Consider the following 72,089-nt stretch of genomic DNA (forward strand, 5'->3'; position numbering starts at 1 on the left):
TTTTATTATTTTATTTTTATTATGTAATGTTGTACCTAGATGGATGTGCAACATGTAAAGATTCCCATGGAATATTCTTGATGAGTTGTATTGTAACATTGTAAAAATATTTCATGTAATTATTTAATATTGGGGAAAAGAATTAAATGCCCAATATTAAATGTGGGGTCAGTGGGTTAGGTAGCACATGGTTTTAGCACATGGTTTATGTAATACCACTTAGTGGTTTTGTGGGACTTGCTACTATATAAGCAGCCACAAGGGTAGTTGTTGTATAGAGAGAGAGAAAGAGTGACAAGGAAAAGACAAAAGGCAAGAGTCGAGCGGGACAAGGCTTGACAGGTTAGCCAAGGGAGCATTTGTGAAGGTTGAAAGCATGGCATGGGATGTGTGGATTCATGCTTGTTCACATAGTTTGCTCGGTTGTGGCTATGGCCATGAATGCTTCCATGGTTGTATGGCAATGGTATTTTTTGCTGAATAATACATGGTGATGGATGCTTTTGGAGGCTGGGTTTTTCCCTCAATGAGGGTTTCCCAGGGTATATCTTGTGTCACAATTTTATGGGTATGTTGTCTATTCTCTTGCATGTGGATTTTAATTCCGTGTTTATTTTAGATCTATTATGGGTTATGTGGAAACGGTTACATTCTTTGTTGCCAAGTTTCCTTACACTTACCATGGCTCTGCTTAGAGTACCTCTACTGATTTTCAATATTTTTCTTGTCTTTCTCATGAGTCAAGATTTCTTCATTTGGGTACTTACTATTGTTGATATAAGTACACATCTTGTGATATTACTATCTTTGGTACATGATTTAGAACCCACTTTGTCATATGCACTCATTAGATTCTTTACAATACTTTTTTCATTTAAATCATCGATCATTCTTAGTCCAAGAATCTTCATGATGGGACTAAATTTCAAATTCCTCATCATTTCAAAAAATAATTGGCATTGACCTGTCATATTTAATTCTTCAAAGAATAATCTCCCCATATGATTAACTTTTCTTTGACAAGTACACTTGCTAATCTTGTTAGGCATTGATTTCAAAATGTTAGTATCAATATCAATCAAATATTTTGGTGTTCTAAAATGAATTCTATAAGGTGTTATAATCTCTTCTATTCCCTCAAAATTTTGAACATCAACATAAGGTTGAGTGATTTGTATACCTTGAACTGAAGATTATGTGCCTTGGCAATAAGATGCAAAAGATGGAACATCACCTACTTGATATGTTGATGTTGTGCCTTGAACATGTCACGATGGAGTATGTATATCATCAGATGTAGAAATTAGTGCCTCTTCAATATAAGATGATGATATGAATCCAACATTGGAAGATGGTGTAGCTTCACAATTCAATTGTCATCTTGAGTGTAAGAAACTCATTCATTCTCTTTGTCTTTCCAATTCTTCCTTTTTGTTTCTTTGTATTGGTGGTTTGTGTTCCTCTTTGAAAGAAAAATCTTCATTATTGCATTGCAATTTTATTTTTTCATGTAGTAGTTTCATTTTATGTCTTTTAATTACCAAATCTCTCTCGCTCTCTTCCATTGATTGAGTTTTTGGTTTCTTCCTTGGCATGATGATGATTTCTATATGTTAAATTATTCAAACATTTGAATTAATTATGATTTGTAAATAAAAAAGTATTCAAATACATATACGAATTACAATTATTTCAATGAATAGACAATATATATTAAATAACTTGTAAAATTATAATGAATTATTCATACATTAAAATTTCTAACCATTTCCAAATAACAATTCCTTCAAACATACAAATTTCAATGAATTCACTATATATTAAACAACTTGTCAAGTTAAATTGAAATTTACTTCTATAGTAACAAAGAATATTTAAAAAGGACTGAACTGACCTTTTCTATACAAAGAATATTCAAAAACTCTTCAAATAGTGTAACCAATGATTGAATTTGGTGTTTGCTAGCTTCCAATACCATGAAACCCGTATTTTCTATAGAAATAACACAACAAACAACATACAAAAAAGAGAATATGGGTCAATACAGACCCAAACTTTCCTTGTAACCATTTTTTGGTGTTTTCACATAATGTGTATGCACTATAGCGGGTATGCACTTTAAAGTGCATCTGCACTATGTGAAAATTCTCTCTCCCTCTCTCTCTCTCTCCCCTCCCATTCCTCTCTCTCTCTCTCTCTCTCTCTCTCTCTCTCCCTATCCCACTCTCTCCCATCCCCTAATCTCTCTATCTCCCCCTATCACACCCTCTCCCATCCCCTACTCTCTCTCTCTCTCTCTCTCTCTCTCTCTCTCTCTCTCTCTCCCACTCTCCTACCCTCTCTCATCCTCTCTCTCTCTCCCCCCTCCCTTTCTCTCATTCTCTCTCTATCCCATCCTCTCCCATCCCCTACTCTCTCCCTCCCTCTCCCTCTCTCCCTCTCCCTCCCTCTCTCCCTATCCCACCCTCTCCCTATTGGAAATATTAAAGACTATGCTAGGTTACTGAGAGAGGAGGGGTGAATTAGTAACCATAAAATATTTATCAAATTCTAATCTTAATTGCAATAACCTAATAATCATTTAATTCATTAAATTAGATCTAACTACATACATGAGAAACTAAAAACATAAAAATTCATGACACATGACCACAATAATTTGATGACCCATAAACCTTCCAAATAGAAAGTAAAACTGGGGTGGGGATGATACCCACAAAACTTTAATACTGTAGCATAAAGTTGGCCTGTTAAGGCTTACAATGATCACTTCTAATGATTTTCCCTATTAGGAGCAATTAGGACTACTAGGTCCACCTTGTTAGAGGATTTACAAACATACAACAAAGTATGCACTCGGTAAAGCATTTTGACAAAAGATTGTTAAGTCTACCTTGTTAAAGGATTTTGGACCGGTTCACCTATTAGAATGAAATAGTAGATCTCTAACTTAAAACTAATTCATTGATAGAGATTCTTTGAAGTAATAATCATCTTTGTGTGATAGATATGACTTTGTTGCTCCTTTGCTGATATGGCCTTACAACATAATAGTTGTTGATTCACATTCACATGCTTCTTACATATTTTTACTCTTGTTTCTCATTCATGCATATACACATCTATATCTACATCTATGTCTATGTGGATATGATACAATACATTAAATATATATTTCAATCTAATTTACAAAATTCCAAAGTCGGCCAATATACAAGTTAACATCAATATTCCAAAGTCAGCTTGAATGAAGACACTTGGGTCCTGAAGACTGACTTGGTGAAGTTTTGATACACAACGTCCACTATTATTACTTGACTTCATCATGAATTTGGTAGAAGTGGAAGCTCAGTCCATACTAATCATTATAGAGTAGTCTCAAACTCGGTCTACATTGGCAACTTGGTAGATATTGTGTAACTTGGTAGAGACTGAATTCCACGTTTACCATACCTAAACTTGATAAACACTAATCATCTCATCACTTGATTAACACTAACTTCACTTCACATGAACCTAATGGCTCAGTAGAAATTGCAAAGCTTGGTAACCACTGAACTTCTCAGTAAAAATTGTAGGCCTTCACACTGCCTAAATTTACTTGGTAACCATTGGAATACTCAGTAGGAACTATGAAGCTTGGTGGCTACTGAATTACATGGAAAAAATCGTAGACTATTTAATGAGCTTAGTAGCCATACAAAATCTGAATCAATTTTGTCACTAAAACAAACTTGACTTAATTTCAACAATCTTCCCCTTTAGCATTAGTGACAAAAACACTTATTAGCCAAAACTTATATACATTACAGTGTGATACTAGCTCAGTACTGGTATATTGATTTTGAAATTTTTCAAAAATTGTCTTTGTAAATATATACTTTCCTTTCCTTTTCTTTGCATGATTCTCCCCCATACAATATACATACTAAGTGTTTCTCCCCATATATACATACTAACTCTCATATATATTTGTTTCTCCCCCTTTTTGACAATAATGCCAAAGATTTATTCAAAACTTATTTACACAAAGACACCAATATAAGAAAGAAACTCAAAATGTACCTTAGGTATGAGTGCTAAAGTCTTATCCCAATTTTCTTACAAAAGTTTGCACATATGTGGAGCAATTTAAACTTCTATAGAGAGTTCTTTCATATGATCTACAATTGAGAAGTTGTTGTCACAAATCATTGTTTTTGAGTAAACAATGTGCTTCTGGATTGTGTCCATGATGGGAAGGATCATATTTTAAATATCTATCAATGAAGACCAGATCCTTGCTTCTTCTCTCAACAATTCTACCTACATATCTGACAAGAATATGATTTTCATATGACGTGCAGAGCTTGAACTAGGGTCAAGTTTCAACTCCTATGCACTAGCCTTCATATCTTCATCAATCTTTGTCAGTTTTCTCTTTATTTTCTTTGCAAACTCAGTAGCATTGCATAATTTTCCAAAAAGTGATGTTACCTTTGTGCAAGAATTTTCAAGATTGGTCAAAATTGAGGAAAGATCCACTTGTTGAATAGCAATTTTTTGAGCAATGTGCTCAAGGACTTTGTTATCAACTTTCTTCTCTGCTTTCTCAATTAATTTTTCCTAACCACTGGAGTCCTCATTAAACTTCTAGATTTCTTCTTCTAATTGAAATAAAATGTGTTGAGATGTATCAACTTCAACACCTATTACCTCAGTCAAAATATCCTTAGCACTCTCTATGATTTTATATTCTCTATCTCTTTCCTCTCTTAATTTCTTCTGCTTTGTTTTCTTTTGGGGGAGTTGACTAGCTATTTGCATTTGTTCTACAGTGGCATTATCAAAATCCCACTTTGGAATCTCAATCTCCTCATTTAAGCCAATATCCTCCTCTATCTCCTTTCCACTGAAAAGTCTTGTACACGATTGAGCCTTGAGTTCAATTGCCTTTTTACAAACTGCCTTAAAATACAAAATGGAAACAATAGTAGAGATAGCAGGACTAGTAGTAAAAATTGATATAATACTGACATATGGTATACTAACTGGAATGCTTACTAAATCCAAAAATGATATACTTATAGAAGAATCCAAAGCTATAGAAAAAAAAACTGTAGAATCCAAAATTGTAGAACTCAAAATTGTACTTACTACTGAAGAACACAAAATAGTATAACATGTTGTACTCACTGCTGATGAACCTGACTCGAGAACCGAAGAAGAAGGAGGCTATAACTTAGTAGGTGAAGTGGTAGATACTTCCATTAGAGATGTGTTGAGTTTTGAGGGAGTGAAGAGTGATTGGACATTTGATGTATCTGCTATGGTCACAATCAAACTTACTAAAGCTGACTTCGAATTTGATGTAGATGTTGATTTACTTAGAGAATGAGGAAGTAAGGCAATGACTGTTGTAGCTATCTTCATAGGATCAATCTCCTCATCATCTTCTTTGACTTCCTCAGTGGCTTCTTCCTCTTTATCTTCTTCAACTTCTTCTTTGTCAAATTGTATTGTTTCAAAATTTGTTCCTTCTTCCTCATCATCACTGTCATCATCCTTGACTTCTACTGGAGAGTCACTTGGTTTATGCAAGTGATAAATATTCTTCCACATGCTTGTAGCATTCTTGATTACATGCTCTATATCTTTTACCAAGATTAAACAAGTATTAAATCTAAGAGTCATTCTGTCTTCATATTTCTTCATAGACTCTTTTACCTCAACATTGGTAAAGCTCAGTAATAGCTGCCTCAGCGATTGTTCATAGATATCTTTTGCTATGTGCATGGCTGAGTCCCATCTTGGCTTCAATCTTTCTAATAGATCATTAGAAATCTAAGAGGCTATCTGATCAGGGGAATACTTCCACTTACCCATCTTTGTTAGCACCAATTCCTCAATTTGTTTGTTCTCAACCTTTGTCCTAGTCTCATACTTTAATGATTTTGGTGAAAAATGAAGTTAATTTCTTTCCTTTTGATAAAATTTTTCCATTAATGCTTGGTACAAAAGTAGCTATGATGACATAATTATATGTGACAGGTTGTCATCCACTATCTGTTCAAATATACGTGGTGAATACTTCATAACTTGGTAACCAAACATGTGTGACTAGTTACTCCTGACCTTGTTCGGTAGAGTCCATGACCCAACCTTACTCAATGATAATTGATACTAATCTTCTATGATCCCCTTGTATCTTGAATACTGATTTGGATCTTTGCTTCTTTTAATTTTAGAACTGTTTAGATGTGACCATGATAATATAGTTCCAGTTCTTACTTGAGAACTTAGTTGGAAATGGTGGAGTCATCCACTTCTTGAGTGACATGACCATCATTGCTTGGACTAGCTTCCTTGGTGGATTTAGGAATCCACTACTACCTCATTTTATTTCTAATGTTATCTGCTTTTGCTTTCTTTTCATCTTCAATTCTACCTGTATTCATACAATTTTTGGCTAGATGACCAAGTTTTGTACAAGTGAAACATCTTATAGTGGTATCTATCTTCCTTGTGTTATGTTTAACATAGTTCATGCCAATGTGTCCATACTCTCCACAATAATGACATCTGCAGCAAGTGTTATAGTCCCAACCAAATAATGCTTTCATAATTTTCTCTGCTAGATTAAATGACTTTGTTATGTAGTTTGATGCCTTGTGACCTTGTTTCTTGCATTTGTGACATTTTCCTTCAAATTTGGTTTCTCTTTGCATTCATTAGCCTTGTGAACATGTTGATTGCAATTGTAACATTTACCATTGAATTTTTCTTTTCCATTACTCCAACATTTGTTTAATGTATGATCTATCTCACCACAGTGATTGCAAGTAGGTATTTGATTCCTTTGAGTGCCTTATTTGGAGGATTCACCTCCTTTATATCCAATTCCTTCTTTACCCTTTTGTCTATAGAGATTCTGCTCATTTAGTTGATTCAATTGATTCATGTCTTCTTGGGATTTTATCATTCTCTCATTGACTTTCTTTTTAGTGTTTAGGTCATTTTTCAATCTTTCTTTAATTTGCATTTTTGAATTTAGATCATTCCTCAATCTTTCATTGACCTGTCTTTGACTCATGATTTCTTCATTTGCATTGGAGATTTGAGCTATAAGATATTCATGCTGAAGGGATTGGTCCTGGATCTCATTGTTTCTTTTATCCATTTCTTCTTGCAAGGAACCATTCTTCTTTAAGAGTTCTTTGATTGCATTATTTGCTTCATCTGAACTGCTTGAAGGGAAAAGATCTTCAATATTTTCTTCAATGTACTGGTGATCATTCATCTAATTTGCAAGTTCCTTCCTTATTTTTAGGGATTGGAAATGTTGTTCTTTTCTAATGGAATTTTATAAAGTCCTCTAACAAGGCTCACTCCTAATAGGGTGATCAAAATCCTTTAACTAGGTCACATTTAAGAGTGTGTATTATAACCTTTAATAGGGTTGGCATTTCATAGGGCATCACTTTAGAAGATGTTTTTCCCAAATTGGGTTTCTACATAAAATTCTTGTGTCAAAATGTGTGAATAATTTTGTGGTGTTTAATGTTTACATTTCTACAAAGTGATTATGAGCTAGGATAGTGACCTACTAAGTTATGGAATTTTTAGATGCATGCATGATACATAATAAGGATGTATATGTATATAGATTTTGTTAAGTGCTGAAATGTTTTATCTAGACATTTGGATCTTGGATAATTGATTCACCCTCCCTCTTAGTTATTCTAAAGTATTCCAACAATTGGTATTAGAGCATTTGTTTCTTGTGAGGAATAGTTTGAAGGCACTAGAAGCAAAAGATCAAGATGTCCAAAAGAGAGATACCTAATCTTAATAAGGAGAACTTTCCTGCATGGAAAAGTTTGATGAAGCTACATCTAGGATGACTTGGAAATCATGCATAATCTACCATTACCACTAGAGCCCTTACTGCTAAGGATTTGAAAAAGAATAAAGAAAAAAATTAGGCTATATTAGAGATTGCATCTACCCTAAGCTACACTGAGTTTGATGACATTAAAGAATGTGGTTTTTCTAAGAAGATGTGGGATGCTATAGAGAAGATCTATCGAGGAGACAAAAATGTATAGAGAGCCAAATCTAAAAGGCTTAGAGGTAAGTTTCATGACATGAGAATGCAAGAAGGTGAGAATATACCTCAATTTGTTCCAGAGTAAAAGAAGTTGGTAATGCTATAAGAGGAAGAACTAGTAAAATTGAAGATGAGATTGTGATCAACAAAGTATTGAAAACCCTACTACCTATCTATGCTATTAGAGTCTCTACCATACAAGAACTAAGATGCACACTTGGTAATGATTTGACTCTTGAAGGATTGATAGGTAGATTCACTGCCTTTGAACTCTCTAATTTTGATAATTTTAAAATATGAGAATGTTGAATCTTCTTTCAAAGGTAAGTTGTCACTAAAAGAGACTAAATAAAAGAAAAAGAAAAAGGTAAAACATGTTTTTAGTGATAGTGATATAGATCAAAAATATGTAGAGGAGCTTGAAGAACTACTAGCAAGGAGATCTCATAGATGCAAAGAAAAATACAAAGGTAAGTTACCCATCATGTGTTTCAATTGCAATGAGGTTGGTCATATTGTTGCAAGGTGTCCTAAGAATAATAATAATAGGAGTGGAGACAAATTCAGCAGAAAAAGAGATGAGAACAATGAAGATTATAAAGATAAATGAAAGAAATCATACTATAATGCTAAAGAGGAATCTAATGAAGATTATGATGATCACGATGATGAAGTTGTGTGTGTTGCAATGAAGGATGATTCTGATGAGATGAGGCAATTGTATTGTTGTCATATGCAAAAAAGAGCAACAAATGGATAATTGATGATGGTTTTTCCAATCACATGACTAGAGATAAAAGTAAGTTCAATTCTCTTGTGCATTATGATGGTAATAGTGTTAGGTTTAGTAATGATGCACCATGTCTAATCAAAGGAAAATGATCAATAAAATTGATAGATAATATCACATGTGACAATGCTTACTATGTAGGACTTAAATAGTGTTGGATGTAATGTTGAATTTGGAAATAGAAGATCCAAGATTTATGATGATGAAAGAGAGCTAATTGGAAATGGTGATCAAACTAGAGGTAATCTATTCTACTTAGACATGAATGATGCTACTTGTCTTGTTTTACAATTTGATAATGTGTGGCTATGGAAAAAAATACTATGTCATGTAAATTTTGATAATTTGGTTAGTATCAATAAAATAAAGAGTGTCAGAGGTTTGCCAAAACTGAAGAAACCAGATAATGTAATTTGCAAACACTGCTAGTTAGTCAAAATGACAAAGTCTATTTTTAAGAGTAAGACTCAATCTTCAAAGGAAATTATGGAATTAGTTCATACTAATTTGTATGGATTAATTAATGAGAAAAGCTATAAAGATGACAAGTACATTATCCTATTTTTTGATGATTATTCTAGGATGATGATAGTTATGTTTTTGAAGAAAAAATCTGATGCATTTCAAATGTTTAAGTGGTACTTTGCAAGAGTTGAAAAAGAAATTGGAAAGATCTTGAAATGTCTAAAATCTGATAGAGGTGGAGAATTTACATCAAATGAGTTTGAGAAATTTTGTAATGACAGAGGAATTAAGAGACAAACTTTTGCACCTAGGATCCCTCGACATAATGAGATTTTTGAAAGGAGGAAAAAATATTTGATGGACTATGCCAAAATACTCATGATGGAGAAGAATGTTGCATTGAAATATTGGAGAGAATCTGTCAGTATAGCTGTCTATACCTTGAATCAAGTACAAGTAAAGAAAGGTATAGAATCCACACCTTTTCTGCTGTGGTATTGATACTCACCCAATGTAAAATATTTGAAGGTATTTGGAAGAAAGTGTTACATTCTTAAAGATAAAAGAAATGGGAAATTTGATGCTAAATGCGAAGAAGGTATATTCCTAGGCTATTCCACAAGAAGTAAAACTTATAAGTGTTTAAATAATAACACTAACAAAGTTGTGAAAAGTGAAAATGTGAAGTTTGATGAATATACAGAGGTACATGAAACTAAAATTATGAAGGAACCTAAAGATTACAAAACATTTGTATACTTCTATAGAGATAGGAGTAATGCTGAAGCTGTGAACCAAATTGATAGTCAACAACAACAAGTTTCAGTGACTTTCGATCACATACAATGAATGTCAAGCTGCCTTCAGGAGTTGAGTTGTATTTAGATGTTGAGAAACATTTTGATAATGAGATTAGTGCACATGAAATTAATGTTAAAATACCTGATAGAGAAGCACATAGTGATTTTGAGGTTGAAAGATCCATCATTGAAAATAGAGAAGAAACAAGATTGTCAATATATGGTAGAAGACATCACCTTGTTGAACAAATTATTGGAGATAAAGAAGCTAGACCAATGACAAGTAACAAGCTGAGAAGTGATACATGTTTAATAAGCATGTATGAGCTTAAGTCAGTAAAGTATGCATTGGAAAATGATGACTAGAGTCAAGCCATGAAAGAAGAGATTGATCAAATTGATAAGAAGAAAAATTGGTCACTTGCACCTAGATCAAAGAACAAGAATGTTATTGGAACCAAGTAGGTATACCAAAATAAATTGGATGATAATGGTGAAGTCACAAGGAATAAGGCAAGATTAGTTTTCAAAGGGTATGCTCAAGAAGAAGGAATTGACCATGGAGAAACATTTTCCCATGTTGCAAGATTGGAAGGAGTAAAACTTTACTTGGTTACTTTGCAAACAAAGGTTTCAAATTTTATTAGATGGATGTGAAATCTACATTTTTGAATAGCATATTAGAAGATGAAGCCTACATTGAATAGACAAAAGGATTTTTTGATGCTAACAACAAGAACATGGTATGTAGATGGCACAAATCTTTATATGGTTTAAAAAAAGCCCCAAGAGCATGATATGAAAGGATTCACAATTATCTTGTGAAGATTGGTTTTGAAAAGATTGATGACAACATTAATCTATACTTGAAGACTAAAGGAGGTAAAGATATTTTACTAGCTGAAATTTTTGTTGATAATATCATATTAGGAGGATAAAATGCACTATGCAAAAAATTTGCTGATGAAATGAAGAGATAATTTGAGATCTCCATGTTTGGAGAGATTAATTTCTTTGTTGGTTTGCAAATATATTAAATAAAGTATGGTATTTGTATTAGTGAATCCAAGTATGTGAAGGAAATATTGAAAACTTTTTGTATGGAGGATTCAAAGCCAGTTAAAACACCTATGGTCATAGGAATTAAATTATCAAATTCTAATGCTTTTGCTAAAGTAAACCAAAGTTTATATAGGTCTCTGATTGGAAAATTACAATATGTTATTCATAGAAGACCTAACATTGCATTAGGTTACAAGATTTTCTATAAATCCTAAGGAGAATCATTTGATGGTTGTCAAAAGGATAATGAGATATCTGAAAGGATCAAAAGACTATGATCTATACTACAATAAAAATGATAAGTTTGAATTAAGAGCCTACACAAATGTTGATTGGGATGGAAATGTTGATGAAAAAAAAGAGTACAAGTGGTGGAGCATTTTTCTTAGGAAAGAGACTAGTTTTATGGACTAGTAAGAAAAAAATTTGTATATCAAAAAAATACTGCTGAAGCTGAATATGTGGCTACTACAGTGAATTGTACAAATGTGGTCTGGATCAAACAACTACTCAAAGGAACAAAGGAGGAAATTACTGAACCTATGATACTTTATTGTGATAACACAAGTGCTATAAATATATCTAAGAACCCTATAATGCATACAAAGACAAAAGCATATTGTAATCAAGTATCATTACTTGAGAGATCTAGTTCAAGACAAAGAAGTGAAGATGGAATATGTGAATACAAAAGAACAAATAGTAGATATATTCACAAAAGCTTTACCTAATTCTCATGCATATCTCATAGGTAAACTAGGGTTGATAAACCTACCCAAAACTATTTAAGAAGTAAGAGAAGTGCCCTGCATCAACTGAGTTGAATATTGTATTTTTACACATTGATGTAGAGGATTTTGTTCTAGGAACTGCCTAAAGTAATCAAGGAGCTAGTGTTAGGAAACTCAGGCGTGGAAACAACTTCCTACACTAATCTCTTAAGAGAAGTATGGTGCAAATCCTATTAAAATCTTTTACACTTACAGATTCAATATCATGTAAACAACAATATTTCAGCCAACCAAGCATAAAGAAAATAGATAGAGAAAGAAACACATAACACAAAGATTTTCTGGTGGGGAAAAACCTTTCGGTAAAACAACCCCACCCCTCCAAAACTTGCACAATGTATTATCTTCAACGCAAGGTTACAATACACTTGCAATGCAAGTTCAACAGCAATAACAGAAGACTCCAGTAGCAACTCATAGTACCAACAATACACTTTTTCACATCCCACCTCTTCACAACCCTAAAAACACTTATAACATGTGCTTCACTTTAGGGCTACTCCCAAAGGTAACCGTATTAGGGTTTTACCATTCTCTGAGAAAATAGGAACCCCAAAAAATTTTAGTACTCAAATTTATTAGTTGCCACATGTCTTCACCTGTCACTGAATCTTCCTGACATAGCTCTTACGTATCATAGGAATCTGTCATAGCCATTTTAGCGATGATCTCCTTATACACAATTCAAGATGCTGACACATCAACATTATTTGCAAGAAATACATTTTAACAAACAAATAATAAGAATACAAATTATCCAAGGTTGAGGCACCTTATTCCTAATAGCCAGAACAAGCTATCAGTCACAAGTAAGATGATAGAGGGAGAACCTAAATTGTTAAACATCTACATGTTAAGATGATAATTCTTTGGCATTGTTGTCAAAGAGGGAGAGAATATAATACTTAGTAAGAGGGAGAGATACATTATAAGAGAGAGATATGCATTAAGAATACCTAAAGAAAAGGGAGAGTTAACCCATAAAGGGAGATATACATCAAGAAAGGAGAGATAATCTATAGAGGGAGAAATTCAGAGAGTTAGAAGGTAAGATGGAGGCAGACAAAGAAAGATCAGATGATATGAAAGGAGATTAAAAAAGTTGCATTACCCTATATAGAGGAAGTTCACATATTGATAGAGGGGGAAATTTTGACACAGGATATTATTTTCTTTTTGGTATTATTGATTAGTTTTCCATGTATTTGTTTGCCATCAATGCCAAAGAGGGATATTATTGAAAACAAGATTGTTTTGATATGTGGAATCTAGAATAATAATTATATTATCAATGATGTCAAACCTAATACTTGTTGGAAAGATAATTTCTTGTTTAGTTTGAATGCTATCATTTGTTTTATTAATGAAGAGGATTTGGAAAGGAAGGATAACAAGAGAACCTATAGAAAGGTTGAGTTATTTATTGTATAAAAGGAGTAATAAGACCAATAATGTCATGGATGATATGATGTATTATTTATCTACTTAAAGCTGAAGTTGATGGATACACTAACTAAGTCTAGAAGAACAACAAATATAAATTGTTTCTCCTAAGATTGATCGAGTGATTAGTTAGAGCTAAGACATGCCAGTGCAAGTCAAGCCAAAAATCAGTTAGTGCTGAGAAAAGTGAAGATATAGTGTATGTTGAGCGAATTTAGTATGTGCTGAGTAAATTCTAGTCAGTGCCAAGTGACAATAAAAGACAATATAAGCTAAGTGAAGTTTATTGGATGCCAAGCAACAAAGTGTGTGACAAGCATCAGAGACTAGTTATTGTCGAGTGACAATAATATGAGTTTGATCAAATATTCTCTAAATCTAAGACAAAAAGTTGATTTCTTGGATTGTGTGAAGCATGTGGAAGATAAGATTGATGAGCTAGAGGCACAAAATTCAAGATAAACCATTTTGAGGTGAACTTAAGGAGGATTGTACAAGAAGTTTTTAGAGGGAAAAAAATGGAAAATAGGGTAGATTCAATGAATTGTACATAACCCTAAAATGGATTATCATGGTTCAATGGTAAAAGACCTAAATTCTCTTTATAAGGGGATACAAGGCTTGAATCAATGAGTTGGCATGTGCGATAACCCAAAGTAGACAAAGAGTCTAAGGTGTTCCTTCATATGGTGCTCGAATAGAGGAGTCTAAAATTGGTATGCAAAGCAAAAAGGCTTAAGTGGATGAATGCTTGAAGGGTGAGCAAGCTATCAGAGAGAAGGGTACTAATGCCAAGTAGAATGGAAGATTGAAATAGAGATCTATAATCTATAACTGAGTTGTGATGTATTATCAGATCAAGCCTTGCTATTACTTTCTAATCATTGTATCAGTTTAGGATAAATCCTTTGGATTAAGGTTGACCTTATAGTCATCTATAAATTCTTTAACTAGGTGACATTCTAATAAAATTTTCTAAAGCCCTTTAACAAGGCTCACTCCTAATAGGGTGATTAAAATCCTTTAAACAGGTCACATTTAATAATGTGTATTATAACCTTTAACAGGGTTGACCTTTCACAAGGAATCACTTTGTAAGAGTGAGAATTAGTAGCATGTTGCTGGTGGTTTTTCCCAAATTGGGTTTCCATATAAAATTCTTGTGTCAAAATGTGTGAATGATTTTGTACTGTTTAATGTTTACATTTTTGCAAAGTGATTATGACCTAGGACAATGACCTACTAAGTTATGGAATTTTTAGATGCATTCATGATACATAATAAGGATGTATATGTATATGGATTTTGTTAAGTGCTGAAATTTTTTATCTAGACATTTGGACCTTAGATAACTAATTCAGACCCCCCCCCCCCCCCCCCGCCCAAGTTATTCTAAAGTATTCCAACACCACTCCCTCTATATCGAGGAGATAAAAAATGATTCTATACATCTATCAAACCATAAAATCAATGACAAAATATATAAGGATGGAATCATGAATAACTATCTAACTCAAGGTCAATATTCAACTATAAAGGTAGTACACACTAATCTAGGGTATTCTAGTATTCTTACTAGATCTTGATTCCCTAATGACTCCATGCATATCACTAACCTTTCATACAAATAAGGTTACTATCTATGCTAATAAAGTTCACACAGGTGAAAAATATCATATAATATCCAGCCCACTTAGGCTACAAACATCTTCTACTACTACCATCCTAGTTTGGACTAGTGCTCAAGGAATGGGCAAGGAACAACACATCTTATTAATCCATTCTAACCTCTCAACAAAATTTAATTATCATTTATTAATTTACTTATAATAGGTTATCCTAGTAGCCACTTTGGGCCCCAACCCCCACTACAAGCCACTCCCATCCATACATCTAGATAATATACCCTCTCCTTAAACATACAAAGTCTCACAAATAAGATAATAATCAAGCATGGTTCCATAAGAAGGAAAATGGAACATACATACTAGTCCTCAAACAATAATTTTGATAAGTACGCATGGGTCCTCAAAACACAATTCTCACAAGTTGATCTTGGTCCTCAAACCATAATGTAACAATTTATCATGGGTGGTCAAACCACAATATAATACGCATGAATCCTCAAACCAGCATATAAAAAATTTAGGATTGATCTTCAAGCTATCACATAACATACTCTCAAAGAGTACAAGATACATAAGCTTAGAACATTGGTTGGGAAAGAGTAATCATGACTGAAACATCAATATAAGTAACTCATAACTACCATCACAAAACTCAAACACTCCTTAAGCCCTTGTGTATAACACCTATAGCCAACATAAATCCCAAAATACTTGATAACCACAATAACAATGAAAACACATACATTTCACATAAAAGCATTCTTAATGAATAAAAGTCTAGTTATTTCTATGGGTTTAGTTTTACTATAAAAATATTCATATAAAACCTCATCAAATATAAATATATATATATATATATATATATATATATATATATATATATATATAATTACAAGACATATACATTTTTAGATTTTTTTTTTCTAAAAATAGAATTTATACAAATAGAGTTTATAAAAAATAATATGTAAACTCTACTTCTCAATTATATAATTTTTTTGGATACTTGGATTGGGGTATGCCCCTTTTAAGCTGTAATAATATAGGACTACGGTCCTGGGCTAGACAGGAGGTTTTCTTCCCCTGTTCTTTCCTACTAGTGCCCGCCTTAATGGAAGAATGTTACTATAATTTTTAACTTTTATTATTCATAATATATCATTATGGTCTTGGCCGTTTACCGATAAAAAATAAATAAAAATTATATAGATTTTTTTTTCAATAATCTTACATAAAATTCTAAAAATTAATACATGAAACTCATAGTGGCATGAAGAAGACAATAACAAAAGTTAAAGAAAGAAAATCTCAAATAATCTACTTAAAAAATAAAGAGACCAACTCTAACCCAAAAATTAAAGTTCTTTATTTTTCTTAGTTTGAAATTACAAAGCTCAAAACTCAACCTCAAACCATGAAGCAATTTGAAAGAATTGAGAACAAATTTTCAACCAAAAATCTCATCTTTGAATTACTTTTCCTTTTCCTCCAAAAATCCAAAAAGTTCTTCAACCTAATAATAATGAATCCCTAAGATTACAATCACATCTAATTTATAGAAAAATTCCATTAGGTTTTCTTAAACTAGAATTCAAGCTTCAAAAAGTAAAAAATAATATTTTAATAATCTAGTTCTTAAGTTAAGACACTTAACTCGACTTCTTAACTTTGAACTAATTATTAATTCTTATTTAATTATTATGCAATTAGTATAATTATAACTTATTTACTATTAATATTTTTAGCATAATATTATGGAAGAATTATAATTAATAATTCTAGCCAAATATAATATGCAACTTGACTTTTAAAATTAATTCATATTATTTGTGGAACTTAAATTTGCATTTTTGATTGAATAAATAATTATCAATTTGTAAGAATATCTTTGTTCGAGCTAAGAAAGAATTAGAAGAAATTAATTAGCAAATCATTTCCCATGGTTTGAATCTTCTCTCATTTGCAAACAAAAGGAGAAACTAGTAGAATGGACAAAACTATGCAATAGGGAGGAAGAATATTGGAGGCAGAAGTCAAGAGATCTTTGGCTAAGTGAGGGAGACATAAACACTAAATTTTTACATGCTTCAGTTAAGCAACATAGGAATGCCAGTGCTATTTTCTCTATTAAGGATGTTGTATTTGGTAATCTCATCACCTATATTGGAGGTGATCAAAATGAGGGTGTTAAATTTTTCCAAGGTCTACTTGATCCTACATCTCCCCTAATCTCTAACAACGGTAGAGATAACAAGCTCCTTAACACTATTCCAAAGTTAATATCTTCTCAAGAAAATGGTGTTCTTATGGTCCTATTCTCACTTCAAGAGATCCGCAAAGTAGTCACATCTTTTCCCCATGATAAAGCTCCTATCCTAGATGGATTTACCTACCCTTTTACTAAAAATGTTGGGATGTGATTAGTTGGGACCTGTTGTTGGCTATAGAGGAATCAAAAAGAAATGATTCAATGCTCAGTAACATCAATTCCACTAATATAGCTATCATCCACAAATAATGGGTAACCTTAAACATTTACAAATTTCAGACCCATCTGATTGTGCAACACCATATACAAGTTATTGACAAAAGAAATCTATCTATGGATGCAACCCATTCTAACTTGAATAATCTCTCCTGAACAAGGTGGATTCATCTTGGGTAAAGACACCATGGAAAGAGCTTTAGTTTTTCATGATGCTCTTCAATCCATTAATCAGAAACTCCCTTCATTTTTTATTAAATTGGACATGATAAAAGCATATGATAGACCAAACTAGTCATTCCTTATAAAAGTCCTTAAAAAAATTGAGTTTGTTGATAAATGGTGCAGATGGATTAAGGATTTCATATCTAGGGTTCATTTTTGAATGATTATTAATGGATTTTCAGTATGATACTTTAAATCTTCCTAAGGTGTTCGACAAGGTGATCCTTTATCTCCATCTTTGTTCATACTAATGGTAGTACTGATTAATAGGGTCATTTTAGTGTAACAAAATATGGGTCTCTGGTTGGGTATCAAAATTAGTAGGTCTACTATAGTGACTTGTTCCTTGTTTGGAGATAACACTCTACTATTCCAATCAAACAACTAGGAAATGCACTCAAAATGGAAGAAACCACTAACTAAGCAAAGAGTCCCCATCCTTGATTACTCATGTGTGTGCAAGTATATTAATTCTCCACTCGACAAGATCATAAACCATCTTCTAAGATCTATTGTAGTTAGCTCTTTTGACATGCATACTTCAAAAGTATCTTGGAAAGAGCCTTATTTTTAGTTAGGTGTCATAGCCCTAATGAGGTGATTGTTGTGATACCACCACAAATATTGCTCTACTTAGGACAAAATTCTATCAAATAAGACCTATAAATGTATTCGCATATAGAAAGCCAAAATGCCTCAAATTTTTATTTTTCTCATTTTATAAACTTTTAAAATAAGGTAAGAGAGACAAATCTAGGGTAGATAGGGAGCATACACACTACCCATACCAACTAACTATCCTTTCATGTCTTTTTCTTTTCTTTTTTGATATTTAATTTGGCCCATAATCACTTAATATCATAATGGGTTTGGAGAAACTATAGTAGTTTTTATGATTCTTCAAACTAAATTGACCAAAGTAGACACCTAAATCAAAATAAACCAAGAAACTATCACTAAACTACTTGGGTCCAAAGGCTCAAGGAAAATCATAGATCTGACTCTCTAAATTAAACTAGTCAACTAATTGAGCCCACCTAAACAAATCTCAAGTCAACTACTCAAGGAAAATCAACAACTTAGCTCAAAAAAGAAACTTAACTAAATTAGTTGAAAGGAAAACCTATACTAACTTCTTGAACCAAATGGTTCAAGTCAAACCTACTCTGACAATGAACAAGACTCCAAAGAGACAATACTCAAAAAGTGGATACATATACATGATCTATCATGATTTCTCAAAATGTTTGAGAGTAACAAGGCATCTCTAAAGGTTCTCAATCTTTTCAAAGAAGTTCTTTGTCACATTGCACTCAAACTCAGGAAATTAATCATGTAAGATCAATAGTTGAGGCTATTCATATGGGCCATGGTCAATCTACAAAGAAGTTTTCATTTCTAGATAATGTGGTGGGTTTTGTTTTCAATAGAATTTGTAAATTCTCCATAGCTTTAGGAAGTCAAAATTGGTAATGGATCCTCCCACTAGCATCAACATGAAACTTGTGAGTGATCAAGGCAAGATCAGTCTTGAAATGAAGTCCATGGAAGGCTACTTTTGGAGGATTGTCCTTGTGTAACATGAACCATGTATACTTGTGTCTTTTTGTCAGCATGTCCTTGAAAATCAAGAATTTTTTGATGATTTTTCCCTCAAATTATTTTTCAAATGCAATATCAAACTTTAGCACCAACCCAAAATTCTCTTCACTCTCATATTTCATGTAAATAACTAGGCCATCACACAATATATCCTTCATATTCTCATTAAATACACTTGAAACCTCTTCATTTCACATGAATTTCCAATTGCTTGTTTTTGAGGAACATCTTGCAATTATTTATATGTGTACTCTTTAAGAAAACTACCTTCAAAAATCATGGACTCAGTGAATGAAACTTCAAATACCCTCACATTTTGATCATCAAATAACACCTTAAGTGGTAAGACCTTGATGGTGAATCATGCCATTTGCCACAACTTGTCTATTCTAAGATGCCTATCAATGATTCCACTTGCAATTACTCTATGAGGTCTTTATCACCTCCCCCTAAAGAATATGGTGGTGGTAATGTCTTGTAGTGCCTTGTCAAATTGTTCTTTATATTTGGACTCATCTGTGATATCTTGTAATTCCTTGTTCAACTTGTCCAATTGATTATCTTCTTCAAAGGATGCTTGAATCTTTTTCATTTCACTCTAAAGAACATCCTTCTATTTTATGCATGAAAGTAAACTAAAGATTTCCTCTTCTTCAACTTTGTGATGATCTTCTTGTATTTCTTCTAGTATTTCCAAATGTTGATCTTTGCTTACTATCCTTTCTATGACTTGGCTGAAACTGATTGCCTCCTCAATTTTCTTTTGAACACCTTCCTCATGTGAATAAATGTTTGAAAATTCATCTTCCACTTGGTTGTCAATTTCATCCATGCTAGGTTGTAACTTGTTTTCGTTGGATGGTGATGCAACATTCCCCTTTTTTATGTCCAACTTGAGTGCTGATTGCCATCCTTGTTTCATTTCTTAGATAATTCTTCATATGATCCTATTTGAAACTTGATTGAGTTGATGGTATCTTGGCATAATGGACAAGTAGATTCTAAATGTGAGAATTCATGTGTGTTACAACAATTTTGGTTCAAAGCATTTTCTTTAGAACTTATATAGGTGTAGGCAATGAATAACTAGGGCCAAAGGCACACCCAACTACCAAAGCCACCTGCAAGAGTAAACACAATGGAAACACAACACAAAGAATAGAAATAAAAGGAGAAATAAGAGTGATACACTTTATAGATTCATCAATTTGTCCAAATACATGCCCAAATATAAGGCCTTCTAGGTTACAACCAACATTACAATTCAAACTTTGATCTTTTATGATAATCTTCACATTCTAACTCTACTTCCCACTTTCTTTCATCTTCTCTACTAATCCCCTTAAGAATCTACAAGGACCCCTTTGAATACATACACAACCTTAGGTCAGCCTATTGCAAATTAGACCCTTACATTAAATGCAAGGCTAACCCACAAATCAACTTGCAATAAATATTAAATGCAATTACAAAAGTAAATATGTGTAAGGTCAGCTCAAACTAGAACCAGACACAAACATCTCAGTCAAAGAAGGACCATAACAATACTGTCACACAAAAAATGTTTGGCACATACACAAGCTCAGTACCAACAAGAACTTGACACTAACCAACTGCGAACTTGGCAGGAACAATGAACTTGACACACTACAAACCTAGTAACAACTACAAAACCTACATAAATAAAGAACTTGACAAAAACAAAGAGCTCAACATAGGAGAAAACATACAGGATGGCAATGCAACCGAGGATGCTCCTTCATCAGGCAACCTAGGTTGAAAGAAATGACTCTTCTGAATCATGCAAGTATCACAACCTGAGCTGAATCTAACTCAGATTGAGAAATCCATGTAGCATCTTCAATTTTCTTATTCTTCCACCTTACCAAATACTCATAGTAATATTTTCCTTTTGTTCTTTTACTAATTTTCTAAGTCAATACCTATTCAACCTCTTCAATCTTCTTTTTAGGATAATCATCTAATACAAAAAATTCATCATCTGACCCATGATAATTATAAAAATAAAAAATATTGAATATAGGAGATATATCTATGTCATCAAGTAGCTCAACTTCATAAGAATTATCACTATCAAACTCTGTCAAGATCTTACGAGGTCCAAACTTTTTCATCTTTAGCTTACTATATGTTCCACTAGGAAATCTACCTTTGTTCAAATGAATCATCACATCATCACCAACTTCAAAACCATGATGTCTTCTAGACTTATCAGCATTCTCCTTGTACTTTTGATTACTTTTTTCCAACCCCAACTTCACTTCCTTATGCAAAGAATCTATAAAATTAGCAAATTCTACCACTGCAACACTTCTCTTTTCTTCATTAGCAATATCTCTCAAATCTAACATTCCTCTTGGCTGCATTCTATTAAAAATCTCAAAGGGTTCCTTCCTAGTACTTCTATTCACAAAATTATTATATGAAAACTCAATCTATGTCAGCACTAACACCCAATTATGTGGCTTATCTCCAACTGAACATATTAGCAAATTATCCAAGCTTCTATTCATAACCTATGTCTATTCATTTGTTTGGGGATGGAATGTAGAACTAAACTTCAACTCAGTACCTATCTTCTTCCGCAAAGACTTCCAACACTAACCAACAAACTTAATATCTCTATTAGAAATAATACTTCTCGGTAATCCATGCAATCTAACAATCTATTTGAAGAAATTTTTAGCAACATGCTCAACATTTGATGCCTTCTTACAAGGTATGAAGTGAGACATCTTAGAAAATCTATACACAAAAATAAATATAAAATCACACCCATTTTCTATCTTAGGTAATCCATACTTATGTCACTCCAAGGTTTCTTAGGAACATAGATAGGTGTATAAAACCCAATATTTTGACTTATTCCTTTTGTAACTTTTCAAACTCCACAACTCTTTACAAATTTGTGAACATCCTTATGCATCTATGGCCAATAATACTTGTCCTACAACAAACTCAATGTCTAATCAATTCGAAAATGTCCAACCAATCCACTACTATGCTTTTCCTTGATCAAATTGACTCTTATAGAACTTCTAGGGAAACACAACTCAATTCCTTTGAACAACATACCTTCTTGAATTTAAAACTCATCATACTTACTTATGTGATCTATTAGATTTGGTGCTCTACACTCTCTCTACACCTTAGAAAAACCAAGGACCTCAACTTTCATCTCGGTCAATAAAGAACATCTTTTACTCAATGCATCAACAACTTGGTTAGTGACTCCACTCTTATGCTTAATCACAAATGTGAAACTCTACAAGTACTCAACATATTTCTTATGTCTCTGATTCAATTTATGTTGACTTCCTAGGTACTATAAAGCTTTATGATCAATATACAATACAAACTCCTTAGGAATAAAATAATGTCTCCACTTCTTCAAGGCTTGAAAGTTTTTATAAAACTCCTTGTCATACAAAAACTAATTCCTTCTAGCATCATTCAATTTCTCACTAAAGAAAGTGATAGGTTTACTGTATTGATTCAATTCAACTCCTATTGCAATACCACTTGCATCACATTCAAATTGAAATACCTTATTGAAATTAGGCAAAGCTAATACAAGTAACTCAACAACCTTTTGTTTCAAAGTCTCAAAACTATTATCAGCTCCATGTGTCCACTCGAAATCTTTTTCATCTCCCCTCATTGTCTTAGTCATAGCATTACAAACAGAACTAAAATTCCTTATAATTTTTTTGTATAAACTAGCCAAACCATGAAATGATCTTACCTCACCCACATCCTCAAGTGTAGGCCATTCCAAAATTTCTTCAACCTTCTTAGGATCCATTCTCAAACCATTCTCAAACCATAAGCTTAAATTACAAATCCCAAATATACAATCTCCTCTTGCATAAAAGAACACTTTTTCAGATTAATCGTCAACTTTTCCTCCTTCAATATTTGTAATACTTGTCTAACATACTCAATATGTTCTTCCTTAGTCTTATTGAATATTAGAATGTCATCCAAATAAACAATCACAAAATTACCTAAAGATCTTTTGAGAACTTCATTCACCAACCTCGTGAAAGTAATAGGTGCATTAGTCAAAGCAAAAGGCATTACCAACCATTCATACAAAATATTTTTTTTCTTGAACATAGTCTTCCATTCATCACCTTCTCTAATTCTAATATACTAATAACCACTCTTTAAATCAATCTTTGTAAATTACTTTGCTCCACTCAGACAATCCATTATGTCATCTCTCCTAGGCATATGGAACCTATATTTCACCATGATCTTGTTAATATCTCTATAATTAGTACAAATTATCCATCTTTCATTCTTCTTAGGTGCTAATACAATAGGTACATCACATGGACTTAGACTTTCTTTGATCAAACCTTTCTACAAAAATTCATGCACTTGTCTATTAAGTTCTTCATTCTCTCTAGGTGTCAATCTATATGGTGCTTTATTTGGAAAACTAGCTCCAAGAATTAGATCCATACCATGATTTATACTTCTTACTAGCAATAAACCATTAGAAATATCTTCTACAACAATATCTTCATAATCATTCAACAAATTTTCAATTTCCTCTACCATGCAATCAATACTACTAGTTTCTGGTGTCACTCGATTACCATTAGTTTTTGTTAGTCAGTTACTACTGACTGGTACTTAGTTAACACTATTTTTTGTCACACAATTTCTATCTTCACAACCTGATCCCCTAGGAATCACAAGAAAATAGACTTGATTATTCTTTATTTCTTTTTCAAATTTCTTTCCATTAACTATGCAAATCTTCACAGTAGTACAATTAACTTTATCTGGACTTGCAATCAAAGGCAACAGTATTTTCTTTCTCCCATTTACCCAAAGGGTATATTGATTCAATCTTCCATCATGTATAGCATGTCTATTATATTGCCAAGGTCTACCCACAAAAATATGACAATAATCCATAGGCATAATATCACATAGAACTTCATCAAAATAATGTCCAATCTTGAACTTCATAATACATTATTCACTTGGCAACATCTTATGCTAATCTTTGATCCATGAAACATGATAGGGTTTATGATGCTTTCGCCTTAGCAACTAAAACATTGTAACCAAATATTTTGATGTTAAATTTGTATAACTTCTACTATTAATGATCACCTTGCAACATTTTCTAGCCATCTTACATTTGGTCTTCAAAAGACTTTTCCTAAGGATAGGTTCTTTGTCACTTTCCTTATTACATAAGATTATTCTCACCATCAAATTTTCTCCAGCCTTAGGTCCACTAGGTGAACCCTCAATGTCTCCTTGAACCACAACATTCCTATTATGTTGTCCATTTTTAGAAGATCTACACTCAAAGGATCTATGCCCTTCTTTACCACATCTAAAATAATTACCATGAAAACCACATGTAGAATAAGAATTACCTCTTCCTCAGTAAGAATCACCACCTTTCCACCCAGTCTTTCTTTTTTCATCACTCGTCCATTCAATTTTCCCCCTATCTTACATAGAATTGTTAGATCTGCCACCTTCTCCATAATATCTACCTCTACCTCTTTGGAATCTACCACCTTTACCTCTTTGTCTTTGTTCATGCTTCTTTGTCAAGATCTCCTCCACTTTCAAGGGATATGATATGCTTCCTCCACACTTTCCAATTTCAAAAAACTTATCTCATCTTGAATTCTAGATCTCAACCCATTTATTTACCTTGCAATTTTCTCAACATCATCATCCACATGTCCAGATCTGAGGTCCAATCTATAGAATTGCTTAGTATACTCCTTCACAATCATGTCTTTTTGTCTCAAATTTTGCATCTTTCTCAACAAGATAACTTGGTAATCAAGAGGAAGAAACTTTTTCTTCACCTTTTTTTTATCATTTTTGGCCAAGTCTTGATCTTCTCCTTTTCTCTTCTTTGTCTATTAGGTTACAAATGATTCAACCATAGTGAGGCATGACCCTTCAACCTAATAATCACAATCTTCACCTTCCTATTATTAGGAGTGTTTTCATACTCAAATAACATCTCCATATCAAATATCCAATCCAACACAACATTGGTGTCCAACTTTCTATCAAAAGGAACAACTTCTACAATAGGCTTTGAATGCACCCTAAACAATACTCTTAACAATCTTGCTTCATCTTGATCTTCTTCAGGTTCTGGATTAGGGTTTGGTGATATTACTTCATCATCACTCACATCATCAAGATGCAGTCCTCTCCTCTAGGCTATATCCATAGCATCTAATCTGGCTACAATTTGTCTCAATGTATCCAATATTGTGTTATTAACATTTCCTCTACCTCAAACCATCTTTACAATCAGGTTCTAGCAAGATCAAAACCCTTTGTAAGTTGTAGAGAAAATCCTCAGATCTGCTACCCTACAACCAAATTCACTTAGGGTTCTACATGATCCAATCTCCATAAGGATGAAAATAGGCTCTGATACCACTTGATGTAGGAGAAGGAAAAGCATAACTAGGGCCAAAGACACACTGATCTACCAAAGCCACCTGCAAGAGTAAACAAAGCAGAAACACAACACAAAGAATATCAACCAAATGATAAAGAAGATTGATAGACTTTATAAATTCATCAATTTGTCTAAATACATGCCCAACTATACAACCTTTTGGGTTACAACCAACATTACAATTCAAACTTTGATCTTTTATGATAATCTTTACATTCTAACTCTACTTCCCACTTTCTTTCATCTTCTCTAATAATACCCTTAAGCCTCTACCAAAGACCCCTTTAAATAGATGCATGACCACAACTTGGCCTATTACAAATTAGACCCTTATATTAAGTACAAAGCTAAGCCACAAGTTTTCTCACAAAAAATATTAAATATAATTACAAAAGTAAATATGTCCAGGGTTGGCTTAAACTGGAACCAGACATAGACAACTTGGTCAAAGGAGAACCATAAAATAATTGTAACATGAAAATGCTTGACACATACATGAGCTCAGTACTAATAGACACTCTACATTAGCCATAAAATTAACATCCACTATAAACTTAGCAACAAATACAAACTTGATATCCATTATGAACTCAACAAGAACTACAAACTCAACACACTATGAACTTGATAACAACTATGAACCTGACATAAATAGAGAACTTGACAACAACTAAGAGCTCATCATAAAAAGAAAACATGCAAGATACTAATGTAACCTAAGATGCTCCTACATCAAAAATTATTTTTTGGTTTCCTATTGATCTTTTCTTTGGACTCATGGAATTTTGATTCTGTTCTAATAAGTACCACTGGCAATTCTATGTTGCAATGATAATTCCACTTTAAAAAGAAATGCCAAGCAATGTATCTCTCCATGCTCAGTTGTGTCACATATTCTACACTACCTTGGTGATACAATGTCCTTCAACCTTGTGGTTGTAACTGGTTCTTCAAATCAAACCAAATTGGAAGAATAACAACTTGATGATCACAAGAATAGTACCCGTCTATGGAGAAACCTTTTCCTTTTGATTTTTTGATTTTTCATTATTTTTCAAGTTTCTTAAATAAACTTCTTAATACATATATATTTACATGCACACTTGAGCTGTAGCAGCAATCTCGTGGTCAGGATTCTTCATGTATAAGATTTATTGTAACTTGCACATCTTTTGGACCATATTTAGAGTTAACTCATCTTGCTCTATATTGTTGGTAAGGATATTGAAAGATTGGGCATCTAAGGAATATATAAATGTATATTGATTGGCATTAATGGTAGTGATTTTTAATGTTGATCATTAATAACTTTTTTATTTAATGTATTCTAATTTTTAATGTGGAGCTGAAGCCAATATTATTGCTGCTAATAAGGTCAGATTTGCATTGTTATGATTTTTTGGTGTTCTGTAATTATTTCTCTTCTCTATGCTTTATATCAATACCAATCCAATTTTTGTATCCATCAAACAAACCAAAATGTCAAATCTGCAATTTCTAGAACAATAAACAACAAATAGTATTCAAAATTTGAGTAGTTCAAAAATAGGCATTTTATGGTGAAATATTGGAGGTACCCAGATGGGGATATTACATCACCATCAAGCCCATGAACTATCTTGCACAACTATTTAACTCTTAGTAATTTATTCATTTCAGATTTTAGCGTACAATAGGTGTAGGGTTTTAGAAGTGTAACTGAATTACTCTCCATGATGAGAAAGAAAGATCAAACACAAATAAAGAGGAATGCAAGCACAACTAAAAGATCCGTTATAATTTTCTCAATCAATGACCCTACACCAAAATATGATCTAGGTAGTGCATATTTAGCACAACTACAATAATGAGTAGTGAACATTATCAAGTGAACTTGACCTCAATGTGTTACAAAGATAATAAATGTTGAAAACTAAAAATATATATTAGGAATAAAATTAAAATAAACAAATTCCATTTCTATTTAGAGCTTATGATTTTTTTTTAAAATGCACCTAAAAGGATAGCACTAGTAGGTTTGGCCATTGAGTTGGCATATGATGTTTATAGAGGAGCTTGTACTATATTGGCCACCTAGATTCAATCTCCTAGTGGACCACTGAGTATACAAGACTTGTGCCTACATTAGGTATTTGAGGTCATGAGTTTGAACAAGGGTGGCCATTCACTACTACATTTGGGGTCAAATTATGATGGCAAGGCATCACAATTATGATGGTAACTTGTCACCCAACTGACACCAATAAGAATTAGCTCCCATCAGATGAGCATCAGACTTTTTCCATTGCAAATTGTGATGGTAAGGGATTTCATTGAAATTGTGATGGCTAAAGCTATCTTGAATTGAATCTAGATGGGTCAAGATTTCATCTTTACACTATTACAATTGAGATGCTTATCCATCAGAGAGGACATCAAACTTGCAACATTTTTGCGATAGCAATGCTATGGGAACAATGACTAGCTATCAAACCTATTTGTTGCAATAGCGACAAGTTTGTGGTAGCAATGTTGTCTCACCTATGGGTAGCTGTCAAAATTGTGATGGCTTTCTGTATTAATAAAAATAAAAATTAGTTAGAAAATGTTGAATAGCTATGATGCTCTCATAGGTCATAGTAGATTCACATAGCGAGTTAACCCATGCTATGTGACTTACCTCAAGATCCTGCACACAAATAATGTAGACTAGGAATATTGGGCAGACTTAGCAAGAAATTTTAGAAAAATATATCATAGCAAATATTTTTAGAAAGAAACAAGCCATAACCTAGTTAAATGGGTCTAGTTGTTGATTAGCTAGGTTGATTACAAATTTTTGTAGAACTGTCATCAGTTTAGGTACAATAAAATGTATGAGATACAAAGATCAGAAGGGTATGACAATGAGATGCATAGATCACATACATACATACATACGTACATAGACATGTATGTATGTATAAAGAGAGATATTTTTGAAGGTGCTTATTACATCGTAACACAACAGAAAAATTGATCCAGCTATATACATATTCCATAATCTAAAAAATAAAACAATAAAACTCACTCAATCCATGCTAAGTGACTTACCTCAAAATATTGCACACAAATAATTCAGAGTTAATGGGCTATATATATATATATATATATATATATATATATATATATATATATGTAGGGGAAATATAATGCCCATTAACAATGACATTAACATATGCATCTTTTGCATGGTTTAGAGGTAATGTAATTGTGGCAGAGGCTTCTACAATGGAATGAGCCTCATGATTATGGCATTTACATAGAAGTAGAACTTGCTTCTTTAATTCCTTACACTCAACTCTTCATTGAAGTTATTCTTCAAGCAGTGAGAATAGCTGCTACAAATTCCTAGGAGGCAAGGGACCTTGAACCTATGCTACATTTTTTGGAGAAATGGGAGGAGTTTTCATAACATTCTGGATCATATAGTGATGCCCAAATTAACAATAGAAGTAGATACTTTAGATCCTCATAGGGAGAGCATGCCAATACATGTATAGTTACATCCTTGGCTTCCATTATTAGTCCAGCATATGGAGCCTTTATATCAAACCATTCATTATAAATTGGGGAATGTGCTTCATGCTTGACATTCAAGTGATGCATCTCCATATGCAATTTTATCACCTTGGAAAACTACATTTGATCTTGCTAGTTAGGAATAACTGATTGTTCATTTTATCGTACCTAATCTGATAATAGTTCTATAGGAATTTGTAACCAACCCAGCTAATTAGCAACTAGACCAATGAATCGTAGTGAAAAATGCATAAAATCTATGGCTGAAGTCCCTAAGAAAAGAGATTTGAACAATGAATCATTTGAGAGGGTAGCAAAAAAAAGGAAAGAAAGGAGAAGATATGATCATGACCACAATAGTGAAAATAAAAACTATGGGCATATTAGAATGAATTTAGAGAAATATAATAGAAAGTCTATGAAAGGTTCTGATTAGAGGAATGAGATTTATGGAGGTACCAAACATGATGATACTATATATGATGTAGAGGGAAAATACAAGAATAAAGATATGAAGAAGAAATTTTCTGATCATACTAGTCAGAATCATACCTTTGTAAAAAGTCAAGATAATATGGAGACCTTGAACTTCTCATCATGGCACAAGAAGATATGAAGAAGAGAGTGGTGGGAATGTTTGTTAAATATGATTGTTGGTAATGTGGGAATGTGGGAAGAGACAATAATAAATATGATCAGTAAGTCAACAATTATAAAAAACATAATAGTCAAAGAATGTTTGCATGAGCCTGCAAGCTCCTTGAGCTATTATTTTGTACAATTCATTATGTACATGGTATGAGATGTATTTTCTCTTTCTATAGACATGCCATGTTACTAAAATGTAAAAGGTTTAATATTTTAGTTTTCATTGACTCATAATCTAATATGGTGGGTTATTTATTAGAATTTGGTAATTGCAAGAATTTTTTTGCTATATTTTAAAATAGATTTCTATTTGTAAATTGGCCAAACAATATTTCTAGGCTTTCCATTTTGAAAATAATTAGAAGGTTGTTTCATTAATATCAACAATGTACTTCACTTGAAACTTCATTTTTACCTTAAATGCATCATGCAACGAAATTTTTTGTTTGAAAAGTGTATGGGACACTTATTTTTTCTTTGTTAAGAGGTAATGTCATTGTGGCAGAGTCTTCTACAAGGGAATGAGCCTTGTGAGTTAACATATAATGTCTCAAAATAGTTAAGTGCTACCTAACTATATCCAAGGCATCTCCACACTAGAGGCATAATCCACCTACCAAGCTACCTACATATTCATATCCATGGGATAAAGAACCTTGAACTAATCACTCTAACGAGCATATAGTTATGGTTTCTAATTGTTTTTATGTAGCTATATTCTTCTAACCATTGGCGAGCTTTACTCACCTAATACAACTCTTCACCATCATACAACCACTTGGGTGAATCAAACTTTTTTTTATAATTACAATACTGTAATACCCTGGTGCAATCGTTGTGTTGTAGTTTATAGTTAATGTAATCTTAACCTATATACATCCTAACTCATGCCTTATATAGTTATGTTTAAAAGCTTGTGACAATAATCAATGTGAAAAAAACTTGGTTAAAAGAACATATTCTTTTTATTAAATGTAAGGTTGATTAACTAAATATCCATACATGTATAAGCATGGTAAGTTACCTAGAATGTCATGAGATCAATCTTTAAAGTACTTGAAATTTCTTCATTGCCTTGTGCTACTAAGGGGAAGTCCATCTTCATTTCTCACAAGCAATTCATCACACAGGTACATCTAGGAATGTCCTCATCACTTCTTGCATAAAATGAATCCAATATTACAAAATGCCCCCAAGAAATAATAGTCCAAGTGAAATAAACACATGAAAAATGAGAGAGAAAAAGAGGAATCTACTTACCAATAGGCATTTCCATTGCATTTGTGGCCATGCTACCTGTTGAGTGAGTTTTATTGTTTTTTTGTTGTGCCAAGATCTCTTTGTTTATATACATACATACATACATATACAAAGATCACAAGGGCATGACAACAAAATCTTAGATCTCCACTGATCTCCACAATCCACAAGATCTCTCTCTATATATATACATACATACATAGACACACACACACACATATATGTATGTATGTATAAATATACATCTATATATATACATATATATATATATATACATACATATATATATATATGTATATATATATATATATATGTATATATATATATATATGTATATATATATATATATATATGCAAACATACATACATACATACATACATACATATACATATACATATAGATACATACATACATACATCTACATATGCAATTTTATCACCTTGGAAAATTGTATTTAATCCTACTAGCTAGGAACAAATGATTGTTCATTTTATTGTACCTAATATGATGACAGTTCTACAAGAATTTTTAATCACCCAACTAATCAACAACTAGACCAATTTAACTAGGTTATGGCTTGTTTCTCTCCAAAAATATCTTCTATGATATGTTTTTCTAAAATTTCTTGCAAACTTTGCCCATTTTTCATTTTCTACATTATTTGTATGCAAGATCTTGAGTAAGTCACTTTGCACAAGTTGAGTGAGTTTTATTGTTTTATTATTTGGATTATGGAATATGTATGCAACTAGATCAATTTTTTTGTTGTGCTAATATGTAATAAGAACCTTAAAAATTCTTTCTCTATATATATAAAGACTACAAGCTGTATAATTTGTCATATATTGTATCTGCATTTGCTTTGCCATTGCTTATAAGAGTGTTTCAACGTTGGGAACACCTGATTGTATTTGATCCTGCTAGTCGGGAACACTTGATTTTTCATTTTATCATACCTAATCTGATGATAGTTGCAATGTTGGAGGCAACATTTTTTTAACTTCACAATTTTACTCATTATCTACATTATTTCTTGGTTGCAATTGTATGGTTGCAATGTTGGAGGCAATATTTTTTCCAAAGTGGCAGCAGGTTTTAGTAACAAAGTGGTTTTTAGGGTGGAAAGGACTATATAATGAAGAGGAAACATGAAAACTTGAATGTTGAAATGCTGAATTGAAAGCTATCAAGGATCAAAAACCTATGCCAAAGTTACAACATAATGTGAAGTTGATTTTAGATATTAATTTTTTTATTTTAAAAATGACATAAATCATTCGTTATTTGTTTTTATTGTGGAGAGCTGCACGTGAAAGAGGATGGAGAGCTTTGAACAAGGATGGAGAGCTCTAAATGTTGGTGTAGATATCATTTTCATGTCCTTGTGATCATTACATTTCTTTGTTGTGCCCTTATGATCTCTATATTTCATTGTTGTGCCCTTCGTGGAGATTAATGGAGATCTATGATTTTTTTGTCATGACCTTGTGATTTGTGTGTCGTTGCTCTACAATTTATTTGTTATGTCATGCCCTTGTGATCTTTTTTCCCTTTGCACTACAACATTTGGGGTTCAATTGCAACGATAATTTGTAACAACAGTATAACTTGTGGTGTATTTGGGCCCAAATGTAGTAGTGCTTTCTCTGCAATTTTCTTCAAGGGGAGAAGAGGTACCTATGTAAATGTTCTTTTCTTTTCCTTCTAAACTTGTATCTCTTTATATTCCCCCTAGAAGGTGTTTAGAGAAGTTTCTCTTTATGGATATGTATCTTGATGAAGGGTGCTCCCATTTATACACTAAACCATAACAAAAAACAAAGAAACAACAACAAATGTGAGAACAAAATATAGACTTCTTATTTGCACCACAAATGCGGAATTAAAAAACTCACAAGTACAATATGCTATCCTACATGGGCACCTTCATTACAATAATTTGCAAGATAAGCTATGAACTATCACCCACAACTATCCTAGACAATGTTTGGGTCCTTAAATAGGAAATTTCATGCCACCTAGGAAGGTTCTAGACAATGAAACTTAATACCTAGGGCTGACAGACCCTAACAATACATATAGAGTTGGCCAAATACATCTTTGACAATTATTTTAGATATTTCGAGTAGCCCAACTTTAGAAAAACATAACTTTCAAATAGTTGCTCTGATTAGCTATTATAACCACTTTTTAGAAATGTGAACTCCTGATCTACAGGCTTGGAACAACACAAGTGCCCTTTTGTTGAGTTTTTAGACCTCATCTGGTCACTCTAAGGCCTCCAACGATGAGCCTGGAGATTTTTTCTGCAAATTTTTCCACCAAAAATCTACAATAACTTCTTCGATACTTAAGCTAGAGCAATCAGATTTTTATGGTAGGCTTACAAGTCTAAAATGTACTTTCCTATAGAAAATGAGAACATTCCAAGCTTGTATGAAAAACTTACTAAAAATAGCAAGTTCCCATAAATAGTAACCACCCTATCTATTAGTCCTTATTAAAATAGAAAAGACTAAAAGTAAAATATTTTTGGGTGATGCAAGATTTCTCTTACACGTAGGATTCTCCTGCATCAGATACCTAGGGTAATTTGAGAAGTGACTCTATCATGTCTTAGGTGTTTAGAGGAAAACCAAGATGGTTAACCTCCTTCCTTTCTAGCCATGATGAATCCTTTACTGATCTCCCTTTCCATTAGACTAGGTATTCCTCATAAGTTTTGTTCCTATTACTTTTACCAACATGACTATCCAGTATCTCCTCAATCTCCTTTGTAGCCAAACTAGCTACTGGAATACTCCACTGCACTTCTGCAACTTCATCTCCATCACCTCCTTCAAAATACTTTGTCAAAATTGAATTGTTAAATGCTGGTGAAATATTCAATTCAGCAGGCAACTCCACTTCATACGCATTTCTAGAATCATGCCTTTTCACTATCTTGCATGGTCCAAACTTCTTTATTTTCAACTTATTATATGTACCCATTAGAAAATGCTCCTTCCTCAAATGAACCATGAAATCATCTCCAATTTGAAATTTTTTATACCTCCTTTTTACATCTGCCTTAGCCTTATACTATGTATTCATCTTTATGATATGCTTCCTCATCTCATCATGGATGTTATTCAAGTGTTCAACAAATTCTTCTGCTTTGACACTACTTATCTATCCTTTATCCAACTACCTTAATTTAGAATCATTTTTGGGACTACTCCCATATACAATCTGGAATGGTGATTTACTAGTACTCCTATTGATAGAATTATTATATGCAAATTCTGTGTATGGTAAAATAATATCCCATCCTTTTGGCTTGTCTCTAACCAAACATATCAGCAAGTTTTTCAAACTGCGATTCACAATTTCTATCTATCCATCAACTTGTGGATGATGTGATGAACTAAACTTCAAATCTATCTTCAACTTCTTCACAATGTATGCCAAAAATACCCAACAAATTTGGTATCTCAATCTGAAAATATACTCTTTGGCAAACCATGTAGTCTCACTTCTCTAAAAAGCAAGTCTACTACATGAACAACATCACTAGTCTTCTTGAAAGGAATAAAATGTGCCATCTTTGAAAACCTGTCAACCACCACAAAAATAGAATCATGCCAACACTGAGTCCTTAGTAATCCTAGATCAATATCCATGCTCACATCCTCCCATGGCTTCTTTGGTACAAGTAATGGATGATACAAAAATGCATTTTTCTTCACTCCTTTCACCATCTAACATACTCTACAACTTTGTACAAAAATTTTCACATGTTGCTACAACTCTATCTAGTAATAATTCTTAGCAACCAAAGCTATGGTTTTACCTCTACCAAAATGTCTAGCCAATCCTCCACTATGATTCTTCTTGATGAGATTCTCTCTCATTGAAGTTCTAGGAATGCACAACTAGCTTCCTTTGAACAACATACTATCCTAGATTATGAAATCCAACCATTTTGTCTTATCAAGTGTAACAGGTTCTATACAAGCCTTCAACACTTCACCAAAATCAAGATCATCTTGATAAAAATTACTAAGTTCCATGAACCCAACCACCTTTATCCACATCTCTATTAGCAAAAGTTTGTCTCCTACTAAGAGCATCTACAACTCTATTAGACTTCCCACTCTTGTGTTTCAAAACAAATGTATAACTCTGCAAAAACTCAACCCACTTCAAATGTCTTTGGTTTAATTTTCCTTGACTATTCAAATATTCCAAAGCCTGATGATCAGTATACAAAACAAACTCCTTAGGAAGAAGATAATGTCTCCTCTTCTTCAATGATTGAACTATAGCATAAAATTCTTGATCATAAACATACTATTTTCTTTTGGCATCATTCAATTTCTCACTGAAATAAGCAACATGTCTACCTTCTTGGATCATAACAACCCTTATTCTAGTACCACTAGCATCACAGTCTACTTGAAACACCTTGTTAAAATTAGGAAGTGCTAAAATAGGGTGCTCAGTAACTTTCTCTTTCAATAGATTAAAACTCTTATTTGCCCCTATAGTCCAGTTAAATTCTTTCCTATCCCCTCTCATTGTTTTAGTCAGTTGTCCATAAATACTGTTAAAACCTCTTATCAACGTTTTGTAAAAATTAGCTAGTCCATGAAAAGATCTTATCTCGGTTGCACTCTTTGGAGTAGGTCATTCAAGGATAGCCTTTACTTTATCTAGGTCCATTTTTAGACCTTTTTTTGAGACTACAAATCCTAGGTACACCAACTCATGTACAAAACTACACTTCTTCAGGTTTATCAACAAATTTTCTTCCCTCAACTTATCAAGCACCTTGTGAATATAGATCAAATACTCCTCCAATGTCTTGCTAAAGATCAAAATATCATCCAGGTAAACAATGAAAAACTTACCTAGAAACTCCTTCAGTACCTCATTCATGAGCCTCATGAAAGTGCTTAGTGCATTGGTTACCCCAAAAGGCATGACTGACCACTCATGTAGTTCTTCTTTTGTCTTGAAAGTAGTATTGCATTTAGCACCTTCTTTGATGTGAATCTGATGGTATCCACTCTTCAAATCTATCGTTGTGAATGCTCAACTCCATTCAAATAGTCCATAATATCATCCATCCTTGGTAATGGAAATCTATTCTTGATTGTGATCTTGTTGTTAGCACGAGAATTTGTACACATCCTCCATTTACTATTCTTCTTTGGTGCTAATACAACTAGTATAACACATGGAATTAGACTCTCTTGAATCAACCCCTTCTAAAACAACTCATGAACTTGTCTGCTCAACTCTTCACTTTCTATTAGTGTCATTCTATGCACTTCCTTGTTTGGCAAACTGGCTTCTAGAACCAAGTCCATCTAGTGATTGATCTTCCTCATTCAGGGCAATCCATTAGGTACATTCTCTGATAATATCAAAAAAATCTCCCAACATATCTACAACTTTTAAAGGTACCTTCTAATCTACTTCTTCTTTACTATCTTTTGGAATTATAGAAAAAAACATATGCTCACACTTCATATCTTTGATAAACTCTTTTCCATCAACAAAACATATTCTGGCAGAACTACATACCTTTTCTTCTTTCTCCTTCAATGGCTTCAACTTATGTTTCACTCCATCCTTGGTTAGAGTGTAGGTATTTTCTCACCCATCCTATACAACATGCCTACCAAACTACCATGGCCTACCCAACAACATATGACATTTTTTGACAGGTATGATATCACATAGTACCTCATCCTGGTATCTTCCAATCTTGAACTTCATGGATCACTACTCATTAACCATGACCTTGTGTTCATCTTTCACCCAAGAAATAAAGTATGGAGTTGGGTGTTTCTATCACTTTAGCTTCAACTTGGTGACCATTTTTTGTGACACTAGATTGTCAATACTTCCACCATCAATGATCATAGCACAATACTTATCTTCACATCTATATCTTGTGTGAAATAAGCTCCATCTTTGATCAGGTTCATTCTCACCACTCAACAGGACTCTTCTATTAACTAGAACTTCTCCTCTTTCAACATATTTAGAATGCAAGGATTTGGCATCTTCATCAACATGTGTAACTTTGGCCTGGCCTTCTATTCTTTGATCTATACTTCCTTGGCATTGGGAACATTCAAATGCTCTATGCCCTTCTTCTCCATAGTGAAAACATTTCCCATGGAAGCCTCCTCTTCTAGATCCTTGTCCTCTGCCTCTTCCTCTCTGATCTCTATTGTTTTGATCATGGAAATGATTGGAATTATTTTCCCTTTGGTTCTAATTGCTACTTCCAGCCTCATCCTTGTTCTTCTAATCATCATTACGACCTCCATAAGATCATCCTCCAGATCTTCTGCCATGACCTATTATGCTATTCTTTCTGTCAAACTTCTTGCTAAGTTTCTCCTTAACTTTTAGGAAAAATTGGTATGCATCCTCACTATTGTTCATTTTAACTATACTCAGCTCATCCTGAATGCTTGGCCTTAATTCATAAAGATAATGGGCCACTTTCTCCTTATCACCTTCTAGATGGTCAGTTCTAATGAGAACTCGATAGAACGCTTCAGTATACTCTTGAAAAGATTTTCCTACTTGCTTCAACCCTTGCATTTTCTTCAATAGATCAAGATCATAATCTATGGGAATGAAATTCCACTTTAGTTTAGCTACCTTTCATTCCCATCTAGTGATTTTGTCCTTTCCCTTTCTATTTCTCTCCAACTGAACCTCTTGCCACTAGATCTTTACATGTCCCTTTATTTTTTCCTTTGTAAACTTGACCCTATCAAGATCCTCAATATCTTCATACTCAAACATAGGTCTTTTTCCAATCTTGGAGATGGCTCTAAAAAAGTCTCTCTTCCTCTGGGTTTAGAACTGCCTCTGCTTTGACATTTTCTTCTACTTTGTCTATTACAAATTCTTTAGAATAACTGAGAGGGGGGGGGGGGGGTGGTGAATCAATTATTCAAGGTCCAAATTTCCTATTCAAACTTTTTCATCAAGTAAAGTGTGCCCATCAAACTTACTCATTCATCCAAGCTTTAGCTTTCCTATTCAACAAGTTACTTGTAAATCAACATGCAAGAATAACACATAAAAGGATCAACACATAACACAGTGATTTATGTGGAAACCCAATTAGGAAAAAACCACCATCAACATGCTACTCAATTCTCACTCTTCTGAAGTGATGCCCTATGAAAGGCCTACCCTATTAAAGGCTACAACACACTATTAAATGTGACTTGGTTAAAGGATTTAACCACCCTATTAGAAGTGGGTTTGGTTAGAGGACTTTAGAACATTCACTTGGAATGTCACCCTGTTAAAGGATTTATAAATGGTTGTTAGACAAACCTAAGTCCATAGGATTTTCTTTTACCCTAACTGATATAATTGCTAGAGAGTAACAATAAGGGGTTTTGACTTGATTACAACATACAACTTAACTTGCGGATCTCAGATCACTTCTCAGCTCATAACGTTGCCTAGCTTTTTAGTCTTTGCAACTCTTGACAACTTGCCCTCCTTTCAAGCTTAGTTTGTTTGAGTCTTCATGCTCAATGTACTAGTGCAATCGTCTCTTTCTAGCCACTTTTCAAAGCAGAGTCTCTATGCTTTGTTCTCCCTTCTTCTAGATGTCTTCTCCTTGACATCCTTTCAACCACTTTGCAATTTGGCACTCGAATATCTCTTGCTTCTTGTTCTGTGACTCCTAAAATAGAAGTCTTGGAGTTCTTTTTCCCACTCAATTCTTCCCTCCTTTAATTTCAATTAGTATGGATTAGGTAGGATTCATTGAATCTAACCCATATTTTGTTTCTTCTAGAAACATCATGAAGAATCCTCTTGAATTCACTCAAAAATGATTTACATAAACTTTTTTGCCACTAACTCATTATCCTTATCCTCCAACTGGTTCAAAAAATTCAAGGTAACAACTTTGTCAGCTCAGATTTGGTGAATCTTTGTCATTTCCAATAATCTAGTAGCTTGACACTATTGAAATTCTAATTCTTGGCACATACTGTGTTACTCAGCATCAACTAAGATTTTCTGATGCTCGACACCTGTTATTTTTCTCAGGACATGAACTTCACTCAGCACCTAAATTTTTCTCGGCACACACTAGATTTTTCATTTGCTCAACTCCAACTACAAATTTGCTCGGTTTAAACAAGCTTGCTCGGCACCCACTGATGAACTTAGTTTAAGCTTTGTAGACAACCTTGTTCTAACTTATACTTCTAGTGTTTCTTAGTGTGGCCAATCTCTATATCTTTGAGTATGTTATCAATACATCATTCAACTATTGTCTTAGTTGATCCTTGCACTTCATTAAAAAACCATAATTCAACCTTTCCCTTAGGTACTCTTGTTACATCTTGTTGATTAAATCCTCTTCATCAATCAACTAAGTGATAGTACTTGGATCTTATAAGCAGTTGTCATTCCTACAAATAGAAAGTTTGACATCAATGACAAAACAATGATTGAAAATATTTTTTTAACAACAATCTCCCTCTTTCAATCAATCTTCTTCATCAATGATCTTTTCAGTCAGATTTCCAACAATCTCCCTCTTTGGCATTGATGGCAAACCAAACTGATCAACTGTCAAACCAAACTATTTAGCCACATTATCAAAGTGCTAACTAGGTAAGAACAATAAGTCAAATGCCAAAAAGAAAATTTGATTGGATTACACAATTTCTTCCTCTCTTGTTCTCCTATTCTGACTGTTTCATTTCTACTTCTCCCTCTTAGCTGTTGTATCCTTTCTTACATTCTCTCCATCTATATGCATTTCTCATCTTCTACTATTTCTTTCTTTGTCCATATTTTTTGATCAATTTTTGCTATTTTCTCCTTCAACTATTGATCAGTTTTTGATATTTCTCCCCCTTTGAAAACAATGCCAAAGACATAATAACATCTCAGCATCTTATATTTTACTCCACACATACTATATCTCTCAGTAATTGCATACTTGGAATGCACTTGATTTTTGATGACTTGCTCATTAATTGAATGAGCTCAGTGCATATACAAATTACTCTTATGATCATACACTTGCTCAGCTCCTATAGAGCTTTTTGGTACATACTAGCCTATGTACATGACTCGACCTATATAGAGTATCTTAGTCACAATGATGACCATTAGACTCTACCTTGTAAATGACTAAGTGGTTGAAACTAATAGACAACCATGGTTAGAGATACAAACAAATATTGGGGATGATAGTGTTCCATGGTTTCAGATGGTTTAATATGATTCCTTACCAACTATGCTAGTAGGGTTGATAGAAGGATTCCTCTTTCTATATAGGTAAGGGTATAGATGTCCAGTTGGATAGGGCCACATTATTCAGGATATGATTAACCAACCACAGAGATTTTTGTGGGGTAGTTCATTCTAGCCCACTTGTATCATGATTTGCATCAAGTGGTGTATTTAAGGGCCACATCACTATGAGTAGGTGTGGTGCTTTTATAGATTTGGACATGGGAGAATCTTCCCATAATCCATCCTATATGTTTTTGACAATGGCCATAGGACATGCCCTACATGTATATGTATTCAGGTATCATTCTCTAGGCCCATCTAGGATAGATAGAGCATTGGAGACAAATGTTGGATAATATGGATGAGGTTGTATAGAGGCCCTAAAGGTATATAGAGCTATGGACAGAGGATGATTATGAGATGATTTATTTCTTTTTTTTGTTATATTTTCTTGCTTGGATCCCATTAGTGATTGAGATATTTTTCTTCATGAGAGCAGTCAAATAGTTTGGTTGCTGATAAGGGATGCCATATGGAGTACACTAGTAAATTTGGACCCAATTTTTGATTAATTTTGGTCAAAATTTTGACCCATGTTGGTCAAAATTTTCACCAAGTTGTTCGTTGCAAATTTTCTTGTCAAAATTTTGACCAAATTACAAGTTGGTCAAAATTTTGATGAATACATTTGTCAAATAGTTTTTATTTCTGCTAAGCATGATTTTTTATTTTTGGTCAAAATTTTGACCAAATATTGGTCAAAACTTACCAAAAATTGGTCAAAATTTTGACCAATTCTTGGTAGAAAACTTTCAAGAATTGTTCAAAATTTTGACCAATTCTTGGTGGAAAACTTTCAAGAATTGGTCAAGAGCCCATCCCATGACCAAAATGCCATGGTGATGACAAAAGGGTTAGTTGAAAATTTGACTAATTCTTGGTGGAAAACTTTTCAACATTGGTCAAAATTTTGACCAAACTAAGTTGTTTAAAAAAAATAGGTGAATCCCCCAAAGAATTCCTACTCGTGGTCTCTCTCTTAGATCATCTTCTTCGATCACTCAACCAACATGATTTCAAAAGAGGTTTGGTAGTAGTTGCCATTCTATAGTGTGTTTGTTTAGTGATTTTGAAGTTGATCTAATGGTGATCCCTCATCTAGCATTAGGTGGCTACTTGGCACTCTAGCAATTTGTTATGAACCTATTGTGGCTAATGAGAGATTTGATAATGAAAGCTCCCAGTGACCTTCCAATAGAATTAGTGTTGGTGTTCAAGAAAGAAACATTTTCTAGATTTTGAATATTGGCATTAGTGTCCTTTCTATTGGAGGGTCATGAAGCATCTTGATTACTATGCAAAAGCTCCCCAAAGTCATCTCTATGCAACTTCATTGGCACAATTTGCAAAATGGTTTGATAGCAGTTATCGTTCCAATGTGTCATTGTGGTTTCCTATAAAGAAATTGAAAGGGAGAGTTGTCATCTAGCAGTTGGGTTGCGTATCATGAGTGACGAGGGAGCTTTTGTTATCAGAAGCTCCTCATGGCCATCAAATATATGGAGTCATTTACAAGAATGAGGAAAGGATGAATGTAGTACTAGATTCTAAATGAAATCAATGACATTAGATTTATATGAGCAGAATGAAGGAGTAGCCTTTTTACTATGCACAACTCCCTAAAGATGCTTTTCTTTCTCACTCCATTGGCACAAATTTAAGAGTGTGGTTCAATAGTGGTTGTTGTTCTAGTGTGTCATTTTGGTGATCTAGAAAGTGATGCTAAGGGTGGAGCTTGCATCTAGTACTTGGGGTGTTTGTGCAAGTAAGTAGGGGAGCTTTTATTGTGAAGCCTGGTCATACAGAGCATAACTATTGGCACCATCACCAACCACAGATGAATCATTAAGAGCAGAGTCTAAATCCATGAACCATTAGAGATGTCAAGTTTGATATTCTTAGGGAGTCCCTTCAAAAAATCAACCACTACAAGGATGCACATGAAGATCTTCCATGATAGCAAGGTTTCAGCATAAATGGAATCATTATTGTTATAATCACCAAAATTCAAACTCTCATTGGATCATTGCATCCATAGGTTAGGTGTCTTCATTGGGCTAACATATCTACAAGTCATGTGTCTTCATTGGACTATTGTGCTCATAGGTTGTAGGCTTTCACTTGATTGCAATAAGAGATCATCTTGTTGATGAAGGTGCATTACAATGGTAATAATTTATCATGCTAACATTTGAGAAGTTCATTAAAATTATTTACAATAAAGCATTTTCTTCCTATTCATAGATGCTTCCTAATTATTTTCCTAAGGCACTATAAATGGCCCTAAAAGAACCTTAACTCTTTCCTAGCTATTGGAAAAGCATGGAAACAACTGATATGGAATCACATCAACAGAAGAAGAAACAAGACTAAATGAAACTTTCCTAAACCAGATATGCCTAACTAATATTAGGTGAATGCTACCAATGAAATCCAAAAAATGTAGTAAAAAATAATGATACTAGGATTGAAAGCTAGAATTAGTAAATCTAACTTATTTATCAAAATCATGTCAGTCAAGGAATTCTCAAAGTAGGATCTTAATAATTTGGAACCATTAAATCAAGAAGGAAAGAATACTGCATTGAGATAATTGCCCCTCCTATTGAGTGACCAAACAAATATCATGGCACTCTTGGGTTCTCTAACCTTACTTTTTGTAGAAAAAAATTTGTAGAATGATGTAGTGTAATATATTATTGCACGATTATAATAATATCTTCCTATATTTCTTTAAAATATGGGAACTTGTGACTACAAGTTTAACATGTTGATTGTTAAGAATCATAGCACAGAAGGTGTTCTAGTACTGGTGAAGGCAAAAGCTTTGGTGGAAAGGATGTAAATACCATGACAATGATGTTTATGGAAGAATTTTCTTAATGGGTTTTGTGGGAATGAGCCTATAAGGCCAAACAACATTTTAAAGCCTAAAATGCCTAGGAACTAGGGCTCAGTAGCAAAGAGCTAAAAACTTGTGATCTTAAACAAATATTTGAGATTTAGATATGGTTTTACAGCTACTAAGAGATTCTATAAATAGTTTTGGTGGTTGTGTGGAAGTTTCTGAAGTATAGAGTAAATTTGGCAAAAATAAGGCTTTTAGGAATTGAGCCCCTTTTAGGCCTCCTAGTGCAACTTTTGAATTTGGAATATTGGGAAGGGCTAGACTTGTCAGTTGGCCAATAAAACTTGTAGAAGGTTAGAAATAGAGTTTTTAAGGTGTATGGTGACTTAAGATTTTGGAGGTTTTCGGTGAAAAGAGGTGATTCAATTACATAATAGTTATTGTATTAAAGAAGGAGGTGGGTTATTCAATCTATTAGAGATTTGCAGCTTTAGTCAAATTACGCTAACTGATGCAATCAATGTATAATTGGCATGTTGGCCTTGAACATTTGATCTCTATCCTTTACCTTATCATAATTTATCTCTATGATATATATGATAAATATTCACCAAATGTGTGTATGTATTTAATAACAATCATATTATTTATACATATACATGAATGATTATATTGAAATAAATAATAATCATATTATTGCTCAAGTGCATCAATAATTAATATCGATGTGTATTGCAGCATATATAATCAATCATGATTGTGATAATGATATCACTGAGTAAGGGTTATCAAACAGGTGTTAATGGTAACAAATGATAAGTTCATTGAAGGTTATAGAGATGTATAAGGTTTGATACATATCACATTGCTTATTACATTTTTTTTCAACCAAAATAACCATTGTATATTGGTATGATTCAATATCTTCAACATAAGCCAATATCTAATGAATTGCTTATAAAATTCACTTTCAACAATGATAAGTTGTGTTCAAAGTTGTGAGCTTCTTATCTAAGAAGTATAAATCTATTCAAACTTAACAAATGATAATAATTAATATAAGCTTGTTAATAGTGAGGGCACCTGGGATACTTTGAACATCAACCCAATTTCAATCATTTCTAATAATAATCTCCCCAGTCCAATTTAGCATCTTGGGTGTATCCTAATTTTCTTCTATAGCCAATAGGGCTTCTAGCTTGTTCTTTTCTATATAATTCCTTTTCCTCCATGGAAATATTTTTAAAAAAAATCCCACTTCTTGCATTTGAGAAGATAGAGGGTGGGATTCCATGATTGGTGATCTGAAGGAAACCCCAATTTTGTGCAACTCTAGAGATTGCTGCAATGGTCTCTTTTTGAAGATGTGGAGAGCCCAAGTCATGCCAATCAATGACTATAATCTAGGTGTTGTGTGTGGTTTGGAGAGGAACTATTTCAATCCTACTCTATGATAATGTTCGAGTAAGAGAAATAGGACCAAAGAAACCTCATAATGATCATGGTAGAGAATACATTTTGGTAGTATTATAATGTTCTTTCATTGGTAGTAATATAAATGCATTCAGTTATATGTTTGTTTTTGGTGCATATTAGGACATGTGGCCTCCTTTTTCTAGGTATTGATGATGAAACCATGGACCCTCTAATCTCTCTTATCAGAGGGGCTTCTATAGGTTTGAGTCTTGACAATAGTGAGAAAAATTGTTGTAGGATTTTTACTTGTAAAATAGGAACCCCAATTATTTAAGCATATATTTTCAAAGACTGCTTAGATTACAAAAAATTTGCCAATGCTTATTAGGAAGAATTGTCTTGTCTAGACTCTAACAAAACCAACATAGTCATTTCTTTAAGTACAAACAAAAGACAACAAATTAAAATTACCAAAATGAAAAAGAAATATACATATGACTCAATTTCAAATCTTTTTATTCAAACCTATTCAAATTGCTTCTTATAATGATGGAAGTAATTACAACATTTTTGTGTATGCATTAAACATGACTGTCACTAATAAAATAATTAAATTGTAGATTCTTAGAGAAATTCTTATCAAGAATAGATTGTAAACCCCAATGAGTTTATTGGAGAACCAAAGAAACCTCATAATGATCATGATAGAGAATACAATTAGAGAAAAGACCAGAACCCACACCTATCATCTTTCAAGAAAGATAAGAATGTTGTTGGTTGTACCCACCCAACCAACTATATCCATTTGGGCTCCTAAAGTTGGTCAAGGGATAGTTGTCAAGTTTGGCAACTAGAGTTGTCAAGTTAACAAGACTAAACTAATAGGTAAGACTAACCAAATTTGGTTGTAGGGAAATTAGAGAGGTTGGTTATTGGTAACATGGGATGATACAATTCTATAAATATTGTAAAAGCTTGACCATGGAGAGAGGAGAGGAGTCAGTGTAAAAAGTGTTAGCATCAATAACATAAAGGTTTCCTACAATTTATATGTCTTTTTAATAGTTTTATAGTCATTTGTAGCATTATTTCAGGTCTAGATTCTTTCTTTTTGAAGAACACTTATATGACATGTTAGAGTGTTGAATCAACAGTATCTTGGCTTTTGTGGCACCTAGATTCATTAAGGGAGATATTTGTGTCTAAATAAAAATTGCTGAAATTTTCTTCTACGGTAACTAGAGAGGGAAAAAAAGGGATATCTTGCACGTAAGTGATCATGGAACCCCCAAACCTTGAAGGAAGAGAGAAGAGGGGTTGTATTTTATTCCTTTAGAATTGCAAGTTGGCATGCAATAGTTTGCACGTGCTTTGATTCAAAGGAAAGTGATTGTACAACTATCTTTGTGTTACTGGAACAGTGACAAGGTATTGGATTAAGGGCTTTATCCATTCAAAGAGTTAGAGAGTGCTATGAGAGTCAGGAAAAAATTATTGGGGAGTCTAATTGATCTTGGAGTGGTTAAGAGTGGTTGTGTACCCAAGGAATGATTTGTTCAATGACAGTTTAGTGGAATTGGTGATTGTCCTATAATGATAATAAAAGATGTAAACAATGTTATTGATTGGGATTTGAGATTGAGTGTGTTAGTAGGCATTAAGGACTAAATGGGAAAATTCCAATGTTTTGTAGGGGCTAGAGTCCCAAGGTATTAAGGGATTCAGTTTAGGATTAAGTCTTATTTATAGTGGTTGATGGAATAGGACAATGGTAATGCTATGTTAGTAGAGTTTGGGTATGAAAAGAGTCTTTAAAAGAGTGTGATATGATTGAGGGATCAGTGGGAATACAATATGATCCTGGGTTGTGCTAAAGAGGGTGGGATGTGGTCATAGGGTACAAGGGAAGTGCTATTCAATTAGTGGTCATGAAGACAATGAATGGAGTCATTAAGTGTTGTGAGGGCAATCAACAAGTGTTGAGGATAAAATTAATGAATGTGACGTGATTAGAAAATGAGTGTGATTAGTATGTGGAGTACTATGGAAGGGAGAGATAGCCAATGATTAGGCTTTGGCAATTAATAGTTCTTGAGAGTGTGTGATCAATTGAGAGAATCCTTGTATTGATCCAAGAATTGGGATAGTGTCTTTGATGAAGACTAATGATGTGAGAAGTTGTATCACACTAAGACTCTGAAGAATTTGTCCTAAATTAATAAGACTTTTGATTGGGCCCATTATCTTCTACATCATAGTGGTACCAAAGTAAGGGATTAGATCCTTGCAAGGTGAAGATGGGTCTGACAAGGTTAGAGAGGGAAATGTTGTACTTCTTGAGTAATGGGAAGAAGAAAAGAGAGGAAGAAGTGAGAAGGAAACAAGAAGAGAAAAGAGACGAGAAAATGAGGCAAGAGGAATTGAGAAGCATAAGACAAGCACTTGAGGCAGACATGAGGAAGTTAGATGAGCTTATGGAGCAGGATAGGAAGAACACTAAGAGATGGGAAGAATAGTGTAGACCAAATTTAGGAGCCCAAATGGATATAAAATACAATCAAAGAAAAGACCAAAACCCACACCTATCATCTTGCAAGAAAGATAAGAATGTTGTTGGTTGTACCTACCCAACCAACTATATCCATCTAGGCTTCTAAATACATGTTTCAGCTACTACAAGAGAGCTTATCTACATTAGTTTCAGAATGGTTTTTGACATTTGAGTGTCAATACACTTAACCCTTTTCTACATTGGAGCCAAGCACACTACGTATGCCGAGTAGCTTTCAAGTGCCGAGTGATCTTCAGGTGCTGAGTGAAGATCAAGTGTTGAGTGACTTAAGGTACCAAGCATTATACAAGTGTCAAGTGATATTTGGGTGTTGAGTCATAGATGATGCCGAGCAAAATAGAAATGCAACAGGAGCCGAGTAAGCTAGTTTGTTATATGTGCCGAGCATCAAGAATTAGTAAGCTTTGAGTAACACAGAATATATGTATGAGTTTGTAACTTTACTAATTCAGATGTAAACCATTTTCATGGCTGACATATGATGAATCTTGAAGGATTAAAATGATAAGATTGAATCTTTTATATTTCCTATGCAATCGACATGCAACCAATAAGAAAAATGGAGAAGGCATGCAACCAATGAGAAAAGTGCAAGGAATGAGCAAGAAACAGAGATTCAATATGGATCATAGATCTATATTCAACCCTAAGTCTTCAAATGTCTTTATAAGGAAGACAAAATTTTATTGTAAAATAGAGGAAAAAGAAGTGTATGGAAAAGATATAGTGAAGTTTAGAGAAAAGAGTATAAAGACTTAGAGGAAGAGAGCAGCAGTGAAATATTCAGTTGATCAGAACAAAGCAATGGATAAAAACAAGTATCAAATCTCAGAGGATCAAGATCAGAGAAAGCAGTTCAAGTTCCTGAATTTAGCAATCAAAGGATTGTAAGCTATCAGGTTTATTATACCTAATACTCTCTAGCAATTGTATTAGAAAGGAAACCCTATGGTGATAGGTTAGCTTAACAGCTATTGTGTAAGATCCTTTAAATAGGTGATTAAATCCTTTAACAGGGTAACACTTCATGTAAAGTGTTTATAAATCCTTTAACCAAGTCTCTATTAACATAGTGTAAAGCCTTTAACAGGGTAGGCCTTTAACAGCGCAGACCATCAGAAGTGGTCAAACATTATTACTGTAGTGATTTTGTGGGTATCATCACCACCCCAATTTTACCTTCTTATTCCTGGAGGGTTTTTGGGTTACCAAAATCTCAAGTGTAATGTGATGGTACATGTTTTTTTTTCCATGGATGTTTCATATGTTTATATGCATGTAATCTTTTTTTAGTTAAAAGGTTTTAAAGGTCAAAGTACAATACTTTTGATTCACCCACCCCCCTCTTAGAAGCATTCTTCCTATTTGAATATTCCAACAATCTATTAGTCTAAAGGATGAAAAAAATTGAAGGAACCAATTGAAGGAAAGCAATTTCAAAAGACATATTTAGGAAAATAATTTTTTATGTTGCTGCAAAAGAGCTTGGCTACAAGTCTAAATGATGAGAATGAAATAGAAATGAAGGGATTAACAAGCCAAAGAGTGTGTAGCTAGTGGTAATGACTCTAATATTTGAAATTGGTAACTTGTGCAGAGAAGGGATTGACAAGCTTAGGTAATTACTAGTGAGAATGAAAACATTTTATCAATAGGTTAGTTGAAGGATAGTTAACATGCTTGACAACATGTGATAGTGAAGTAAGGAAAGTAACCAACTATCTAAGAAAATGAAAAGTTTAATATAAACTTCTAGGACTGTGATGATAGTTTATATGATTGTCTTAACAAATAGGTCAAACCCATATAAGATGACCATAAGGACTCAAGAATTATGAGTTTCTATGTCAAAAACCATGATGATCATTAGGAAGCTAAGTTAATTGAAAAGGTCCACTATCAAGATGAAAAAGAATTTTTTGAACTTAGAAAGATGTCAAATAAAGTTAGAATTGAAAATTTAATGCCTCGTGATGAGCTCTTGTTAAACTTGAGTGTTTAATCTAAGCCTAACACCATGGAATGAATAACTTTGATATCAAATAAAGATAGAAATGAAGATTTAATGCCTTGTGATGAGCTCTTTTTAGACTTGAGTACTAAATCTAAGTCTAGCACCTTGGAATAAATTAGTTGTCTGAGGCAAGTGTAGTGTTAACCCCACTCAAAATAGATGCATCTCTCTTAGGTTCCTATGGTTAGTATATATAAACACAATGGAAGGTTGATCCATATTTTGAAACTAGCACTGGTGGATGATTCTTGTCAAGGTTAGGAAGAGCTAACACTCTATTCTAGGCAACTAGAAAAACCTATCTTTAATAACACCTAGACAACAAATGCCGCATGTCCTGATATGCACCAAAATAAATATATAACTAAATGCACTCATATTACTACTAATGAAAGAAAATTATATAACTACCAAAATGTATTCTCTATCATGATCATTATTTTAATAACTATAAAAAAAAAGAACATTAAATAACTACCAAAATGAATTCTCTATCTATATAGAGAATATATAACTAATCAAGACTATATTACTATCGATGAAAGAACATCCAAAAATGCATAACTTGAATATCTTTAAAGTGAGTGGATAGTGATATGATATAGGCTTCATATGTTACACTTGGTTGGATTTTGTGCAATTATTAAGAAGACAATCAATTATAAATGGCATAATATCATTTTGATGAAACCCTTACTAAATATAGGCTTTGAAAAAAATTACTTATCGATTTGATGAAACCCTTGCCCAATACATTATATGATAAGAAAAGTTGTAGATGTCTACCACTTAGTGATGGCAACTCAAAACATTTCAATCATCTACAATGGCAACTCAAAACCTATCAAATGTCTACAATTAAAACTAAAACTTATCAAACATCTACAATGGCAACTTGATCAACACACAAACTATACAAGAAATGCAAACATAAATAGCAAAGGTACCTAAGGCAACTTAAAATACAATAAACAACAAAGGCATGAAAAGAAACTTGATAGAAAATAGTTTCTTGTTACCTATAATGAAACCCATTCTTGATGCAATCATTCCTTTTCACACGTTAGTTCATTGATCAATCCCTCCCAATGATCAACTATTTATTATCTTCAAGAAAAAAAAGGAATTATTAAGTAAGAGCCCTTCCAAAATAATAGTAGCTATTGAAAATTCCTACCTGAACAAAGTGTTAAACACTAAAATAAACTCACAATAATCAGTTATATTTAAAATAATGCTAGTAAAATGTTAAGCACGGTTAATGACTAAATAGAAATTAGCTTGGCCAAAACCAAGCTACATTATATATATATATATATATATATATATATATATATATATATATATATATATATATATATATATATATATATATATATATATATATATATATATAGCAATAACCTAGAAAACACCAAAGACAATTCATCAAAATTGTGATTTTATCTAATAACTAGAACTTCTGTATCAAATGTCACACACACACACACACACACACACACACACATGCAATAACCTATAAAACACCAAAGACAATTCATCAAAATTGTGATTTGCTCCAGTATCTAGAACTTCTGTATCAAATGTATATTGTCCATGTTTTCTAAAAGCATTCATCTAAGACATTTCTTCTTTTGACTATCATTTGTAGAATTTATAAAACTTTTCAATTTGAGAGTTTGATGTGTTGTAGGAAAAAAGATTCATGATGGGCTGACATCCAGAGCATGCAATAAATGCATATCTTGATACAATAAAATTGGTAAACTCTCTTGAAACTAATTATCCTTTCAATTGAATATAGACAATCCTTATCGAATTGTTACTCTTTGGAAGGGATGTAATATGGTAGAGTAGTGTAATTTGGTCTAGCAATTCAAAATTGATTAGGGTGCTTCAAAAATTAGAGAATTTTCTATCAAAAAAAATGTAAGAGATCATTTTTTTCTCAGAGGGAAACTCCATATAAGAATTTAACCAATATCTTGAGTTTTGAAGGATTTTTTTTGTCATAGCAACTATGTAGTGGGTTTAATGGTGTGTGGTTGTATTTATATTTATCATATAAAAGGTGTTGGTATAATGATAATGACTATATCTCTAATAAAATCTGTCTCCATCATCTATACATAAATTTTAGTGTGATAGCAACATCTAGAAATTTTGTGAAGGGAGAAATAGTTTTACAATGTTCATCCTTCTTAGAAATTATCATTCTAACATTACTATATTCTTGTTATTTGTAGAGAATAGAGATAAGATCCAAATGGTTGGAGGATAGTGAACCCTAAAGCAACAAATTCATATCATCTTTGGCAATAGGAATAAAGGCACAACTTATTATACAAGTTTGTTCTTGTGTAGTTGCCTCCACTATTGGACTTGCAAATGTTGCTTGGCATACTAGGGGTCAATTTATCTATATTTTAGAGGAGGAAGACACTGTTAAGGAGATGCAAAAGATTATAAAGGAACTGGGCATGAAAGATATTACAAAATTTGTTGTAGGAGATGCCCAACAAATACTTCCCACTTATAGAAATATAGATTATGTTGTTATTGATTGCAAGATAGAATACTATGGTCTTCCCTTAATGAATTTTATGACCTCAATGGGTTCATTGATGAAATGTAAAACCATATTAAACCACTTGTAGTCTCTAAAAAAAACTACTTTTGATATTTAATATTGTAGACTATTACAATAGCGGTGCTAGTTGCACAAGTTTATATCCATCATTAGAAAGAAGAGAGAAAGAGAAGAGAATAGAATTCATCATAAGGATGAATATGATAAAATTATTTTTTCTTTTAGGTCACTAAATCTTATCGGTTGTACAAGTTTATATCCATGAACAAAAAGAAGAGTGCAAGACAAAAGAGCATAATCCATCATGATGATGAATATGATCAAATTGGTTTTTCTTTTAGGTTGATGATTCTTATCAGTTGCATGAGTTTATATCCATCATTAGAAAAAAGAAAGCAAGACAAGAGAACATAATCTTTTATCCAAATGTGTAATATGATCAAATTGATTTTCATTATGGCTTTCTAAATCTTGCTCAATTGACCCAAGTTACAAGGCTAAATATTGGGGACAATCATTAGGATCAACACAATCATAGATGATCTTTTGGCAAGTGACTCTACAACTCAGGGATTATATCAAATTGGGGCTGGAATTTGTTCAGTTCTACAAAAGGTAAGGTACCCAATAATCTCAAGAATTGTATCAAATTGAGGTTGGAATTAGTACAGTTCTACAAAAAGTAAAGTGTCCAATAGTCTCAATATTTCAATGGAGGGTTTGCCCAATTTGAAGTGTAAAGTACTAATAGAAATGCAACTTCATATATATTGTGGATCATAATACATGGGATTCCATTAAATGCATTTTTCTCCTTGACTAGCAAGGGATTCCATTCATCCTAAAACTCTCTCTTTCTTGACAACTTTCTTTGTTGAGACTGATTGTGTGATAGTTTTTTGCATTGACATTTTTTATCATTGTCTCTTATTTCTTGATATTACAAGTAGGAAGGCCAAGGTAGAGGCAAGCTTGAGGGGAAAATTCCATAAGACTTACATTTTTTTTTTTTGAGGAGAGCATTATGTATGAAGAATAGGGACAAATTAAAGGAAAGAGGGGAGAAGGAGATGGGGAAAAGGAAGAAGTAATTGTTGGCAACTTTCTAAACTTTGGTAATACCAGAAATGGACATGTGGTTGAAGAGAAGAATGAGAAAAAGGACAAAAGAATCGGCCCCTATTTCAACCAAGAGGAAAGAAAAGGCATGCATTAAATTGGAGAAGAAATCGAAGGAAATTATAATGGAGGATGAAGAAATTTTTGTGGATATTCAAGATTTTCTCTTCTATTATTCCAGACTTAGCACTCATATCTTCATCGACATTGTTGACATGTTTTTTGCACAACTTTTTGATTAGTCTATTTCTTGATGATTGTTCATTGTTAGCCTCTATGTAGGATCATTTTTATGTTCTTTCCAGTGTTGTAATCCAAATAAAATAGATCCTTTTAAGGCATCCAAGGTGGCAGGTTAGAGTTCTATCAAGTTTATGATTAGGATGGAAAGTCTACCATTAATGATTTTTTTAAATAATATTAGCTTATCAACAAGGGGTGGATGATAAAAACATTCACTAGAGTTGGTAGGTTGTACTCAAGTAAGTTGGATTCCACTAGAAATAACATTATACTTGTTGCTCATTATAAAATGAATTGCTTATGGTACTTAAGATTGTTTTTAGTTTAAATTTTGATAAATAAATTTGTCTTTTATTTCAAAAGTTCTAAAATAGATATATTTCCTTTGAATGTGAGTTTTTTTTTAATGATAAATAGTGTGTTTAATTTATTAATATAAATTTACATATAATTATTTTCAAAAAAAAAGAGTAGGTGGATACATGGTCATTTTTCATAGTTACACATGTAGTGTTTGGAAAGATAAAATACAAAGGTAGTATCACCATGAATACAATTGGAAAGCATAAAGGAAAAAAAGTTGGTTAAGTGACAAGAGCAACACCAATGTGTAACTTTTGTCATTTGGCTTCCCTAATACATCAACAAGATTAAGCACAATGTCAAGGAATGACCTCCCTCATCAACAATAGTCCTCTTTTATCTTTATTCTTTTGAGCAAATGAGATTACCAACACAAGCCTGTAGAACCTTTTGGAAGAGTTCACCATTGATGTGTACTGGAGGCCATTGGCTATATTAAGTTTTCTTAAAAGATGATCTCAATATAGAATACATTTACCTTTTATGTCATAAAAAATACAAAAATGTTGGAAATATTAAGCATTTTCTAGCACTAGTTGTAGCTTGTTTCATATTTTGTCTCTATTTTTTTTTGTTTATATTTTCTATGAATTTCTATATTATTAAGTCCTCTATAAAAGAGCCGCATATAGATATTTTGAGACAAGAAATAAAAAGAATGTTCTATATAGCAACACATTGGATTCCTTTTATAGCTAAGTGTCACATCCACCCACTCACCAGTGGCCAACTGCACAAGAATATTGAACAAAAGCCATCTATAGTTTTGGATTCTTCTTAACAAGGAGGAAGTCTTTGCACAAAATCAACATCAAAAATTAGTGTTGGAAGTGGTTTCACTCTAAGAGAGGGGATGAATTAAAGTGAACAAATAATATCTAACACTCTACACACCTTTTTACAATTCATGTGAAGGACTCCTACTTGACAATGTAGAGAAAATTTTACAAGTTAATTGAATGACAATACCAAGGGTAATATTTCGCTTTTCTTCACAATATAAATTATGATAAGAAATATTAACACTAAATGTCTGAAAGCAAGACATTAGAATAGTTTAAGCAAAGAAAGATCAAAGATAAAGATATTTGAAGTATCAGAGCATGCTTATTCACCTAAAATACTAAAACAACATAAAAAAAAATAACATGATTTTTGTGGCAAGTAGAAAATCATCAAAAATTACCTGGTTTTGTTACGGGGAGAAAACCCCCTCCAAAATCTATATCTTTATTGATTCAATGACCACCAACTCATTTAAACTTGTTTAACACCAATGACTAGAAGGAGCACCAAGCACTATCCCATATTATAACTAATACAATATCAAAATGCTATTGACCTCATAAATATCTTGATACTTTTGCAATCATAAGAGAAATAATAGTTTGTTGGCTTTAGATATCAAATTGAATCTAACCCAGATGTAGCCATTTACATGTCTACACACCCTTCTATTGTTTCAAATTATTAAGAAAATGAAACAAATAAACATCAAATTTCTTTAGGTAGAATTATTAAGAAAATGAAACAAATAAACATCAAATCTCCCTTACATCTCCTAACAATAAATTTTGATAGGTTGTTTTGAAGTACAAAACTAAGAGAAAAAAAACACGTCTCTTTCAACAAACATAATCAACAAGAAAAATGTTGTCATAAGGTAAAAACTTATTAGTTTTACTCCCAACATTCCAAGGTTAAGAGCTCAAACCAAGTTGTGGGGAGACCAATGAAAATGAAAGGGAGCCATTTTAAAATATTGGTTTTCTTTCTATGATATCCCTAGCTGAGAGTTTAAGACAAGAGATGGTAGGCTTATAGAAGTATTGTTTGATTTTTTTCAAGCTTGAGAAAGAACTCCAATCCATGCTAAATATGGATTTGATAGATAAATTTTTGAAGCCAGCATAGATGTTACATAAGAATTTTAGAAAAACAAATGTGATCACTATTAAAAAAAATACTAATGGCATCATCTCAAGGTGAAGCTCTAGTTTCTCCCATATTAACACCTTAATTCCTATATTGCAAAGAATGAGATCTAAGATGTATCTAAAAAGTGCAACTCAATATTGTTGGATAGAGAAGAAATAGATTAAATTTGGCATTAGTTGCATAGGAAGCTAATGAGTTTCATGCAAAAATATTGTTGCTCAATCCAAAAGAAAAAAATGTATTCATCTTGAGAGAAGAACTATCCATTGATATTATTATTACAGTATAAGCTTCAACGTAAGAGAAAATAAAATTAGGTCTTTTTATACTAGTTTGATAGAGAGAAATTTTAAGAAAAGAATTTGGAATTTTTTAATGATTGATGGTGTATCTCACAAGATTTCCCATATAATTTCCCTTTCTATTAATGGTTGATGGTATATCTCACAAGATTTCCTAGCTCCTTCACCTGAGTATAACCTCACTAGAGTCCATGGTTGACTACACTACCTCTAAACTTGGAACAAATAATGTCAATCTTTTTCTATCCAATTATTCAAGATCACTACATCAGGATTGCAATAGTATTTTGTTACTTCAATTCACTTTGAAAGCAAACCAACTTCAAGACTTGTAGCTTGCCACACCCTAGGGTATGCATACCTTGTTTACTTTTGCCACCAAATAAAAGACACAAGAATGTTCAAATTTTCTTTGAAGAGTGATGAAGGAAACAATGCAATAATGGTAGTTGTTTATCATGAAGACACTAGTGAGTGGAGTCCTAAACACATTTCCTTCAAGATTCTCAATTTAAAACTAGGAAGAGAGCCAATTTGTACTGGTTTGGATGACAGATGGTGGTTCTAGAGAGCTTAGTGTACACACATGAACACACAAAAAGTAAAACCTAATTTGCTTTATTTTTTGCTTTCTATATTATTAAACTTGATTTGGTAGAAACTTTGACCAAATTAAGAAACCCTAATTTGTTCAAAAAAATTACCAAAAAGGATAAAAAAAGTATTTATAGGCCAATATTTACATTGGTCAAAAATTCAGGTCAAAAATTAGGGGGAAATGTACTAGTGGTAGCACACTATAACTGTGATCATTCAAAGAGGCCAGTATGGGGTCCTACATTAGAGTATGAAGCATGTTGAGAGGCTTATATGGAGATGATAGAAACACCATAGAGATGGTCTTTGAGGGATGATATGGTTGATGCTAGGATGGAGGGGGACTATGCACGATGGTTTAGAGAGCATCCCTTTTTTAGGATATAGAAATCTAGTTGAGCTGATATCAAACATTAAGGAGTGGTCAAGTAGGAGGGGAGGATGATGATGGTGAGGGTGGGTAGGGGAGAGGTATGGCTATAGGTAAAGCCAAAGGAAAACATAGAGGATCAAAAGGTTGAGGGAGGTATGGAGACAGAGGTACGATCATCGTGTTTCTCCAGCGAAGAGTGCTACCACAGATTTTGTTACAAAGACATATGCCAACATAGAGACCAAGGGATGTGGGTAGTGATAGACCTAGAGAGGTCCATGGGTGAGGTGGGATTATGATGAGATCATGCATGGGAGCCAGTATGGATAGTGCAACAATTGGCAAGATTGGCAGGAGAGGTGTGGATAGTGGTGCAAGGCCCAACAGGAGGGATGATGATATGGATCAAGGTAGGATAGTCTAGCATAGGGCCAGGCTACCAGATGATGTCTAGTTTGTGAGGAGATAAAGAATCAAGTACAAGATCCCTCTATAGGGGTATAGAGCTCACAACCATAGGTATAGCCACAGGTGTCTATAGCTCCAACATTGCCAACAACTATACTAGGTGGGTCATCTGTTTTGGGTGACCATATGAGTTATGTAGAGGCACATGTTCGAGTGATTGGATATCAGATCAGTCAGTTGATGAGTATATTTCATGCATTCATAATGTTTATGACATTGAGGACTCTGTCATTGAGCACTGATGGAGTGACCATGAGTGAAGTAGCCCTAGCTATACTAGGTACACAAGGTATAGGTGAATTAGATTAGGTGCAAAGAGATGTGATGAGTGCCCTCAGTGATCAAGCACCTCCCAATAGACAAAGATAAATGATATAGATGGCCCAAGAAAGGGAGACATAGGAATGAGTCATTGTATCATGATTTTTTTTTTGGATTTTTTGGCTATCAGATGTATCGTAGATATTTTGAGGATGACCTTTTGACAAATGAGCATTCAGATCAAGATTTTTGCATTTGTTGTTTTATTTTTATGATCTTATATGTCAATGTAATGTGGATGTTTAATTTATTTGACATGTAGATGAATAAATGCCTAGTGTAGCAAAATAATATGTAGTAGAGGAATCGATAATGGATAAATGAATGGAAATTTAATGTAATAACATGGATAACAAAAATAGGATAATGGAATAGATGGTAATGTATGGAAATGGATATGGTTCAGTGAAATAATGAAATGAAGATAATTGGATTAAATGAAAATAAAATGAAATGGTGTAGAAATTATTACAATGATGGAATGAAAATGAATTATTGAAATGAATGTGAAATGAATTGGTTGTGATGAAATAAAAATGATATGAAAATGAGACAGTGAAATGACAATAAAAAATGTAAGGAAATGAGATGACATGGATTAATGGAAAGAAAATGAAATGATTAAAATGATTAAATAAAAATGAGATGAAAATGAGTTAGTGAAGATGAATATGAATATGAAATGAAATAATGGATGAAATGGGTTAATGAAAATAAAATAAAATTTCATTAAAATGATGAAAGGAAAATGAGATGAAAATGAAATGAAATCGGCTAAAGAAAAGAAAATGAAATGATTAAAATGATGAAATAAAGATGAGATGAAAATGAGATAGTGAAATGACAATGGGTTAAAGAAAGGAAAATGAAATGATTAAAATGATGAAATGAAGATGAGATGAAAATGAGTAATGAAATGAATATAAAATGATTTAGAATGGATATAGTTGGATGAAAAGTGAAAAATGGAAGGAAATGATAAAAATAAAAAGGGTGGAATGAGATGGTATAACGCTTGAAATAAAATGATGTAGTATGATGAAATGAAGTTGAGATGAAAATGGGATAAGGAAATGACCATACAATGATTTGAATGAAATCTTAAGATAAAAAGTTAAATGAAATTGGTTAATTCTTGAAAGTGAATTGATGTAGTATGATGAAATGCAAATGAGATGAAGATGGGATAAAGAAATCACAATGAAAGGATTTAAGTAATGAAATAAAATAGGCATATAAAAAGAAAGTGAAATAATTAAATGATAAAAAATAAATGAGATAATGAGACACAATGAAATGATGTAAGGTTTGATGAAAATGGGTGTAATGAGATAAAAATGCAACTCAAATGTTTGAGATTTGAAGGCCACAAAGAATTTTGGAGGCACTAATGATGAAAATAATGATAAATGTGAAGTAATGAATGAATGGAACATGAGTGATAATGAAAATTGATGTTGACGAGAGGAAATTGTGACCTAAATTTTGAGATCCAAAGGCCACAAGATGGTGTTTGGAATAAAGTAATGCAACTGATGGAATGAATATTGTGAGATAATGAGGTGATGAAGTGTTACTAAATGTGATGATGTGTTGATGAAAAATAAATTCTACAATACTTAAGTAGTGAAAGCTTGTTGTGATAGTGATGTTGTTGTTGGTCATTTTCTGCCATGTCTCAGTTTTGTTACCAATCTCTTGGATGATGTTGTGTAATATTCCCTTTTTATTCCCTGTTTAATCCTCATTTGTGTTCTAGCCATTGTTTTAAGTGACCCAATATGAAATGTGATTACATGGATGTAGCTAACTGTCACATTTAGTAAAGAGATGCAAATTAAATATATCATTGAGCACCTAAAAAAATGATATAGTACAATTACCACTAGCTCATCTATGGTAATATGAATACTCTTTCATGTTGAGAATTTCCAAAAAAAATGAATAATGTACATGAAAAATATGGTAACTAGTAACAAAAGTATGTCATAGTAAAAGAAAACATAGAGATAAGCTTGTACACACAGATAAGAAAATGTCAGATAAGACACCTCACCTAAGGATTTATGTAAAACTAGTCAAGGTACACATGGCCTTCCAATTGGGAGGAGGCACTAATAAGTGGACACAAATAATGCATAAAATCAAAGGGACACTAGATGAAAACAATGAAAGAAGAAAAAAAATGTCATGGTGTCATCCCGACCCCTCTAGTCAAGTACATCATTGAGGTACTAGAAACACACAATAGTGAAAAAGCCAAGATTTCTAGGAGAATTATGCCAACCTTTGTGTGTAATAATGTCAAGTTTGTTTAGTCTTTATGGATTAAAGCCATTGTATGATTCTCGTAACAAGCCATGGAGTGTAATGATGTCAAGTTTGTAGTTGGGTTTTTGCTACATACATTGGAAGATGTGTGTAGGTGGTGGGTGAGTAGATGCACTATGGCACAATAATGTCAGAGTTCAGAGGTAAGTGTGCCTAGTATTGGTGTGAAAAATTGCATACAGTGAACACATGGAAAGATGGGAAAATTATAATGCTCATTGAGTGATGGCCATAAATATCAGGGCATGTGCATGTGAAATGAAGCACGGTGAAGGAGTACTTATCACAAATATGATATATTTAATCATTGGAGAGGCAAAGTGAGTACAAGGTTGTTAGCATGGTGGGCTCACCCAACTAGTCACAATAGGAGGTAGAGATGGGGGATGTCAGTCATGAAGGATGGGTGAGGCAAGGGTGAAGGGAAAAGCATACCTATCAAATGTCAAGTAAATTCGTGAGTTGGCCTGAGATCCAAGTATCAAGTAGTGAACAAGGTGAGTCAAGTTAGATGGAATTGGTGCAAGTGCATTTTGAAGATTCAAAAGTCATAGTAGAATAATCTCCCTTGTCATCGTTGTTGACATTGTTAGGGAGTGTAGTGTAACATGCATTGTAGGAAAAATTGGGTGTTGATAGTGTGACACAAGTGGAAGGTAGCCCACTAGGGGTGACAAAGAGCACTCAAGAATTATCCCCAAGTGTGGGGGAGAAGGACTCTTCTAGGAATACTATAGGAAAAGTGCAATGGATGACTAAGGATGTTAGTAAGGGTGAGGTGATGAGCATAATAAGTCAGTTGATTAGCCTCAAAATCCCAATACAAGGGTCAATGATCAAGGAGGGGGAATTAGTGGGTGTGAATGAGCCAAAGCTGAAGCTTGAGGGTGCAACACAATCAGAACATGAAGTGGAGGTGTTGTAGAAAGTTTTTGGCAATAGAGAGAGTCTCAGTAGAGAATACATAACAAGAAGTCACATTTTTGTTAGGTTTGACTATATAGATCATGAGGCTAGAGCTCAAACAAAAGCTAGACAACTCCAAGTGGTGTTGAATGGAGAATGGGCTCAAGTGTGAGCTTTGCAAGCTAAGCTATGGGTGGAAAGATCATGAGTGGAGGGAAACAAGGTGAGGATTTAGACTAAGTGAGCATAGGCACAAATATTGTATGATGGTATGAGGATGGCACAAGTGGATTTAGAGAGTGCACATAATGAGTTGGTATTATTGCAAGTGTACTCAAAATCTTTTAAGGATGTGGTGTAAAAAATGGACACCATGTCATTGCAACTATAAGAGCATTTGGTAGCTAGTGAGGCAAAGGTGAGGCAATTTTAGTAGTGGTTTGGTAAGATTAAAACTGATGTGGAGTGTTAGAAGATGGCAGTTGAGCATATGTAATTGGAGCATAATGTGGCTCAATGGGAAATCACTACACCAGGTATCAATAAACTTGTGGAGAATGTATTCATGGATATGAAAAGGACTATGAAAGTGCACCAAGAAGCCACACATTACATGGGGAAATTCTTATTAGTCAATCATATTGGAGCGGTGATAAGAGACCCAATTTGTAGACAAGCAATTTACTCAGTTATTGAATGCTCAATTGTGCAATGGGAAGTTCCCAATATTGATGGATTTTGTTTGGGTGCAATGAGGATCAATGCCTAGAGCTTCATCTTCTAGGATGACACCCTAGGGAGATGCACCTAGCCAAGAATCCTACCATGCCTCCTCCATGAGGAAGGATGGAATGAGTGTGCTAAGAAGTTTTGTGCCCATGATAAATAAAAGGCATTTCTTTATGCAAACAAAAGGATAACATGTGTGCATTGTGCATCTATGAACAATACTTAGAGGCCTATGAGAGGAGAATTGTAAGTGACCCCATTGGATATGTTGTTGAAATTGACATATTTGTTTTGTTTTAGGATTTTTGAGAGTATTTGACTTCTATTTTTTGGGGGGTGTTTTTAAGAGGTTTTACATGTGTTTGGCATTTGTGTGGCTATTTTGGATATTTTTGGTATTCTTGTTGATTTTTTCATTTTTTCGTTAGTTTTGTTGAGTTTTTTTATTTTTTTGGTATTTTGCAAGATAAATGAACAAGAATGAGATGAAAAGCTATCAAAATTGACAAAAATGCATAAACAACCGACATATAGAGGAAGACTGGCCTTCACTTATGTGTTATAACCTAATGCTAAAAAATAATAATTTAAGGTGGGTTCTTAATAAATGATGTGTGTGAACTTGTGCAACATTTAGAAGGCTAAATTACACTAGGTGGAAAAAGAGGGAAGTGCTAACTCATGAATTGTAGGCAGAATTTGATTTGAGAAATTCTATGTATATTCATAGCTTTCGCAAACAAGTTAGAGCCAAGATTAAGATGAATGGTCCTACCTTACTGAGTAGGGAAATAATGAGTGTTCTTTAGGTGTGGATCGAGATGGACATGTTGGGGCTAGTAAAGGGCACTTGGGCCTAAAAAGGTGCTATGGGGACCAAAAAGTTGCTATGAGGTCTAAAAAGGGCACTTTGGGCCTAAAAAGGTGCTTGGGCCTTAAAAAAAGGAGATGGAGGGCCTACGAAGGCACTAGGGGCCCAAAAAGGAACTTAGGCCTTGAAAAAGGCATTTGGCCCTAGAAAAGGCACTAGATGGCCTAAAAAGATGTTAGGGGGTCCGAAGAAGGCGCTTGGGCCTTCAGAAGGATGTTTGTGCCTTAAAAAGGTGTTGGATGGCCTAACAAGGTGCTGGGAGGCCCAAAGAGGGTTCTAGGGCCTTGAAAACAATGTGGGAGTGCCTAAAAAGGTGCTAGGTGGCCTGAAAAGGGTGCTTGGGCCTTGAAAAAGGCATGGGAGGGCCTAAAAAGTGTTGGAATTACAATAGGAAAGGTAAAATTCTTAGAGGGGGGGTGAATCAATAGTTTATAGTAGGACACTTAAAACTTTCACCACACATCCATCTCATACATTTAATGAATAAACTGAAATAACATTTATAGCATGTAAACATATAAGCAATCACACACATATGAAACCAAATATGAGTACCTAGAAACCCTCCAATGAAAAGGTAAAATTGGGGTGAGGATGACACTCACAAATCTTCACTACTACAACAATAGTGTATCCAATGAATGTTACAATGTTTTGACCATGAAACATGATCTACCTTGTGAAAGATATACCCTATTGAATGCTTACAAATACTATTAGGTCTCACCTTATTAGAGGATTTCAAATCCCTATTAGAAGTGTGCCTAGTTAAAGGACTTTAACTGACAACTAAGTAAGCACCCTATTACAGGATTGCATATAGCCTATTAGGACTACTCTATTAAGAGATTTTGATTGAAATCACCTATTAGAATGTCTCAGCTTTGATATTGTGGTTAGCACTTGATTTACTGATAGAAGATCAATTCTAAACTAATGTATCTTTGATCCTTCTTGATTTGATGTCTCTTTGTTGTATCCTTTTCTTTCCTCTATTTTGCTCCAACTAGTTTTGTAATGCAATCTCACTTCATAACTCCTTAGCTAACATGAATGCTTTGTTAATTGCATGTAAAATATTCTCTTTGCTCCTTCAACATTCATAGAAAGTTTAGGGTTTGTCCTCCTTAAGAAGATTTTGGTGACTTGGGGTTAGGTATGAATTTAAGATTGAGATTCATCCATTTTTTCGCTTAATCCTTCCCATTTTCTAATTGGCTACATGTAATTGCATAGGGAATCCAACTAGAGATTTTTCTTTATCTCCAAAATATCAAAATTCAATCTTAAGTCAGCTAAAAAATGGTTTACATAGTTGTTTGTGGCTTTACAAACAAATATATCAAAACTGTTTCACTTGGCATGTGGAGTTTCTAATGCTTAGCATGCACTAACCTTTATACTATAACTCAACATCTGAATCACTTGGTATCCACTGTTTACTTGATACCTAAATCACTTGGCATACACTATCTATTTGGTACTTGAGTAACTCAGAAAATGAGTGACTCAACACTCACTATGACTCGGCATGGTCCAATATATACATGTTGTGCTTAGCATCTAGTACTTGTTTGACATGAACTAAGTAAGCAACATAAGTTTGTTGACACTCTCTTGTCAAAACCAATCCGAGATCAACAATCTCCCCCTTTGACATGAGTGTCAAAAACACTTGAGTATATGTTAACATCCTTAATTTCATGACCATAACATATCTTAACTTGGCTTATAAAACTTCAAAATATCAAAATTTTGTAATAACTTCTATGCCTCAAAATTTGATAACTCCCACTAAGTTGATATGTCTATACTGTATCCAAAATTTGGTACTCTTTTTGAGTAAATCTAATACTCTTTGACTTCATGTTGAATAAACTTTCTCTTCTCTTAGCTTTTTCTATATTTACTCTATCCTTTGTCTTGCTTTAGTCTCCCCCTTTCCTTATGTCTATATTGTATCCAAAATCTGGTACTCTTGCTGAGTAAATTTGATTATCTTTGACTTTATGCTAAATAAACTTGCTCCTATCTTAGCTTAATCTCTCTTTACTCTATCCTTTGTCTTACGTTATTATCCCCCTTGCTTACTCTCCCATTTCATTCACCTTATGTCTCTCCAAAATTCTTATTCTCCCCCTTTTTGGCACTTATCTCAATGAGCTATACACTTATAGCATGTTTTTCTAGGAAATATTTATGGACATCCAATATCGTCTTGAGAGTTGCATCCTAGTTCTCATTTTGCAACATCCAATGACTTAATTTGGATTGCTATCAAACTAGACTATCTAGTGTAGAAAGATTTGGGTCTTTCTTCATTAAGGTTTTAGCATAGCCTAGTTCCTTGTGCAAAATTTCCATATGGGGGGTTGAGAGTTGCCTGTATGCTAGTCAGTTTGGCTCTTATGTTAGCCTTATTTTCTATCAATAAAACTAACTAACTCTATGTTTGAAGAAATGTCCTAATATGCTTCTCACTTTGAGTTGGATTCATAGGTAGTTTGGCACTTGATGAAGTAATTTGACTTTCCAAGCTCAAGATGTGATTTCTGGTCTCTTGGGTGAAAGGTTATGGATTGCATAATTACCTTCTTCACATCCTCAACCTTAGTTGCTAATGCAACTTGTGTAAGTGCTATATCACCTGATATCTTTTCATTGACTTTTCTTTGAAAGTTCTTTTCTAACTACTCAAGTAATTTGGCATTTGTATCCAGGTCTTTGATACTGACCTTTTCCACTATATCTGTTAGTTTTTCTATTAATGGCTTGGTCTCATTAGGAATTGGTAGGCTGAGTGCATCTAAAAATATGTCAATAATATCTTGTAGTGCCTATTTCTACCTCTGCTCCCTTCTAAGCATTTCTTGATGCTTTTTCCTTGTTAGGGCTTGCTACACTATGCCCATCTATTCTATGGTTATTGTATCATAGTCATGGAAAAATGATTTCTTCATCAAGGCTCACATCTCCATACTATATGACTTCTTCTACCTTTGATGAACTTAGGCTTAGCACTAAGATTTGTAATGGAGTTTCATATGTGCTCTGCTTTTGAAGAGTTTGTGTGGAAGGAGTGCTAGATGTTGGTAAGGTTACCAAGGCTTGGATGGTTGTTTGCTCCTTCATTCTAGTTGTCTGCTCTATCTCTTTAGGCTTGCACTATTCTATCACAATGACTTGACTTGCACCTTGATTTTGTGTCATAGGTGCAGATAAGTCTATCTAACCTATTTCTTACTGTTCTACAGTAGAAATTGGTGTTTCTACTGTGCTCATCTCTATTGTATCAACTTTGGTAATTGTATCTTCTAGTGTTTTGACCAAAGGTTATACATTAGTAACTAGAGGGATAATAGAAGGTGGTTCTTGTGGATTCACCTTTTCCCTTGTAGTATCAATCATTGTCTTCTATAGTTCATCCATAATTACCAAAATAGGATTAGCACATAATTGTATCAGCAATGTAGTTTGATCAAGTATCTTTTTCAAATCATCCTTTGTAAGGGAATTGATGTTCTAAGCTAATAGATTAGAAACATCCTTGACTGTGATTGTTTTAGTAGTTTCACTTGTGTCATGTTGAGGACTGACACTCGACAATTGTGTGTCTTGCACACTCTATTCTTCTTGTTATTGCTCTAGCTTAGCTATTGCTTTGTCATCTATGTTCATTTTTGTTCTTCCCTCAACAATGTCATTATGATCATCATCCTTCACTTCAATGGGTTCAGGTTCTCCTCCCTTCACTATAGTCAACCCATAAGTGAATCTCAATATCTAGATGGACTTCTTGACTCATCCTCAATATTATTTTGCAAAATGCTAAAGGCTCTATATTTAGGTGTGAACCTAAATGCATACTTCTTTACAAACTTAGCAACTTGTGCCTTAGTTCAGGCATCGCTTGGACTGGTATGATCTCCCTAATTTTTCTTTCCAAGTTCAAACAATAGTGCCATTTTTTCTTAACTAAATCAAATAAACTCTATGGAATTGAGTTGGAAATCTCTAGTGGAGTTGACTTGGATTTTTTCATCATAGTATATATGGCTTCTTCCACTTGATTTTTCTCCACTTTACCCAAATTATCAAAATCAACATGTGTAAATCCTAATAATTCTGCACTATTCTTAATATTTTCACATAAATTTTCAAGGTTTAAAAGAGGTTTATGACTCACCACCTTAAATTGGTTGATGTCATCTGACAAACTCAATTTGTACAACATATTTTCTTCTTGGCCTTTTTGGCACTTGACCTCCTTGTTCCATTGGTTTTCCCTTTTCTTTAGTGAGTTGTTGCATGTGTACTAGCCCTTGTAGTAGGTGTAGTGGTCTTGGGATGACTTGTCTTAGCTACCCTTTTATCTTTAGTCGCTGGTTGGACCTTAGCCTTCCTCTTCTTTGGCTTGGCAAGAGTGGGTGCTTCCTTGACTTATTCTCCTTCGACACCTTTAGTTATTTTAGTCTCCTATTTTGGTTGATCTTCACCTATACCTTGTGTCAATGCAAGAGGTGCTTGTACATGGATTTCTTCTTCCTTTTCATCATCATCTTCTTCTTCCTCCTCAAAACCCTCTCCAAATTTAGCTTTCAACTTCTTCAATATCTTCTCCTTTTTCTTCATGGTAGAGGTAGTCTTCAATTCTGTTGTGATTTTAGATTTAGCTATTTCATAATTTCCAAATATCTTTTCACTTTTATCTACCTCTTTTGATAGTAAAGCAGTGATGGCTACAGAGGCTTCATCCACATTTATTTCATAACCTAAGGGTCTCAACCATCTCATGCTTGGTGTAGTAGCTTGTACAAAAGTGTAATCGGCATCCACAAGAAAACATACATCATCATAGTGTTTCTCTACTAGTGACACCAGTATTCTAAACCTTTTCTTCATTGACTATTTGAAATCTTCAAAGTAGCTAGTCATTACAGATTCAAAGTTCTCATCTAACTATCCAATGTAATCATCAATATACACTACTACTGACCTATTTGTTTTCCATGCAACTATTCCAAATGTTGGAAAAGTGTTATAAAATAATATGCATATTAATGTGGAACCAAATTTGCATTGTGCACTCTTTGTGTTTTTGATTGCTCCAAGGTTCTCCATCAATTGTTGCAATTGTAGCTCCATTAGATCATATGTATGATCTTTCTTAACAATCTTGTATCCAACATCTATAGCTATATAGGGCACACTATTTAATCTACTAGATTGATAGAACTTGTGTGATATAACCCTTATAGAAAATTCTATTAGAGGATTAGTGATTGTATCAATTGTCATGCCTCTCTTATTCTTGACAGCTCCAGTATTTTTCTCAATTACTTCCTTTAAGTAACTTCTCAATGTCTTAGGTCGATCTATAGTTGGGTAACTAGTAACCTATGATTTATCATTTTAGTTAACTTGATAGGTCCATTGTCCATCCATAATGAACCATCATGAATTTGGCTAAGCACTATCCTAATCCATTCTATCTTGAATACATTCAAAAAATCTAGGGCTCATGTCAATCCCTTAGATTCAATGATTTTGAATTCTTATTTCAAAAAACCATTGTCACAGAGTCGATTATATGTTTCCCTAATCTCCATATCACCAATGCTTCCTATCTTATAGTTGTAACATTTTCTTCAATCTTGTACCATTAAAGTGTTCGGTAGAATCATCAACAACGCACAAAAAGGGTCTTTCTTATAAGCATATCAGGAATAGCTTTGAAAATGGGTTGCTTGACTTTGTTACTCATATTTTAACTTTTAAAACTTCCTTTCCTTCTATATTCTTTGAACTTGATTCCATAATGAGAAACTAGGGTTTACAAAAATTTTAACTGTGTAGCTTGACCCTTGATAAATACCTTATGAAATCTAACAAAATGATGTAGGATCACTGCCAAAATCTTTTGAAACTACTTTGGATGGATTTCTAGATCACTTTTCACTCTTCTTTCTCTTTCTTGAATTTGAAATTATGAAAAAAAGTGCTAAAATTGATCAAATACCCTTTGAAAACCTTGCAATTAATGTTGAGTGCTTACATAGTTGTAAGCTCAGCATAAACTAGTTTCAGGCTCTCTCAGAAACCATTAACATTTTCATCACTTAGTAACCACTATGAGCTCAACATCAACTTAGCCAGTCTATTAGCTTGGCATCTTCTAGCATTCCACTTAGCACATATAGGAAAATTTTCATACTTGGCAGTAACATGAAAAACTTAAATATTTATCTTGGATTTCTAACAATATCTTGCATCTTTGTTCATGCTAATGTAATCCTTTCAGTACTAAATCCTTTTCAAACTAATGTATGATATAACATTTGAATATTAGTCCCAGATACCTCTTGATTACCTAGCTTGATGAGGTGTGATCACCTGACCCATTAGGTGAAGTGATCCCTTCTCCATTTGATGTGTTGCAATCATCTTTCTTTTTCCATGTCTTGTTCATTTCATCTCTGATGTGTTCAACATATGCCTTCCCTTTGCCTTTATTAAATTCACAACTTGGTGGCTTTGACCTTGTTGGACAATATCTACTGATGTGACCAGTCTTCAAGTAGCTAAAACATGTGTTTTGACTCAATCACCTTTGGTAGTTACCTCTAAAGTGTTTCCTAATACAATTCCTAGGAACATGTCCATATTCTTGACAATAGTGATAGCTATATCTTGTGTTATAATCCCAGTTATAAGAGTTTCCATTGTTCCTTACCTTTATTTTCCTATTTGATGACCACATGGGTTTGGATCTACACTCAAAATCTCTATGTCCACACTTCTGATAGTTGTAGCAATATCCTTAAAAATTTTGTGTGTGCATGATCTTGATTTTTCATTCATGTACTTTATGACCTTTCTTTTTGCACTTATGGTAGTGAACCATGTGCTTAGGATCAATATTATGTTTTTTAGTCTTACTTCTACACACATTAGCAATATGTCTTTTCTTACTACAATTGTGACAAGTAGGTTTGGAGTTCTTACCTTTGTTAGTCTTTTTTTCTACACTTTTGGATGATTCTCCTTCTTTAGTACTTGTGAATCCCAAACCAATTGTATCATTATTGGATCTAGGAGATCTCAATAATTTCTCAAAGTATTTGATGGCTTCATTTAGTTTGTTGAAAATCTTAGCAGATTCTTTTTCCCTCCTTTGGTCATTCTGCAATTGCTCATTCTATAATTTTAATGTAGTTATCTCAATTTCCTTGACAATTAGTTCATAGTTAGAATTCATCATTTGAATTATAGTAACCAATTGCATGTTGGAAATTTTAGTTAGCTCTATTGAATTCTCTTCCAGTCATTTTCTTAATCATGGCTTTGTCTTCCATGGCTTTTGTCTTATGTTTAGTCATTTAACATAGCAGTATGGCTTATGATTCTTGCTCTAACTTGAGATATCTGATTTCCTGAGCTTGGATTCTATTCTTTTCCATCATATTTGCAACTATTGCATCAAATTCATTTGAGTCTCCATCTGCAAATAGATTGGTAATGTAAAACTTTGTATTGTGTCATTCTTTGCAATAGAAATTTCTTTCCTTCTCTTCAAAGACTTCTTTAGTTCTTATCTTACTTCATCCAATTGATGTAGAATGAGTTGTATCTCAACTCCCTAATTTTCAATAATCTTTCCCAACTTGTAGACTTCCATTTCAAAATCTTTTCTCAAAGCTAGAAAGCTTCTCTTTTAGAGAACTAGGCTCTAATACCAATTATTGGAATTACAATAGGAAAGGTAAACTTCTAGGGGGGGTGAATCAGTAGTTTACACTAGGACCCTTAAAAATTTCACCACACATCCATCTCATACATTCAATGAATAAACTTAAATAAAAAGTAAAGCATGTACATCTAAAGCATGTAATCATATAAGCAATCACACACATATGACACTAGATATGATTACCTAGAAACCCTCCAATGAGAAGGTAAAATTGGGGTGGGGATGACACCCAAAAATCTTCACTACTCTAGCAATAGTGTATCCAATGAAGGTTACAATTTTTCAACCATGAAACATGATCTACCCTATGAAAGGTCTACCCTATTAAAGGCTTACAAAGACTGTTAGGTCTCACCTTGTTAGAGGATTTCAACACCCTGTTAGAAGTGTGCTTGGTTAAAGGACTTTAACTCACAACTAAGTAAGAACCCTATTAAAGGATTTCATATATCCTATTAGGACTACTCTATTAAGAGATTTTGACTAAAACCACCTATTAGAATGTCTCAGCTTTGATCCTGTGGTTAGCACTTGATTGCCTGATAATAGATCACCTTTAAATTGATGTATCTTTGATCCTTCTTGATTAGATGTCTCTTTGTTGTATCTATTTCTTTCCTTTTTTCTACTCTAATTGATTTTGCAATGCAATCTCATTTCATAACTCCTTATCCACCATGAATGCTCTATTTTTTTGCATGGAAACTATTCCCTTTTCTCCTTTAACATTCATAGAAAGTTTAGGGTTTGTCCTCCTTAAGAAGACTTTGGTGAATTAGGGTTAGGTATGAATCTACAATTGAGATTCATCTATTTTTCCACTTAATCCTTCCCATTTTCTAATTGGCTTCATGTAATTTCATGGGGAATCCAACTAGGGTTTTGTCCTTATCTCGAAAATATCAAAATTCAATCTTAAGTAGGCTCAAAAATGGTTTACATTTGTCCCTTTACAAAAAATTATGTCAAAATTGTTTCACTTTGGCATTTGAAGTTTCTGATGCTTTGCATGCACTAATCTTTATACTATGACTTAGCATCTAAATCACTCAGCATCCCTTGTTTACTTGACAATTACATCACTCGACATACACTATCTATTCGAAACTTGAGTGACTTGGAAAATGAGTGGCTCAGCACTCACTATGACTTGGCATGGTCCAATATATACATATTGTGCTTGGCATGTACCACTTGTTCTACATGAACTAAGTAACTTAAGTGTGTTAACATTCACTTGTCAAAACCAATCTGAGATCAACAAAATGGTGCTAGAGGGCCCAAAAATGGTGCTTGGACCTTGAATAAGGCATTTGGGCCTAGAAAAGGTGCTAGATCACCTAAAAAGGCATTAAAGGGGCCCAAAGAGGGTGCTTGGGCCTTGAAAAATGTGTTTGGGCCTAGAAAAGGCACTAGGGGGGCCAAAAAGGGTGTTTGGGCCTTGAAAAAGGTGCACAAGGATAATGTGATCTATCAAACTCAATGCTTACTTATTCTGAGGTACTAATGACTCTAAGGGTCAAGTGTTCAACCCACATGACATCCACCCTCTTGCATTGTTTCCTATGATTAGGAAGTAGGCTAGCCTAGTAGGGTGCTAGCAGCATTGCTATTGAGTATGCAAAATGGAAACCTATCCAAATGACAATGAAAGAGTGAGACAAACCTTTATGG

This window comes from Cupressus sempervirens, chromosome 3, assembly GCF_028749045.1.
Source record: "Cupressus sempervirens isolate cs-2001-9-10 chromosome 3, ASM2874904v1, whole genome shotgun sequence".
In the NCBI taxonomy this organism is placed as follows: domain Eukaryota; kingdom Viridiplantae; phylum Streptophyta; class Pinopsida; order Cupressales; family Cupressaceae; genus Cupressus; species Cupressus sempervirens.